Consider the following 72089-nt stretch of genomic DNA (forward strand, 5'->3'; position numbering starts at 1 on the left):
GACAAGCATTCCTTAACGTGACATTATTTATTATTACCAAAAGTATATAATCATGCAAAAGAGAGAAGAAAGCTATTGGGTCTGACGAAGGCCAAGCTGTCGCCCTTTTCGTTTTCATTTGGTGCACGCCTCTTCTACAAGGGAAAAAGCTAAGACGGCAGAACCGACGGACAGTGTTAGGGGTTACAGGTGGCCTTGGCGCGTTCCTTTTTTGGGGAGCACTTGTTACATAGATAAATGTTTACCGCAGACTGACTGAGCGGTAGGCAACAGCCTGTCTACAGCGTAGTGACAAGTAGTGTTATGGTGCACACTCCAAGACATTACTATTGCTTGTTAATATAGCCACATTTTTTGGAACATTATTTTTAGTAATGCTCCTGCATTAGGAAGTCGTATCTGGTAATTATTAGCCGTTGTTTCAAGACTTTTTTTTTGGTCATCAGTCTTCTGACTGGTTTAATGCGGCCTGCCACCAATGCCACTCCTGCACTAACCTCTTCATCTCAGAGTAGCACTTTCAACCTACGTCCACAATTATTTGCTGGATGATTCCAATCTCTGTCTTCCTCTACAGTTTTTTCCAGCTCCCTCTATTACCATGGAAGTCATTCCAACATGTCTTAACAGATGTCCTATCATCCTGTTCCTTCTCCTTATCAGTGTTTTCCACGTGTTCCTTTCCTCTCCGATTCTGCGCAGAACTTCCTCATTCCTTACCTTATCAGTCCACCTAATTTTCAACATTCGTCTGTAGCACTACATCTCAAATGCTTCGATTCTCTTCTGTTCCCGTTTTCCCACACTCCATGTTTCACTACCATACAATGCTGTACTCCAGACGTACATTCTCAAAAATTTCTTCCCCAAATTAAGGCCGATATTTGATATTAGTAGACTTCTGTTGGCCAGGAAAACCTTTTTTACCACAGCTATTCTGCCTTTGATGTCCTCCTTGCGCCGTCCGTCATTGGTTATTTTACTGCTTAAGTAACAGAATTCCTTAACTTCATCTATTTCGTGACCGTCAGTCCTGACGTTAAGTTTCTCTCTGTTCTCATTTCTACTACTTCTCATTAATTTCATCTTTCTTCGATTTACTCTCAATCCATATTCTGTACTGATTAGACTGTTCACTCCGTTCAGTAGATCAGTCAGGACAGCAATGTCATCAGCGAATCATATCATTGATATCCTTTGGTTCAAATGGCTCTGAGCACTATGGGACTTAACAGCTGAGCGTCATCAGTCCCCTAGAACTTAGAACTACTTGAACCTAATTAACCTAAGGACATCACACACATCCATGCCCGAGGCAGGATTCGAACCTGCGACCGTAGCGGTCGCGCGGTTCCAGTCTGAAGCGCTTAGAGCCGCTCGGCCACAGATATCCTTTCCCCTCGAATTTTAATTCCACTCCTGAACCTTTCTTTTATTTCCCTCATTCCCTCCTCGATGTACAGATTGAACAGTAGGGGCGAAATGCTACATCCCTATCTTACACCATTTTTAATACGAGCACTTCGTTCTTGGTCGTCCACTCTTATTATTCCCTCTTGACTGTTGTAGATATTGTATATGACCCGTCTCTACCTGTAGCTTACCACTACGTTTCTCAGAATTTCGAACATCTTACACCATTTTACATTGTCGAACACTTTTTCCAGGTTGACAGATCCTATAACCGTGTCTTGATTTTTCTTTAGTCTTGCTTTCATTATTAACCGCAGTGTCAGAATTGCCTCTCTGGAACCTTTATCTTTCCTAAAGCCAAACTGATAGTCATCTAGCGCATCCTCCATTTTCTTTTCCATTCTTCTGCATCTTATTCTCGTAAGCAACTTGGATGCATAAGCTATTACGCTGATTGTGCGATAATTCTCGCAGTTGTCAGCTCTTGCCGTCTTCGGAATTGTGTGGATGATGCTTCTCCGAAAGTCAGATGGTATGTCGCCAGACTCATATATTCTACACACCAGCGTGAATAGTCGTTTCGTTGCCACTTCCCCGAATGATTTTAGAAATTCTGATGGAATGTTATCTATCCCTTCTGCCTTATTTGACCGTAAGTCCTCCAAAGCTCTTTTAAATTCCGAGTCTAATACTGGATCCCCTATCTCTTCTAAATCGACTCCTGTTTCTTCTATCACATCAGACAAATCTTCACCCTCATAGAGGCTTTCAGTGTATTCTTTCCACCTATCTGCTCTCTCCTCTGCATTTTACAGTGGAATTCCCGTTGCACCCTTGCTTTTAATGTTTTGACTTTTCTGTATTCCGAGTCTGTCCTTCGGACAATTATTTCTTTTTTGATGTCTTCACATTTTTCCTACAGCCATTTCATCTTAGCTTCCCTGCACTTCCTATTTATTTCATTTCACAGCCACTTGTATTTCTGCATTCCTCAGTTTCCCGGGACATTTTTGTAATTCCTCCTTTCATCGATCAATGAAGTATTTCTTCTGTTACCCATGGTCTCTTGGCAGTTCCCTTCTTTGTACCCACGTTTTCCTTCCCAACTTCTGTGACGGCCGTTTTTAGAGACGTCCATTCCTCTTCAACTGTAGTGCCTGAGCTATTCCTTATTGCTGTATCTATAGCCTTAGGGAACTTCAACCGTATCTCGTCATTCTTTAGTATTTCCGTATCCCACTTCTTTACGCATTGATTCTTCCTGACTAATGTCTTAAACTTCAGCCTACTCTTCATCAATACTATCTTGTGATCTGAGACTCTATCTTATCCTGCGTACGCCGGCCGGTATGGCAGAGCGGTTCTAGGCGCTTCAGTCTGGAACCGCACGAACGCTTCGGTCGCAGGTTCGAATCCTGTCTCAGGCATGTATGTGTGTGATGTCCTTAGGTTAGTTAGGTTTAAGTATTTCTAAGTTCTAGGGGACTGATGACCTTACATGTTAAGTTCCATAGCGCTGACAGCCATTTGAACCATTTGCTCCTGCGTACGCCTTACAATCCAGTATCTGTCCAGTATCTGATTTCGGAATCTGTCTGACCATGATGTAATCTAGCTGAAATCTTCCCATGTCACCCGGCCTTTTCCACGTATGTCTCCTCCTCTTGTGATTCTTGAACAGAGTGTTCGCTATTACTACCTGAAACGTGTTACAGAACTAAATTAGTCTTTCTCTCTCATTCCTTGTCCCAGGTCCATATTCTCCTGTAGTCTTTTCTTCTACTCCTTCCCCTAAAACTGCATTCCAGTCTCTCATGACTATCAGATTATTCTCATATCTCTTTACATACTGTATTACGCTTTCAATATCCTCATACACTTTCTCTATCTCTTCATCTTCAGCGTGCGACGTCGGCATGTATACCTGGACATCGTTGTCTGTTGGTTTGCTATAGATTCTGATAAGAACAACCCTATCACTGAAAGGTTCACAGTAACACACTCTCTGCCCTACCTTCCTATTCATAACGAATCCTCCTCCTGTTATACCATTTTCTGCTGTTGTTGATATAACCCTGTACTCATCTGGCCAGAAACCCTTGTCTTCTTTCCACTTCACTTCACTGACGCCTATTATATCTAGATATAGCCTTTGCATTTCCCCTTTTCAGATTTTCTAGTTTCCTTACCACGTTCAAGCTTCTGACATTCCACGCTCCAACTCGTAGAACGTTATCCTTCCGTTAATTACTCAATCTTTTTCTCGTGGTAACCTCTCCCTTGTCAGTACCCTCCAAGATTTAGCAGGGTAAATTACGGTGTTGCAACGTTTGCACAACCAGGCTTAATAAGGGCGCCATTATGACGCCATTGTCATATCATTTTAATCAGAGGCGTGAAGAATTTGCAGATGTGCTTAACTGCACTACTGATAACAGGTCAAGCTACAGACTATTTATTTGTTATTATTGTAAAAGAAGAGCCAGATTTAATTCATCACGTACTGTGGTCTAGTGTGTCTTTATCCCGTATAATGACGTTTACATCGAAAGAGCATGACTGCTTATTTTCAAGTAAATATGTCATCTTACTTAAATTCTACATTAACATTTATCAATGCTGGGTGTAACAGTACAAACAGTATTTGTAGTGTTATAATCAGTTTAATGAGTCAGAGTTTTACATATTTATGAAGGTTTGTTTGCCGCTGTACCTGAGTAAATTTATTTGTGTAAAGTCAATTGCTTGTAGTTTCAAGAATATATTAACTTGTTGAAATGTCAGATATTAACTTTAAATGTGTTTTGAAAATCATAATAGCAGCAAAGACAAGTCTATAAATATCTTGTCAGTGTCATTCTGGTTCTACGTAGCGTTTTTTAAACTTTACTAAAGCATTACTTAAATAACCGTACCAAGTTGAGTGGCCGGCCGGAGTGGCTGTGGGGTTCTAGGCGCTACAGTCTGGAGCCACGAGACCGCTACGGTCGCAGGTTCGAATCCTGCCCCGGGCATGGATGCGTGTGATATCCCTTGGTTGGTTACGTTTAAGTAGTTCTAAGTTCTAGGGGACTGATGACCTCAGAAGTTGATTCCCATAGTGGTCAGAGCCATTTGAACCAAGTTGACTGAACAGATTTAACGTTCCAGTTTCGTTCCTTCGAAACGAAACGATCGTCAAAGCAAATACGCGATAAGAAAATAAAACGACGTACCGCGAAGGAATTATCCGTATAGGATGGAGATCGGTAGATGTGATGTATGTGCACAGACAAACAAACGATTACAATTTCAGATAATCTGAATGATATTTTCAAGAGAAATGCCATCACAAATTGAGGTGGTCAGCAACGCACTGGCCGGCCACTGGCCTGATTCGGCTTGTCAAAGATTGAGAGAGTTCTTGGATGTCCCCCCTGAAGGATATCGTGGGCTGCTTCTGTGTTGGCAGCGCTGTGTAGCGCTTTGCATTGGATCTCTGACTGCGCTTTCTTTGTAAGAGACTCTGTGGCTGGTTAGACTCGCTGTTGGAAGTTAATCGCCAGTAGTGTTGGGTAGTTGGAAGTTAGTCGCCAGCAGTGATTGAAGTACTGTTAGGCAGTTTGAGGTGAACAGCCAGCAGTGATGGATATTAAGTGTGAGAAGTTAGCATTGATGGAGGGTATAGGTCTGAAGTGTTAGCGTAGGTTAACGATCTGGAAGTATCCGACTTGGAGACTGAAAATTATTCATTGTACTAGATGTCAATGACGATTTATATTCGTGTTTGAACTGGATGTCACATTATTAAGGTAAAAAAATACATTATTTGGTTTGCAACAAAATCTTTCCTTTCCTTACGACATGCGTATTAGTAGTTACAATCTTTTATTTAGCTGGCAGTATTGACGCTCGCTGTATTGCAGTAGTTCGCCTAATGAAGATTTTTCTGGGGTAAGTGCTTAATGAAATGTATAGGTTGTCAGTACTGCTTCTTATTCAGGGCCATTCTTTTATATTAATTATTTTTTTTTTTTTTAGCAGTCAGATTGCGTTGCGCTAGAATGTTGTTGGTTAATGTTGATACCAAGAGAAAGTAAAGAGAAAGTAGGCTCAGTACTTTGTTTTACTCAGCAGTTTCAGAATCAAATAACGTAGAAGTTTCATCTTCTCAGTCATTCAGCAATTTAAGTACAGATTCACACATTTAAATAAAGAAGTTTCAGAGGCAAAGGCTGTCCAGTTTTCGCTTTAGATCGTCAGAAGACCGAGACGGTTGGAGGGCCCTGCCCACATTGCTCCAGACGTTCTGGATTGGGTATAGATCAGGCGACGTTTCTGGCCAAGGAAGGTTTGACCAGCACGAAGATAAGTAATAGAAACTCCCACCGTGCGTGCTGACATTAACTTGCTGAAATGTAAGCCGAGAATGCCATGCCATGACGCGCAACAAAAGATGGCGTAAATACCTCCGACGCACCACTGTGCCGTAAGGGTACCGCGGATGACAGCCAAAGGGGTGCTGCTATGAAATGAACTGGCACCCCGGACCACCACTTATGGTTGTCGGGCTGTATGGCGGGAGACAGTCAGATTTGTGTCCCACTGCTGTCCGGGGCATCTCCAGACACGTCTCCGCCTCGATTCTCAATGACTGGAGTGTAATTGAGTGGTAAGTACCTCTTCGAACCCAGCTCCAATGACCAGCGAACACGTGTCTGGAAACACCCCGAAAAGCGGTGGGATACCAACCAGACCTTCGTCCGCCATTTAGCCCAACAGTCTGGAGATGCTGTTTGTGGTGTCATTTCTTTTCAACCGGCCGCGGTGGCCGAGCGCGTCTAGGAGCTCAGTCCGGAACCGCGCAGCTGCTACGGCCGCAGGTTCGAATCCTGCCTCGGGCATGGATGTGTGTGATGTCCTTAGGTTAGTTAGGTTTAAGGGGGGTAGGACGTCAAACGGGTCGACTTGGAGCAGGAGAGGCATCACAGGACATTTTAATTTACATTGTCTATACTTTTACAAATGAATTCATAAAACTTTGTCAGCATCACCAGGAAGGATTCAGGATTCACACCCATTGCAGTGGAAGCTCGAAAACATAACAAAATAAGTTTTTTTACCTGCGAAATTGCAACATTTTTTTACTTACTAATGGCTGCATTTGTTGCTATAGGTACACTTTTCTTCATAATTTAGAGAGATTCTTCGATGAATTTTACACAGCATACATACCATACTCACAGGTGTATGAAACTCTAGAATTTATTTAACTTATGAAAAAAAAACCGAATGAACTGTTATATTTTAAACGTCATGTTTAGAAAAAACACAAATTTTATAGTTAATTACCTCAATTTTTACCACAGTTTTTAATAGATTTGGAAAATTCTAGAGTTTTATACACCTTTAAGTATAGTTTCTATGCTGTGCAAAATTCATCGAAGAATCTCTCTTACTTATGAAGAAAAGTGTACCTATAGCAACAAATACTACCATTATCAAGTGAAAAAAATGATGAAATTTCACATATAAAAAAAAATCATTTCGTTATGTTTTCGAACTTCCACTACTATGAGCGTGAGTTCTGAATCCTTTCTGGTCATGCTGACAAAGTTTTATGAATTTATATGTAAAAGTATAGACAGTGGAAATTAAAATGTCTGTGGTGCCTCTCCTGCTCCAAGTCGGCCCGTTTGACGTCCTACTCCCCTTAAGTAGTTCTAAGTCTAGGGGACTGACGACCTCAGATGTGAAGTCCCATAGTGCTCAGAGCCATCTGAACTATTTCTTTTCATAACAGGGCCCCTTTGGTTGTAATACGCGGTACCCTTACAGCGCAACGGTACGTCGACGGTATTATACAGCCTGATTTGTTGCCCTGGGCAAGCCATCCTGGGCTTACGTTTCAGCAAGATAATGTCAGCCCGCACACGGCGAGAGTTTCCATTGCCTGCGTTCGTGCTTGCCAAATCCATTCTTGGCCAGAAAGGTCGCTGGATCTCACCCCAATTGGGGACGTTCGAGCAGTACGCGCAGTGCCTTCCAACCATCTCGGGATTTTGACGAATTAGCGCGCCACTTGGACCAAATTTGGCACGATATCCCTCAAGAGTACGTCCAACAATTCTACCAGTCAATACCAAGACTATTAACTGCTTGCATAAGGGATAGAGGTGGACATCCGCGTCACTGACTCCCTCAATTTGTGGAGGTCTTTACCTTGAATCTTTCAGTTTCAATGAAATTATAATTATTTATTTGTCTGTACATGCACATCACATCTACCGATTTCCGTCCCTTCGAGTAATTCCTTCCTTTCGTGGGGAATAGTAGAGATGTATTTCAGGATGAATCTTTCAAGGTGAGTTCAGTCACGTTTCCTGTTCCAGTGGTGAATGCAGTCACTATGTTTGGTGCAAAACGTAAATTAGCAAGACGATAACTGAAGTTAAACACTGAACTGCAGTGAATACTTTGTTCCTAAATACAAAGACCCAATAGTTTGTCTACTAAGCGCTTCAGATATTACATAGCCAAATCAGATCGAGTCAAAATGAGTCAGTAAATTACAGTTTAACGAAGAGTTAGAAGTGTAAATATTGTTGCTTCGATTGTCGAGTCTGAATGTCTATGCCACGTCAGAAGTAAGAAAATCGTAGCAAAGTCACGTTGTTTCCCAGATGTGACCAGGCTCTCGTAAAGACAGATGCAAAGAGAGCGCTATAGTTCAGAACAAGAAGGACGGCGATAGGATCATTGAATGGTCTCAACACACCGTTATTCGCTGTCGGTGCCACATTCGTACCGACTGTCAGTAGCTCCTGGTCTCGCGGTCGCGTTCTCACTTCCCGAGTTCGGTTCTCGGCTGGGTCAGGGATTTTTCACCTGGCTCGAGATGACTGGGTGTTTGTTTTGTCCTCATCATTGCATCATCATTCATAAAAGTGGCGAGATTGGGCTGGGCAAAGGTTGGGAATTCGTACGGGCGCTGATAACCGCGCAGTTGAGCGCCTCACAAAACGAACATCATCGTCATCGTACCGACTATCCAAATTATTAAGAGCAATCGGGGAATAGTTGTTATCCATTTTTTTTAAATATCGTAGAGGCTTTAATTTTTTAAGTGACGGTCTTGATGAATGTCAAAAAAGAAAGACTCGTGAGTGTTGTGAAATCTTCAGAGATCCCCACGGAACACCATGGTACAACGGAACGCAGTTCAAGAAAAGCTGTTCTACATTTGATACGGTGGACATCTCAAGCTGACACCAGCCGCGTTCATAGGACTACACGAATACATTCCTGGTCTGACAAACACTCAGCCACTCTGTAGCACCTCTACTATATCGTACGATCTTAATCCTATAGAAAACGTATATGACTATTTGGAACAATTAGTGAAACGTAACAATCAACATACCCCCAGCTTCGTTGCTCTCTGGGAGCTAAACATCAATGAGCCACTTCAGCTAGATGTAATATATCTGAAGGAACTGTCACTTTTTTACTTACGATGTACTGAAGGATTGGTAATACTCCGATACAAATCTGTGCTTCATGTAATTTTCATGACCAATTTCTTGTGTTTCTGAAGCGTGGGTTAAGGGCATCTGCAATAAATGGGGTACTATATTAACTGATAGTTTGATTTGAACTCACTAAAATGTCTCATAATTCTCTGCGACTTTACTCTGCTTACGTATTACGTCCTCGTCCAACGTCCAAGTTCTTCTACATCTCCTTTCACTACAATGACGTCACTGATGGTTACAACGTCTAGGTTAATACAGTGTCTGTATCTCCACATACATGCATGTCTGAAGGAAGAGACACTATTTTGACGATTACAGCTGCGGTAAATAACACGAAGAACGGTGTAATGTGAAGGTACAGACACTGTATAAACATAGACATTGTAACCATCAATGATGTATCTATGCCGTGAAGTGCTAAAGTGATATTAAGATATTTGTCTCTGTATTCGGACATCACGATATGGGCGAGAGCAATGGTCGCGGACTCCGTAATACATGGAAGTTTGGATCGGTTCCAGGAGCGAACTCTGATAGCCGAAGTGGTTAAGGCGACTATTCGCGATATGCGCGAAATCCGGGTTCGGGTCTCGGTCTGACACAAATTTTCGTTTGTCACAAACAGCTGACATCAGTCAATTTCGTGATAGAACAACATCGATGAATATGTAGTTTAGGGCATTAGACCCTGAGACCCTGTAGCAGTATTACATGCAATACCTCTAAAATAACTGCGGAGAGAAGCGACTGTGTAATTTCAACAGTTTCATAGTATCAAATTTAGGCTGTTATTCGTTATTTCTTGACGTTGGGGTCGATGGTGAGAATGCCCGAAAGGCCTTTCTAAGCACGTAAATTTACCCATACACTAATTATCTGTATATCTAGACCGCAATGTAATAAAAAAGTTCTGTTATGCTGGTATTAATAATTTTGGTGCTTTGAATCCGTGCCATTGTTGACCTTCGGCAATTCTAGCATCTTGGAACAATGTAGTATTTTGTCTTAACGCACCTACATAATTTAGTGTGCATTTCAGATGCTCTTTGCTTGATAGCTTCTTATCGTTTCCAGTGCTATTTCGTTGTATCGTTCTGACATGATTTGATGCTTTCAATATTCGTCTCAAACAATTACTTTGAGCTATTTTTATTTTTGTTTTAAGTTTTATTTAACAATGCCTCGCCGGCCGGTGTGGCCGAGCGGATCTAGGCGCTTCAGTCTGGAACCGCGCGACCGCTACGGTAGCAGATTCGAATCCTGCCTCGGGCATGGATGTGTGTGATGTCCTTAGGTTAGTTAGGTTTAAGTAGTTCTAAGCTCTAGGGGACTGATGACCTCAGTTGTTAAGTCCCCACTACGGTCGCAGGTTCGAATCCTGCCTCGGGCATGGATGTTTGTGATGTCCTTAGGTTAGTTAGGTTTAACTAGTTCTAAGTTCTAGGGGACTAATGACCTCAGCAGTTGAGTCCCATAGTGCTCAGAGCCATTTGAACCATTTTGTTAAGTCCCATAGTGCTCAGAGCCATTTGAACCATTTTTTGAACAATGCCTCACTGTAAAAACTGACCTAAAATTCTTTTATTTAACGAAAAAATAGCCGTGATTTCGCATGATATCTATCGCCTGATAACCTAGGAAATCAATAATGAATGGGGTGTACTCATTTTAAATGTGTGTGTTCTTAGTGTAATAAATGATGTTTTCTCAAACTTACTGGACCACATAGGGGAAGGTGGTTCTGCGTCACGAGCAACCACAGGGCCGTGTGCACAGGAAATGGGACGTGCTCTACACTTGCCATAGCACTGTATTGTTCATCATCATCATCATCATCATAGCATACTGGGTTAATGTGTGTCTGTTGTGGCTAATGTTAGCTGCAATGCCGGTTTTAATTCGCATTCAGATCTTGTGATGAGGTCATTGGAGCATATGAACACAGATGTGTCGTAATATTCCGATGACTTTAGTCGGATATTTAACAATGGTTCAATCTTCGCACTTGATAGTGACCATAAAGCTGCAGCCGAGCTAATGTAAAATAAATGAGTAATAAAACATATAATTTGTTTTTGGACGAAATGTTGGCAAGAACGAACAACATAAGTACCTCTGGGAAAAACGCAGAAATGTTGTTTAAGAATGAATTCGAACATGTAGAAAATAAATTGTTTCATCTGCTTCATTGTCGCGTCACTTACTGTCGTTAACTTATACCAGGTACGGGTACTGAAACTAAATTTTCGGTATTTTGTATTAATATTATACCAAACGTAATGTCCATTTATGACATATTGATATCCATATGTCGATCTTTCAGTTCGTTTTTAAAACTAAGGGAAAATATCAAAGTGTACGCACTAGTTCTTTTAGTAAATCCTGAAAGCTTTTCTAACTATAAGCATCTGTTATCCGACAACAGATGTTCCCTTCCTTTTGGAAACATCTGCATGTTGTCACACTCTTCAATAGTTCGAAAGCCTCCTGCAAACGATCAAAGTATTTGTCGGACTTCATTAGCCTGTCAACGTTTTTGGCAATGTGCAGCTTTGTTTGCCGTGTTTATGAACATAGACTGTGTCTGACGAATTTGACAGAAATTTTGGCTGACGGCCGATTTGGAAAGATGGCGGACGTTGTTGTTGCTGAGGTGCAGCTGCATATGTTCAGCGAGAAGGTTTTGTTACAATTTTATCTCACTGTACCGTGAGTTCGCACAATTACTGAAACTAAGATAAAGCATAAAACAAAAGAGCGCAGGCAGCTGTCAAAATGGTAGAAGTGTTGCGTCATTCCCAGGTATATGCACTAAGTTCCAAGCGTTAAGCATAGACACTGTGTGTGTGTGTGTGTGTGTGTGTGTGCGTGTGTTCTGTCTCCGACAAAGGCCTTGTTCGTCGAAAGGTTATTTTCTACCAGTCTTTTTGTTGTGGCTATCTGCGAGTCAATATCACCGCTGTATGGTGAGTAGCAATGTCCTTTCCAAAATAAAGTTACATCCCACCGTGGACTTTCCGTTGCTAAATATAACAATCACATAGCTGCACTAGTGCAATTCAGCATCTCCACTACATAGTTAAAAGCAATTATCCTTTTCATTGTATTTTCACATTTCATCCCGGATTTTCTATTAAATTATTGTACAATCATATCACTGCACTTGTGATCGACGAAGAACGGTCACCGTAAGTGATTGGAATCATTGTTCGCGTGCTGAAACGTTTTGCTTGTTACATAAGGCATTAGCTACTATGGAGGACTGCGAGAATGGCATTTGCTTAAAGTCGGAGGATATGAAACGAAAGCAGTAATTGAGAAGAGAGTGAGACAGGGTTGTGGCCTCCTAAAGCCATTCTCTGTCCTCACTTTGCAAACAATATCGAAAATTAAAAACTTGGGTTTACGAATGACACTGTAACTCTGACAGAGACGCAAATGGGATTCGAAGAGTACCTGAAGGGAACGGATAATGTCATGAAAAGAGATCATAAGACGAACGTCAACGAAAGTGAAACAAGGGAATAGGAATCTATACGAAATATATCAGGATATGATGAGGACATTAAATTAGGAAATGAAACACAAAAAGTAGTCGAAGAGTTTTGCTATTGGGGTAGTATACTAACTGACGACGGGCGTAGCAGAGAATACATACTGCAGACTGATACCTCTGAAAAGATAAACTTGTTAACATCGAAGACAAATTTTAGTGTTAGGAAGCATTTCCTCAAGGTATTTGTCTCGAGTGTAGCCTAGTATTTTCGGTGGAACATTTCTACAACTTTTTATAGTGAATTGAGGGCGTGTTACAAGATATCGTCACGTCTTACGTACCGTTGATTATCAGTCATAAAGTTCGTTAATGAAACGCGCGTCAGATCAACACAATGTCCGATCATGTTAACCCGCTACACATCTCAGTGTCTGAAGCATTGCGTCATGCACTTCTAAATACACAGGATGATTCTTATCACGTTTAAAAAACCCCGAAGCGACGTAGATGACGCTGAGATAAGTAATGTAGCTTAACATAAGACACAAGGGGTCACAAATGTCGGGAAATTCCCCCCCCCCCCCCCCCCAATAGATGAGAAATGTTGAACATGTGACGTCACCAGATGACGTACCTTGCCGCACGTGTAGCGGTTGGACTTGGTCATGAAGGGCTGATTGACCGATGCAATACTTGCATTCGAGCAAACGGTGCAAATTTCGAACACCTTTTGTAAATGTGATCTATTGTAAACGTGGAAGTTATAAAATTATTGACCTTGCTGAAACCGAGCAAAAGCACTTCTTATTTTGTGTTCATTTCCTTTTGTCCCTTCTTGTTTTGTTTACATATATTATTTAGTAAAGGAAATTTAAGTGAATTACTGGTAACGACGCAGTTCGGAAGATTATACTCATTTACTTCTTACGCAATACGGTTCTTGTCGTACTGTACTTTGCAATTAACCAGTGGAGAACGCGAGACCAGTAAGTAAAATAATAAATCTTACCTAAGTGTAAACATAACTGTCTAACGCAGAGAAAAAAATACTGCCTGCCAGACGCAAGACTCGAACATTGAGTTCTAGTGCTAAAGTCGCGACGTGGGTCCAGAGTCACACTAACGTGAATACATGACTGAGGTTTGGATGATCAAATACGACAAGCCGATAGCCTCAATCGCTGCACCTGCGACGAGGTACGCCATCTGGTGATTCACTTGTTCAACATTTGTCAACCACATTTGGGGTATTTCCCGACATTTGCGATCCCACGTATTTTGTATTAAATTACTTGTCTCACCGTCATCTACCTCGCTTCGGTGATATCTGAACACTAATAACAGTCCCCCTTCATTTAATATTAACATTTCAGGTTTAGTACCCAGCATTATTGGTTTCGTATGTGATACGCAAACTGATATTAGGTCATGAAACAGATTCCAGTGGGTGATTCGTCCTAGATCACCCTTTAAATCGGTTTGTGGCAACATCGGTAAATACATGAGGGAGCTCTGTTACAACTAACGAAACAGGAATGAATCATGCATTTAGCATCTTCTGAAGAACAGGAAACTAGTCTAAAAGTTTCTGAGAATCCTAGAGACGTCACTATCTTAAAACACTGCTAATGTCATGAACCCCTCTACCCACTACAGGACGCGGCGCTTTCAAACCGATATAATCTCACTCTGTCCCGAACTCTTAATAACAGCGACATAAAGCGGTAGTAATCATCATCGATCACATGTTATACAAAGAGACGAAAATCGTAATGTTGACACTGTGGTTCAACTATTATTATTGCGGATGCCCACGGACAGATATGTCCTTGAATAGACCTATCGGCACAGGCTTATTATATGCTAAGCAGTCATGAACAGATTCCTTGCGACAAATAGTTACTGAAACGTAATTTCTGAGAAAGCTAGGCACCTCGAAATTGTCAGCTTGTGTTCAGCAACAATAAATTGGGACCCCCTGTCATAATGCAGCCGGAACTTACATACACGAAGTAATTCTGGACTCGAAAGGAGTTTTGCATGACGTGTCAGAAAGAAGCAGGCAAAAAGCAATAAAAAGAGATTGTCTTGGCTGTAAGCTCGGATATCGTTGACGCGAAAAACAATTTTTTTAGACAGAATGCGAATAGGCGTAACAATGCATGGTTTTATAGCTGTGAGGCTGAAACACATCGTCTCTTGCAACCGCCAGCGTCAGGTGCCTAAATATCCATGAGCTTTCGGCGATTGCTTCTAAACCGTTGTTCCAGTTACCACTGAGAACAACAGAGGAGTCCACAATCTCGTGGATGTCTAACCACTTGACGCTGCCCCGGTAGCCAGAGAAGATTTTATTGCAGAGAATACGTGGCTTCCTATGACATAGGCAGCCCACAGTACTGCCCTGTATGTCGTGTTAGCTGATATACGAGCAAAGATGCGTGTTCCAAACGGACAGGTTTCTAAAAACAGTTTGGCTGCGTGCACATGTTCCATTTCATTGATTTCTGTTACTGTCATGTAATGTGGCGGCAAGACTGCCGTTCTATTAGCACTGCGACAATTACTCAACAGACAGTTCTTCATTGTGTCCTGTAATAGAATGAAGCAACGAATAGTGAAGTTAAGTCTAATGCATCAGTAGCAAGTCGTTGATGGGGGCCTCACGCATTATATGTCCAAGAAAAGCAATAATATTATAAATCATACCGGTTTCTCATGCAACTAAGAACATCACTCTTTTATGAAAGATAAATCACCTGCTTTCAGATTAAATTACGAATCTGGTTGTTGGTTGAGTCGTCAGCTCTCTGAGTGGTGCTCAGTGCCAGACTACAAATTCACACGACATGCTCTACAATCTACAGCTACACCTATAGTCCGTATAGTCCGTAGGCCACCTTACAGTAGGTGGCGGTCAGGGGCACTAACAAGGGGTCATGGGGAGGGGGGGGGGGCGACAGGACAGTAAGGTGGGTTACACCTAGTAAGAATTAATTTAGTTTACGAATATGAAAAAGCCCAGGATTTTTATAACCTAAAGTACCTGGACAATTGTCGCTGAAACGACCTGAAAATATAGACATAAGGGCGTAAAATGATGTAAAACATATGTATTGTGAGTTATACAGTGAACTACAGTAACGAAAAACTTTATAGGAATTTTAACCTTAAATTTTAAATAGACAATTAATCTAAAGTCTCTTTTCTCTTTAAGAAATCTAATTCTTTGAAGATACTCTAAAGTTGTTTTATAAAGATCTGAAGGCCCCTATAAACGATCAAGCTTGTTTGTCAAATTCACTGTTTCCTGTCCACGATTTCGTCAAGCAAGAGCGCAGATGTACCAAGTTTGTAAAAATTTAACCTCTTTTGTTGCAGCTGCGTATAGTGTCGTGAAGCAGTTTAACGCTAGTGGAAATGGCCACCAATGCAGACAAAGCATTTCTTGCACTGACTTCAGCACTTTGTATAAAGAAGGAAAAGAAAACTAGACGCTGGTGCAAGGAATAGTTGAAATTGAGAGATAAGTATACCCAAGAATATCTGCTTAAAATCAAAGTTTTAGTAACCTGTATAATTGCTTCGCACTCGCAACTGAATAAATAAGACACAGTTATACAAAAATCTGTTTTCTTCTGCTTAGTCCTTGTATTCGCTCTGTATAGGAAAGGAGTACTCCGTGCTGTGAACAGTGGTGTAAGCCGGCCGCTAGGCGCTTCAGTCTGGAACCACGCGATTGCTACGGTCGCAGGTTCGAATCCTGCCTCGGGCATGGATGTGTGTGATGTCCTTAGGTTAGTTAGGTTTAAGTAGTTCTAAGTTCTAGGGAACTGATGACTTGAGATGTTAAGTCCCATAGTGCTCAGAGCCATTTGAACCATTTCAACAGTGGTGTAACCGAACGGTAAACACAAACGGTGCAAGAAGCCATTCATATTTCAGTTTTGTTTGTCCGTTCATAGTGAACACAGCGAAGTCTGTTGGTGATGTTAACAACGTAAGGCCATTTGGACATTGTTTAGCAGAACTGAAAACTCGGCCGCTCGGAAGCACGCCAGACACAGAACGCAGTCTCAGTATCCTTGGATGTGCCACGAAGTGTCATTTAGAGGCTGCGGTGACGGTTTCGAGACACAGTAGATGTCCGTTGTAGGTCAGTATAAGGTCGACCAAGAATACCCACCGTAGAGCTGGACTGATATCTAGCCGTAACTGTCCGTCGAAATCGGAGTACACCTGCAAGACAGCTGACTGCAGAGCTTGCAACTGCTTCAGTCGTTGCTGGTTATCAATAAAATGTATACTGGAGGCTCAGAACAGCTGGGTGGTTTTGCAGACTTCCGGCCGTGTCCATCCCGCTCACTCAGGCACACAGACGGGCTCATGTATTGCGGAGCCGGCAACATCGAAATCGGACCTTGAATGAATGGAGGAATGTGCCCTCCACAGTTGAAAGCAACAATTCTCGTTGCATATTGCTCCAGAGAGAACCCGGTAGCCGACACAACCACCGGTATGTCATGGAGAGGCGTCGTGTAGAATGGTCGTACAGAGCTGCACATCCTCGTCGGTGGTCGGAGAAATAACGTAAACGTTCAGAGGCACAGAAATGAGGTGCTGCTACCTCATGTTCGTCTTTTTAGAGGTGCAGTTGGTCCAGACTTCCTCTTTATGGACGGTGACGCCCGTCAGCATCGATTTGCTCTTGCGGAATGAATTTCTTAAAGATGAAGATATCCGTCGCATGCATTGGCCACCGAGTTCCCCAGATATGAATCCTACACAACGTGCCAGGGATGCATTAGGGAGGCGAACTGCATCCCCTTAGCCTCTACCAAGCACCCTTCTAGACCTCCGCACCGCTACTGCTGAGGAAATGGATCGACTGCCAAGGCAGTTCTTCAACCCTCTCTTAGAGGGGAAGCCACATATGTCACTGTTAGAGGTAACCATATCAGCTATTAGCAGCTTTTGTCGTGAAGGAATTGCTCAATTGTCTTATTTTCTTACAAATGTGTATTTTAGACCGTTTATAACATTATGTTTCGTGCACTGTTGCGTGTTTTGTGGCAAATGTTTCGTGATTAAACTGTAGTTTGTTCAGTAATCCTTCCGACATCATAAACATATGTGGGTACACATCAGCACCAACAACGTCTGCTATCTTGCCATATCGGCCGTCAGTCAAAATTGCCGTCAAATACGTCAGAGTCTGTTTCATAAACACGTCAAACAAAGCTGCACATTGCCAAAAACATTGACAGGCTAATGAAGTCTGACAAATACTTTGATCGTTTACAGGAGCCTTTCGAACTACTGAAGAGTGTGACAGCATGCAGAGGTTTCCAAAAGGAAGCGATCATCTGTGCTTATAGGTAGAAAAGCTTTCAGGATTTACTAAAAGATCTCGTGCGTACACTTTACCTAGGTTTGAGCCCAAATAATTGAGCCTTCTTCAGAAGATATACCTGAATCTATAATTTTTCTAAGAGGGCATGCTCTAGAAATAAAACTAAAACAGCCTTAATAGACCATGCCCTCTTAGACAAAATATAGATTCAGGTATATCTTCTGGAGAAGGCTCCATTATTTGGGCTGAAACCTAGGTAAAGGTTGGTTTCATTACCGCAAACGAGGCTGATAGTTTCTTATATATTAGATTATCAAGATTTCCGACTGGGCTGCAATGTTGAAATTACAAAAACAGAAATATTTGTTTTGTAACCAAAAACGCCTACTCTTGCTGCACTATATTTTATTTTCCCAGACACGTTTTGCCTTTTTTCGCTTTAAAGCAGCATCGGTGGGATCTATAATGATATAGTTATGATACAGTTTTGTTTTGATATGTATCATTCGTAAATTATAAAACAGTTCACTTCTCCCTTTTTATGTAAATGACAATCATAAGTAACCACTCATTTACATAAAAACCGAGAAGTGAACTGTTTTATAATCTACGAATGATACATATCAAAACAAAAGTGTATCATAACTATATCTTTATAGATACCACTGACGATACCTTGAAGTGAAAAAGTGGGAAACGCGTCGGGGAAAATAAAATACAGTGCAACAAGAGAAGGCGTTTTCATTTACAGCCGCGCGGGGTAGCCGCGCGGTCTAGGGCGGCTTGCCACGGCTCGTGCGGCTTCCCCCGTAGGAGGTTCGAGTCCTCCCTCGGGCATGGGTGTATCTGTTGTCTCTGGCATAAGATAGTCTGCGTTAGATTAAGTAGTGTGTAAGCTAGTGGCTGAACCTAGGGCCCGATGACCTAAGCAGTTTGGTCCCATAGGAATACAAATTTCCAAATTATGCTAGACAATGTCTGGAATCAGTCAACTAATAGTGTTACAAATAAAAATAATTACACACTGATCGAACAGCACATAAGACAGTTGGCCATTGCCGTGTGATGTGTAATGGGTAATTTGGAGTTCTTTCCCATGTTGTTGTTGTTGTTGTTGTTGTTGTGGTGTGTGTTATTGTAAAACATATGAAAATATAGCAGCAAGAATAACAGTATTATTTGACAGAAATAAACTCTGCTAATTCTTACTTATGTGCTGCTGAGCCCGACCATAACGAGTTTCAATAATTCCATACCTGACATTGAAATGTATGCACCAAATAACTAATAGATCACACCACCACCTATAACCATAACAACACTGGTGTCGTAAATATTTCTATTTAAAGTCACTGATGAATTAGTTTTGGAAAAATTAATCTTACCCACCAGCCATAAAATTATTTCATTACATGAAGTCTAAGATTGTTATAATGAATGTTATGTTCACTTTTACAATAGAAAAATAATAAATTTCTGTGGGTTCTTGTCCTCGGAGTTCAAATATTGTAATATCGATCGAAAGAACTAGTGTCTGATTAATTCTACAGTTTAAAATTGCTGCTCCATACGATCACGTAATGGCGGCAAACAAAGCACAGTCTGGACTGCTGTGGACACAAAACTTAAAACATTAATAGTTAGTTATTTAGTTACAAATAAAAGTCGGTACACTAGAATTCCATTTTGTAAATTTTACGTTATATTTTTCCTTTGACCACTTTTGACTACCGTGTACAATATTTAAAGGAACAGACCGCAGCCTATCTTCGATCCCATCCGCTTCATACAACATAGAGAAGAAGAACATAAGAAGGAAGAATTCCACAGACAATAGAAAGCCAATACACTCTTTTAGTGGTATTACCTTCTTTGTAGGAAACTGATTATAAAATAATAAAACATATTGTTGTTATTTCACAATGTAATAATAATTCACAATATAATAATAAGTCTTTTCTCGGTCAAAAGTCATTTTGAAAAAACATTCGTTAATTGATAAGTCTTGAGCACTGTCCCATACACTGGCGACACAAAATATTCGCGTTGACATTACAGATGTCACACCGACTTCTACTTACTGTGGTACCCAGGCACAGTACCTGAGAAAGGAAGCCTTGTACTGTCGACGATAACGCCGTTAAAAAGTAGCTCACTTGGGGAACGATCAAGACGGAGGGGATTTAGAAATCAGCCTTGTCCTTAATGTAGCAAACATTTAGATATTCGGTTCAAGGTACTGAACGAAACGACGGTAAGTTAAATCGTCAATGTTCTCATGGAATTCCAACTCCGCCTTACTCGTATCTGATGTTCTCGTCTCAGAACTGCAACGTTTCTTCTGTCTAGGATTATACGATGTGTGCCTTTAATTCACTGGAGGATACGTCTCAAATTTCTCTTTTAGAGAAGGCGGAATGAAATCAAGCAGTGACTAGGATTTTACACGCACCAGTTGACTCAGAGGACATGCGCACTGACGTCACATTAGTAACAACAACTACAAGATGAACACGCAAGCATAAAGAATTATTTTCCATATATGGTTCAGTTTTGCACGTACAGCAATTTTAAAACCTCAGCCAATAATAACTTATTAAGTTTTAAAAGAATAGTACAGCGAACTACGTTTAATCGGAACGGTTCCGCGGCTGCTGCGTTTTACGTCTCACGAGAAAAGAATCTGAAGGCTTAAGTGGACCACCGGCGAGGCAGAGTTTAATGGCATACCGCATGAAAGTGAACGGTGGGTCGTAAAAAATTGTCACAGGCTTAACTTGCCGCTTGCGCGCACGCTGCGATTATCAAAAGAGGGCAGAGGGCAGACGGGGGTAACAGATATAGAACGGCAGGAGTGGAAAAGAAAGAGAGAGAGAGAGAGAGAGAGAGAGAGAGAGAGAGAGAGAGAAAGAGAGAGAGAGAGGGAGGGAGAGGGAGAGATAGAGATGGAGGTAAAGCTGCTTTTGCGGCACCATTGATCTCCGCAGAGAGCGTGGCATTAGGCTCACCCACTGGGCTATCAAGATAGGGATATCGCCTACTTAGTGCAGCTTGTCGCTGGCTGGGGAACTTCCGTGGGAGGTCGTTCTGGCAGCGCCTGCTTCGTTAGAGTGCGACCCATTGCTACTTGCTGGCAACTGTGACGTTGTAGAAGGTAACTGACAACTCTTTCCCACCTACAGAATATGCTATATGAACCACTCCAACGCTACGTGGTCGAGGAACCAGTCTCGTCCGATAATTCGATAATAAAACACTAATGAAAAATAAAAGCGTACCACGTAAAAGACTTTTCTTTCACATACTATAAAGTCTGTCCAATGTATCAAGTAAGGACAATACTCTACCGTTTTTTTTCTTTTTGCATGAATAGAGTGAATTTTTTTTCTACTTTATAACATGAGTGCCCTTTTGGAGCTTGTAATGGATGATTTCGATCTGTGCAAGGCAGTCGACTACCATATCCCGTGCAGTTGTACCACGTCATATATTGGCCAGACGTGTGCACTACAGAACGCTACATCACACTCGCTTGCAAGAGCCGAACAAATCTGCGATTGTAGAACACTGCATCCGATGGAATGACAGCACATTTTCTGGCGCACATTTCCAGTTCCTGTATAGTGTTATTAACGAACCTATTCAAATTAAACTAGCATATGACGTTATAGAGACAGGAGGTTTTGCTTAAATTCCGCCTGGAATCCTGTTTACTCCCTGGTGAAACAAGACAATATTAGTATTGTAGTGTCACCGCCAGACACCACACTTGCTGGGTGGTAGCCTTTAAATCGGCCGCGGTCCATTGGTATACGCCGGACCCGCGTGTTGCCACTGTCAGTAATTGCAGACCGAGCGCCACCACACGGCAGGTCTAGAGAGACGTCCTGGCACTCGCCCCAGTTGTACAGCCGACTTTGCAAGGAACGGTTCACTGACAAATACGCTCTCATTTGCCGAGACGATAGTTAGCATAGCCTTCAGCTACATTTGCTACGACCTAGCAAGGCGCCGTATTTAATTGATATTGAGATTCTATTAATGTATCATCAAGAGCGATGTTCCACAAATTTGGATTAAAGTTAAGTATTCCAGAAGCTACGTACTTTTCTTTATAGCATTCATTACGTATCCTGTTTCAGACCTCACGCCAGCCTGCGTGAGTTTAAGCGCGTGCCTTTCGGCTTCCTCGCATTGTGTCTAGGCTGTCTTGTCTAGACACAACAAGTATTATTTTCTAACGCAGTCTCTCTCAGAGCGGTGAAAATTTTGCATGTTATTTGTACCAGTGGCAGCACTCACGTATACGTAACACCAAACCTCTAATTCGTTTGGCAACGAGCCACCCATGAGAGCACATTACGATTTCGCTGAAATTCAGTAAACAACACAAATCGATTTCACTGATGCCTTCTTGGAATATCTGCATTAATACGTCAAAGATCCGCATCAGTTGAGAAAAGTTACTGGTCTTTACCCAGGTTTCAGCTAGAGTAATCTAGCCTTCCTCAGAAGCATAAAATAAACTAATACATACCAGAATAAGGCACGGTCAGACCTAAAAAGCTAAAGTACCGTGGTACCATCTCAAGCTACGTTACTTTGCTGAGGAACAGCCCCGGCCCCACTTCATGGAAAGCGGTCGGTTAGCTGTTGAAAAACATTAATTACCAGACTGGGGAAGACAGACCCAAATTATGCCGCGAAAGCCTAATCACAAACTTTCAAAAACCAGTATTAAGTGGAGAATCTACTCTTCATCTAGTTATGTACCTCCCCATCGGCACTCCATAGGAAGCTTCAATGCGAAGAAACACTGGTATGAGGTACCCTCTACCAACGCTTCACAGTGGTAGCCATTCTCTGACAGTACTGCTCGTGAGATACAAGATCGTGGGTTTGAGTTTTGTCCGGTACAAAGTCTTCATCTGAGGGTAAGTTCCCATTTTACTTTACCTTGTGAACATTAGGCATGACCGCTGTCGTAGGAAGCGACACGATAATATCAGTGCTACGAGGGGCATTCAATACGTAATCAAACACATTTTTCTCTTGGCCGGTTTCCGTTGAAAATGTGTAGTCTTTCATGGGACAAGATGGAGTACTCCCGCTTCAGATCTCTACAGTTTCATGAATTTCCGATAGGCGGTGACACTGTACGTAGCCTTCAAAATGGCGTCTGTAACGGAGATGCGTACCAATCAGAGATCTGTCTAATTTATTTTCCGAAAAACCAGAGCATCGCAGATACACTCCTGGAAATGGAAAAAAGAACACATTGACACCGGTGTGTCAGACCCACCATACTTGCTCCGGACACTGCGAGAGGGCTGTACAAGCAATGATCACACGCACGGCACAGCGGACACACCAGGAACCGCGGTGTTGGCCGTCGAATGGCGCTAGCTGCGCAGCATTTGTGCACCGCCGCCGTCAGTGTCAGCCAGTTTGCCGTGGCATACAGAGCTCCATCGCAGTCTTTAACACTGGTAGCATGCCGCGACAGCGTGGACGTGAACAGTATGTGCAGTTGACGGCCTTTGAGCGAGGGCGTATAGTGGGCATGCGGGAGGCCGGGTGGACGTACCGCCGAATTGCTCAACACGTGGGGCGTGAGGTCTCCACAGTACATCGATGTTGTCGCCAGTGGTCGGCGGAAGGTGCACGTGCCCGTCGACCTGGGACCGGACCGCAGCGACGCACGGATGCACGCCAAGACCGTAGGATCCTACGCAGTGCCGTAGGGGACCGCACCGCCACTTCCCAGCAAATTAGGGACACTGTTGCTCCTGGGGTATCGGCGAGGACCATTCGCAACCGGCTCCATGAAGCTGGGCTACGGTCCCGCACACCGTTAGGCCGTCTTCCGCTCACGCCCCAACATCGTGCAGCCCGCCTCCAGTGGTGTCGCGACAGGCGTGAATGGAGGGACGAATGGAGACGTGTCGTCTTCAGCCATGAGAGTCGCTTCTGCCTTGGTGCCAATGATGGTCGTATGCGTGTTTGGCGCCGTGCAGGTGAGCGCCACAATCAGGACTGCATACGACCGAGGGACACAGGGCCAACACCCGGCATCATGGTGTGGGGAGCGATCTCCTACACTGGCCGTACACCACTGGTGATCGTCGAGGGGACACTGAATAGTGCACGGTACATCCACACCGTCATCGAACCCATTGTTCTACCATTCCTAGACCGGCAAGGGAACTTGCTGTTCCAACAGGACAATGTACGTCCGCATGTATCCCGTGCCACCCAACGTGCTCTAGAAGGTGTAAGTCAACTACCCTGGCCAGCAAGATCTCCGGATCTGTCCCCCATTGAGCATATTGGGGACTGGACGAAGCGTCGTCTCACGCGGTCTGCACGTCCAGCACGAACGCTGGTCCAACTGAGGCGCCAGGTGGAAATGGCATGGCAAGCCGTTCCACAGGACTACATCCAGCATCTCTACGATCGTCTCCATGGGAGAATAGCAGCCTGCATTGCTGCGAAAGGTGGATATACACTGTACTAGTGCCGACATTGTGCATGCTCTGTTGCCTGTGTCTATGTGCCTGTGTTCTGTCAGTGTGATCATGTGATGTATCTGACCCCAGGAATGTGTCAATAAAGTTTCCCCTTCCTGGGACAATGAATTCACGGTGTTCTTATTTCAATTTCCAGGAGTGTATTCATAGGCACTTGCAGAATTTCAGCGGAGTCCTGAAAGTGAATAAAATACCGGTGAGTCGTTTGGCGAGGTGTTCCCCATCACCGCAACAAAGTCGCGCAAACCTACCTCATCTTCCGCGTGCCGGCCGGCCGCAAACAGCTGTCACTCCTGCAGTGTTGGAACGTACGGACACTCTCATTCGACGTGGTCGGCGGATCACAAACACTTCGCTGGTCAACGGGACGTCTCTTTTGGTAGTGCAGACACACTCGTCCATCAGTTGGGTGTGTGCCCGTTGGATTCCTCGCAGCCTGGTAGAGGTCCGTAAACAGCAACGAAGGACCCTCTGTGCGGAATTGCTGGCACATTACGATGTTGATCGTGACAACTTTGTGTTGAACAGTGTCAAAGGAGGTGAAACATGGGTTCACCACTTGGAACCGGAAACAACACTGCACTCTATGGAGTGGTGCCGCGCCACGTCTCCTCCTAAGGAAAAGTTCAGAGCCGCACCCTCAGCCGGTCTTCTGCGACCCTGAAGGAGTTATTCTTTCTGATGTCCTCCATCGTGGTGTAACGGTAAACTGAGAAGTGTATTGCGCTACCCGCAGGAAACTGAAGAAACTACGTCAGCGTGTTCGTTGCCACAAAAATGCAAACAAACTTCTCCTCCCTGGCAACGCAAGGCCTCACACAAATCTGCGCAAAAGAGAGGAGCTCACAAAACTTCGCTGGACTGTTCTTCGTCACCTATCCTGCAGCCCGGAGGTAGCACCTTCCGACTTCTACCGGTCTGGCTCAGTGAAGGATGCACTCCACGGGAAGCAGTACGTAGATGATGAGGATATTATTGGTGCAGCAAGACGCTGGCTCTGACATTGACCAGTGGATTGGTACCATGTGGGCAAACAAGCCCTCGCGGTGAAGTGGCGTAAGACCGTCGTATTTAACAAAGATTATGTTGAAAAATACGGATTTCCTGCGAAAATAGTGGGAAATAGTATGGTGCATAGGAATCCTGAACATACCCAGCCTATTTTGAGTAAAAACAATGTGTTGTATTACTTATCAAACGTCCTCGTAGACTTGCTCTTACCTACTTTCGTTAGGCGATTCTGGTTGCCATAAGCTACACATCCACGAAACAAAAAAAAAAAAAAAAAATGAAAGTAGAAAGAAAAGTAGATAAATGGATACCGTTCAAACCTTTCTCAGAGCTCTTTTTCTGCTTGTGACAAGATTTTTTAGACTTCGTCATCCGCCTCACTGACTAAGTTTCCATTTCTAAGGGATTACTTATTACATAACTACTGTTTTTCTGCGCAGTCTTGGTTCAGAGTATAAAATTGCGAAGTTTTACTCTTATTTAATCGCATTTTTCTACCTACATTTCTTATGCGCCGTAACTTCTATTTACTACTGACACTAAGAAGTTTTCTGAAACTCTGCAGTACTGCATTTAATAGTCTGTTTCGCGTCCGTTTCACTTTTCGTAAAAACTCTTTTCTATTATTTTGGTTTTGTTTTTGTTATTGCTCGCGTAATAACGCATATACGAAAAGAGCCGCGAAATACCTTTTAGTAATGCTGTGCCAAGAATTTCTTTATAATCATTAATTTTCAACAAAACAGAATATATTGGGTTCTTATTGTTCTGTATCTGGCTTTCTATTAAAGGAACATTTTTGGTTACTGTAACTCACTATAAAAAATCAACATATCTTCCCTACTTTATAGTTATTGAAAATGAAAATTACTTTGTTATGAAATACTGATGTTACAGTTCGCAAAGATTGTTCAACATTTTGCAGTGGATTTTTGTTAAGCGTAAAATACCAATAATTACCACGACTAGCACAAGAACATGAGACTATTGTCGGAGAAAAATACGTTTTACTATAAGGTTTGCCAGACCAGAACTAAGCACAACAAAATTCCTATTATGTTACGAAGGTAAATTATCTCTTTTGTACTGTTAGCAATATATTATCAGCAGCCCGCGTCAACCTGCAAAACACATCATAAAATCTGCTGCTCTGCTCTGCAAGTCCGGAAGCTGAAAGAGATGATTTTATTTCACTATTACCTTCCCGCTTCTTTGCGGTATGATCGATTTCTTTTAATGCAGTTTGAATGCGCCGCGGCAGCGGCTTGTTCGTTCGTAGCGCAGCTCTGCACCACGGATAATATTTAAATAACTGAAAATGTCTTAAAAGGATGGGATAATAATTTAAGCAAGCTACTACAAATAATAATGCAAGGTTTCATTAAATAACTCTATTCAAAACATTCAAATACGTTAACTTATCTACAATACACACCTTTTTTTTAAAAATGAGTACGTAATGGCGTACATCGATTAACCATGACAAAAGAAGACTACGTTAGCATGTACAACTGCGACACAGGCTATCTTACTCCCGTAACTCCAAGAGGAAGACAAAGAAATTAATGCTCGTTCTGTATTATTTATACTATTGATATTTTTCATCTTTGTATGATATTTATCGTCTGTGCGGTTTCAGTACTCGCCGACACAGATATTATCTAAAATAAATAATAAAAAAATACATAATTCCATACAATAACTGAATACGATGCACAATATTTTCTCTTTACTACAAAATATGTCTTTTACTAAGGGACGTTACATCTGCTATAAGAATATAGCGTAGATGACATTCTGTAACGCGCATGCATATTTTTACGTTGCTCGTTATGAGAGACGGTTTCATGTCATGTAATTACTTCTTAACGAAACTTTTAAAGCAATTATGTGCATTTCTTTCAAATTTAATTTCCAGCGAATAAAAACTAGGAGGTTCGTTAAGTGCAGATTACAGATATTAACGATAGTAAAATTTAAATTATGATGTGATTTCCTTATATTCTCCTGTTGGCAACTACCGCTTAACTGTTGTTATTTTGGCAGAGAGGTACGTGCTTAAGAGATTCCTCGATTTTCTTAGTGGTCGAAGTGCTTCCTGAAGCAAACCGAATAAATGACTGCTAAACTTCAAAGGCTGCTAATAAATAAGTTGAGTTACTATAGTAACTCAGATATTTGTTCCTGATGGTCAGTTACTCAATGTAAAGCTTTAGGCATGGCTAGAGATTGTAGTGCCCCTTCATTATTTTTTTATAATGTATTAAAATATTCATACTCCTTGCGTCTTAATTTTTTTAGAGTAAAACAGGTACTAGTGCAAAACAATTTTATTTACTGTGCTATGCTTTGAATATTTGTTTTGGTACGATACACATGACATAGATACCACAATTGAAGGCATTATTTCAATAGTGGTACAAGTCCATTACCTCCACTTTTCTGCCTATAATGCTTCTGAAATTAATGATCCAAACAAACAGAAAGAAAGATTCATCTCTAGCAATAAGCCATATGATTGAATATTTCTGGTGTCTCAACTGCAGATTTTTCAGCGCTCATTTGTCTTTAGGACTATGTATCTCAAAATGAACAAAAATGGACTTGTACCACTATTGAAATAAGCCCTTCAATTCTTCACTGTAAAAACAAGTATAAGCGAGTAATTTTATAGAACTCTTGATAAAATGGAGGAATGTAGTTCTTCACCTCATGATGTGTTTTCTTCCATTTCTAAAATTTTGTTTCAAACTCATGGAGACGCAAAGGCTACAGAAGAGGTACTGAAGGGGGGGCCGATACTGGGCCTCCTAAAATGTACTTCAATAAACTCAAGATCAGGGTTTAGTGAATGCTTGAACTGAATTGTTAGAGAATTTTCTTTGCTGATTCAGACTCACCTGATATTTCCCCACCGTACTTTTTTATCTACCGTGTGTTTAGCAACTTTATCCTTTGCAATGGCATCCATGGCTTTAATTGACAGAAAGCTTTCTGTTTTCATTTCCACTACGGGTAAGTTTCTGCTGACCTGCTTCACGGCTTACATCCTGCCTTGGGGAACAGAAACATGTTTGAAGTGTCTCTTTGCCTTTTCTGAGGGACCAAAATTCGTACCACATTCCATATATGTATGGTCAGGTTCAAGGCCCTTATGATCTGTTTATCAATATACTGATCTTGCTTCAACATGTACGAACAGCACTTCAAAATATGACCTGTTTAAACATGCATCAAAATTACCGTAAGTACTTTTAAAAGTATACACATTAGACTATTGCTGTAAACGTACCTGAACCTTTATTAATAATAGCAACTATTATCCTTCCACCCGTCATATCACTTAGATTTGTTGTAATCTAAATGTAGTCCAGGCATTGGCTTACAGCTCCATCTTCATCATCACAGACTGAGACACGATGCAGGAAATCGCTTGTACTTCTATTACTCACAAGATACTTACACTTTAGCTTTTCAAAAGTACATTTAGATTGCTTTATCGTGAAATGCGACTTGTCCTATTAGTGCTCTCGGCCTTCTGAGTTCTAAGAACAGATTGCATAACTCTTAATTTTATTACGCTGCTTTAATCACTGCATATGTATGATGATATATCTATGACTAAATAGCTACATAGTTTTGTATGATTGTCTCCACCTTCTTTTAAAAGTGGTGTAAGTAGTTATCATCTTTTAGTCATGAATTAAGAAAAACATCCTCTTTCATCTCTCCCTTACCCAGTCTATATGTCTTACGCTAATCTGCTGATCTTCAGTAATGGCTTTTCGTACTTATGTATCTGACATAGGAAAACATCTCTTATCTCCATTAACTTGCAGTTTTAACCAACAGTTGTATATCTACCTCATTTTGAACAACCTCATTTTATTTATATTATGTTCTTGGCTTCTGCAAGCTTTTAATGATCTCAAGAGCCGAATTTCACCTGACTTAATGTAACTTTTCCTTCCAGTCACACATTCTCCAGTGCGTACCACTGGCGTGAAAATGTCAGTAGGTTATCAACCTTAACTAGGTTATTTACGTTTTAAGCTTCAACCATAATAAGAACTTTTTTTTAAATTTTGGTGTATATGTCGTTGTAGATTACTGGTTCTGCGACAATGTCACCATAATAGTAAAAAATCGTACTTCTTAAGAATGGAGTTGTCAGTTAGGCTCTAAGTTCTCACTCTTTATCAACCAATGTCATCGTTGATGTTTTAATAGCTTAAAAACTATACTCAGGACACATGTTACATGCTTCACAGACCGCTGACTGTTATTTTCTCTCTTGCATCATGATGTTTTGACGCCGAAAGAGAGAAAGGAAGTAATTAGCTGGCCTTAGCAGTCAGTCACTGCTCGGCTCGTAATACATATATTCCACCTATGGATCAGTGCATAAAATTAGGCGTCATAAGATTACTGGGATCATCGAACGATTACACTGAGTGTTGTTCCATTGTTTCTCATCTCGTTAAGGCTCGTTACTTTGTTAGTGTTATGTTACGCGCACGGTGAAGGCAAAATTAAATGACGGGCTCATTGTGTGTGTATAAGTTTAGTCTGATATTTTATGCGTTAACTGTTTTGTCCTGCTTACGAGCTCCAACACTATCAAACCACAGACTAATAATACCTTTGGTTTTATACAATATGTTGCACGACAATTAAAAATTGTAAGAAAGACATTTTTATTTGTGAAAAGAAGCTGCTTTATATTTTTTGGGCCGAGTAGAGTGGGATATAATCTTTTTAGCCAACCTTCACCCATTATAATGCACTCAATTTGAATGGATGCATCAAATCCTATCGGTAGTAGTAACGGGAACAAAATAGTAACTACTTACGTAATTTGCATTCGAATCTATGCGTACTTCGTGTGGACAGTTGACATACTGTTATCACACTTCAGACAGCTGTGGGATTTGCATTAGAATATGAAGTAGTTCTGCTTTTATGTTCCTCTATGCTTTTGCATTTGTATGTGAATATCTTAAAATAAAAAATAAAAAAAACCCTGTTCGTTTAAATTTGTGATTGGCACTAAGCGATCGCCCCTTTAATTAAATACACACACAAAAAAAAGAAACGGTCAGTGTTACGGATTGTCAGTCCTCTGGGCCCGGGTTCGATCCCAGCTGGGTCGGAGAATTTTCTCCACCCAGGGACTGGGTGTTTTCCTGTCCTCATCCTCCTATCATCCTCATCGACTGCGGGTCGCCGAAGTGGCGTCAAAATTGGAAGACCGGCACCCGGCGAACGGTCTGCCCGACGGGGGGCCCTAGCCATACGATTAAATAAAAAAAAAATTTCTTCACAATACGTTCCATACTACTAGGATGTTTTTTTAACATCCACTCATCAACACTGTTTCCTATTTCAATAAATTTTTGCCCTAAATTTAGAGAGCCTATGTACTGCTAAATGGCGTCAAGTCCTTAGCACATTTTTCAAATGGCTCTGAGCACTATGGGACTTAACTTCTGAGGTCATCAGTCCCCTAGAACTTTTTTTTAAAAAAATGCTTTATTAACACAATACGATCAAAACAATATGATGATACAAAACAACCCACCACCTCAATAATTAATGGGTCTGCATATTATACTACAATTTACAGCATTGTTACATTTCATTTTTCTATGACTGGCATTACTATGAGCAAGGTTAATGTATTAGGCTATCCTACTTCTACTAGTTTATTCTGCAGCAATTACAAGTGTGCCAGTTGATGTATAAACCTACTATTAAAGGCCTGCTCACTGAACTAAACCCATGTGAGCGTGCCCCTGGCACTGGGCTGGCCAAGTCTGTATTGTCGCTGCAGTCCCTACTTGTTAGTGTTTGTTAGTGTCCTAATCTTCTACTACTACTACTACTACTACTAACTATTAAGTTGTATATCTTAAGTAGAGTGCAGTTGTCATTGCCTGGGAGGTGATGCACCCGCTGGCCTGGTCGAGTAGTGCGGCGGATTCCAGTCGTGAAGCGACAGGCCAGTTCCGCACTCGGCGGTATGGCGAGTACATCTCAGTCTAATCCGGGTTTGATGTTATCATCCATCTTGGTTTCTTAGAAAGTCTCTCGAGATCTTTTGTGATGCCTCGTTTGCCAGAATGTTAAGGAGGCTGAAGATATCGGCACGTCGTATTAGGGCATAGGTGTCGTTGTTGGGTAATTGTGCTCTTAGATCATGCGCCACATCATCATATAACAAACAGTCGTAGATGATGTGCTCAGGTGTACCGTCTTGAGCGCCACAGTCACACGCTGGTGTAGCTCTTTTCCCAAACTGACATAGGTATGTCGGGTATGGCCCATGTCCCATGAGAAAGTGCAGTAATCCCCTACTTGGCTCGAAATAGGCCATCTCAAGTCACTCTTTGATGTTAGGTAGCAGTTGAAAGACCCTTCTACCAGTGTCTTCATTTTCCCATGATGTTTGCCACAACTCCTCCCCCCTTCTTTTGATAGCAAGTTTATCTCCTACCTGAACCACCAAGATGTCCCTGATCTTGTCTACCTTTCCTTTAGAGACCCAGTACCGTGCTGCCCGTTCTCTTAGTTTTATGTCCAATGGACATTATCCCATCAGGACCAGTAGAGCCCCCATCCAGGAGTCGTTCTGTAGGCCCCTACAGATCGCATTATCATGTTTCTCTGCACCCTTCTCACGGCCATGGCTGGCATCACTCTCGTGAGCCTGTGCGCCCAGACCCCACACGCATAACCTACTACTGATGACAGGATGCTGTTGTGATATAGTTTGATCAGAGCGGGTGGCAGATGAAATCTTTTATGACCTATGTTGATGAGATTCTTCAGAGTTTCTATGGCACGTAATGTTATGGTTTCGATGTGAGATTTTTCATCAATGATTAATCCTAGATATTGTGCTTCGCGAGCCGGAGAACAGGTGTTCCATCTATTCTAACTGTGGGGTTTCTGACCAGACTGCCTTTCAGAAGAAGATATGTTGACTTGTTCGGTGCGACCTCGATTTTTGCTTGTTGGCACCACTCAGTTAGTATTCTTATTGTCCTTTCTACCTTTGGCTCTAGGTCTTCTCGGCTACGGCCGCCAACCAACAGGACGAGGTGGTCAGCGTAGACTATCATGTCTAGCACATCCTCGCTGAGTTGTGGTTTTTCCAACAGCGGCTCTATATTTACGTCCCAAAAGAGTGGCCCCAGTACGGAGTCCTGGGGCCACCCCTTCGTGATGGTTTTGCTTATTTTGTCGCGAGGCGATGATAACCAAACCTCCCTGTCCATGCAATAACTCCTGAGACAGCCATAGAGGGGCCCTGGACACTCCTTCTCACGCAGGCGGGAGAAAAGCGAGGGCCACCACAGGTTGTCAAAGGCGCCACTGATGTCCACCATGATGCCGATCACGTATTTGTACGGGGCTGAGCTGCAGACCTCAGCTGGTAGGGCGATTGCGTCAGACGCCGATTGCCCCAGCCGGAGGCCGAACTGTCTGTGGCTCATCCCGCACAAAACCCTGTGTGGTCAGTCTGTCAGCCAATAGCTTCTCTAACAATTTCCCCATGATGTCTAGGAGACATATTGATCTATAAGACTTCGGCTCCATGGGATCTTTGTCCTTGCCCTTTATGATGACCATGTTTGCTCTTTTCCAGATCTCTGGCAATTTGCCGGTCCTGAGACATTCGTTGAATAATCCTGTAAGAGATGCTATTAGCTGTGGTGCGAGGAACTGCACCACGTCCGCTACTATATCGTCTGGCCGTGGTGCTTTTCCCCTTTTTAGTGACTTGATCTGTGCAGCAACTTCTTCTTCAGAGAACGGGTACACCCTGGTGTCATTGGTGTACTCCTGCTGGTCTGCCCTGCGAATTGCTGTTGGGCCTCTGTTTCTCCGTTTTCCTCATCGTCTGGCAGCAGAGTCCGCAGGAGGACCTCGGCGGTCTCTCGCCATGACTCTGTTGTTCTGCCATCCTCTCTGACAGTGGAGAGCACCGCTGGAGACCTTATCTTTTCCCTGACCAACTTGTAGGGAACTCCCCACGGGTCAGTTTCAAGTTGTCTCAGTACGTAGCCCTCCCAACTCTTGATCCTTACCTCTTTTAGTTGTTTTTGGAATGCGACCTTCGCGTCTCTGTATTGCTGCAGCCAGTGTTATTTTTCTGGCCAGACGTCACTTCGCTGGTAGTACTTCCTCGCCCGTCGGACACACTGGCGCAAACGTTCGAGGTCATCGGTCCATGGTGATGGGGAGGCCGCTACAGCCCTTCTCCTAGTTGGGACAGCTGCTTTTACCCCTAATTACCGACCCCACCAGTTCTTCGGCGTACCTATCCACGTACAGGTCACCTTCGAGCAATGGAGGAACATCACATTCTCGAGCCAGGCGTTCCCAATTTGTCTTGTTGATGTTGTATTGGATTTCTCGCCCCAGGTCCCAGCGGCACTCTTCGTGACTGAGGTGAAAGACAATCAGATTGTGATCACTTGTAGTAACTTAATCTTTTACTACCCAGCTTTTGATGTTGCTGCTTATGTTACGCGTGGCCAAGGTGACGTCGATGTTAGTCCCTAACCCACCTCCTCCTGTATAGGTGGGGGGATTTCCTGGTTTGTTGGCCACAACAAGCTTTTGGGCCATGATCAGCTCTTCCGCCTTTTCGCCGTTTGCGTCTCTGGTGCCGCTGTACCGTAGGGGGGATTTCACGTTCATATATGTTGTAATGATGATCCTTTTCCCCTGCAACGCCGTGGTGGTTCTTGCAAGATCGTCTAAGTGATCTTCAAAGTTCCCTCCGTACTGGAAGTACATATTTACAATATATACCAAGCCAAGAGGCGTCTGTAGCGCCACGACGTTACAGTGGCTGTTTGATAACTGCGTTATTGTTGTTGTCCTTAGCCCCTTATTTGTTATGATTGTGACTGGCTGAGGTTCTTCCCCGGTGGAGATTACTTGCCAGGAGGCTGACATGAAAGGGATTTGTCCAGCTCGAGAATATGGCTCCTGCAGACACATTACGTCCAGTCTCAGCTCCTCCTCTATCCTTCGCAGCTCCTGCATGAGAAGTCGGCTGTTGTGAGTGTTGATTTGTCCTATTGTGATGCTAGGTGTCATTATGGAAAGTATGTATGGAAATTACATTCCGGCCAGGGTTTGTTCCAGTCTGACGCTATTCGCCCATTGGCCAGGACAGACTGTGCGTATATTTCCTCCATTTCGAATCTTTCCCCTCTCCTTTCAAACACTTTCTTAAGCAAGTCACGCAGGGCTCCGAATTCTGTGGGGAGGTTCATTGACCTTAACTGTATCCTGTCTACAGCCTCCATTGTGGAGAAGGTGACCCTTCTTCCGTATTTGTGCCCTACACGTACGACGTGCCTGAGTGCTGTAGTAAGGACAGTCGGTTGCTCGAGGCCTGAGAGCTGCATTGCAAATTCTAGGTTGGGATAAATTCTCCTTGGGTCCACTCCTGTGGGTCTTGATGTTGCCTCCAGTTGCGTTGTGCTTGTGACAGAATTATCCTGTAGGATTAATTTCGAGGGGCCTTCTTGTGTGGGGATTGTGGTGTTTGTGTTTGGGGCTTTCGAGTCGTTATCTGGCGTGTGGCCGTTTGGTGTTGTGGTATGTTGGCTTGTTGTTGCAGATCGCGCGACCAAATTTACCGCTTCAGGGTTGAGTGTGGAGGAGACAACTGGAGAAGCATGAGCCACAGGTTCAGTCTGTATAGATATATCTACTTTGGATGTTTTTTGTTCGTCTGACTGTTCTACTGGTTCTGTTTGTATACTTATATCTGTCATAATTATTTCCTGTTGTTTGGTGTTCTGTTTTTCACTTAGGAATTCTTTGAATTTGGGCGCCCTTTCAGCGTCTCTCCTTTGTTTGCTGGGGTATTTCCTTTTCTTGGCTGTTTTGATTTGGTTTGCAGCGTCAGCCATAATCTGTTCTGGCTATCAAGCGTTGTTCCAACATCTTGTAGGTTGGGCAGTTTCTGCCAGATGCTCCGCAGGACTTTTTTCCTCTGCGTGTGCATGGCACGCAAACGCTTGTTTTGCTGCAGTTTTTCCTGAAGTGCTCTTCAGAACTTCAACACTTCAACCCACAAACTAATAATACCTTTGGTTTTATACAATATGTTGCACGTCAATTAAATATTGTAAGAAAGACGTTTTTATTTGTGAAAAGAAGCTGCTTTATATTTTTTTGGGCCGAGTAGAGTGGGATATAATCTTTTTAGCCAGCCTTCACCCATTATAATGCACTTAATTTGAATGGATGCATCAAATCCTATCGGTAGTAGTAACGGGAACAAAATAGTAACTACTTACGTAATTTGCATTCGAATCTGTGCGTACTTTGTGTGGACAGTTGACATGCTGTTATCACACTTCAGACAGATGTGGGATTTGCCTTAGAATATGAAGTAGTTGTGCTTTTATGTTCCTCTACGCTTTTGCATTTGTATGTGAATATGTTTGTGGAATAACTTCTATTGCTTATTTTGGTTACAGACGTGCATTCTGGATATCGTACTGTTACGGAGATTAAAGCCGATTGTTACAACCTTTGTTCTTTGGTGCAATGATTACCTCCGTACTTGGCCTATTTCCATTAGTGGGATTTGTGTTTATTAGCGTTTTGCAAATACCATTCGTGTACACTTTACCTCAACATTACAATAATTTCCTTATAGACACACCGAACTAATATAGCATTGTGTAGTCTGAGTGATTGGAAGAAGGTACAGCATGGTCTTGTGATCGGTTTAACAAACAGGAACTCCCTCTCAGCTAGCCTCATTCTTTCCTGTCTCGTCACGGACATCTTTCACAGTTATGACATTTCTCAGAGCAAGAGATGACGTATTCAATTACAGCGGTTTCCTCGCGGACATATTTTGGTTCTATACACTGATAAGCCAAAAGATTATGAACATCACCACCTCGACGATGGATGCCGCCTGGTTAAGTTGCGGGCACGTGACGCGGTAACAAAAGTATGTAAGTGGAACAGACACGAACGGAGAATCACCCTAGCGAAGATATGGGCTTCAAATGGGGTAATCCATTGAGATTAGCGACTTTGACAAAGGGCAGATTATAATTAGGAAAAGCCTGTGAACGAGTATCTTGAAAACGGCCAAGTTCGTTGAATGTTCACGTGTTACTGTCTTGAGCATCTGCGGAATGAGGTAAAAGGACAGTGAAACCATCACTAGGCGCTAAATGGGTGGACATTCACGGTTCATCACAGAATGTGGAGTTCGGGGGGTTGTCTGCTCATTAAAGTAAGATATATGGTGGACTGTGACATCATTGCCGAAAGAGCACAATGCTGGTGCACTCACAAGTGTTTCGGAGCACACCATTCATCGTACATTGTTGAACATGGAGCTCGCAGCAGACCACCCCTACGTCTTCACATGCTGACCCAACGACATTGTCAATTACGATTGCAGTTGACATGAGACCATCGGGATTCGATCGTCGATCAATGGAAACGTGTCGGCTCTTCGGGTGAATCACATTTCTGCTACACTAGGTCGATGGTCGTCTCCACAAACGTCGCCATCGGAGTGTACGGTGTCTCGTAACGTGCAGCGTGCCGCGGGCGCCGGCTGGTTGGAGCAGTATTATGCTATGGGAGACATCCTGCTGCGCTCGCATCGGGCCTGTGGTAGTAACCGAAGACACGCTGACTGCTGCGAACCACCTGCATCCCTTCACGCTTGATGTCTTCCCTGACAGCAATGTCATCATTCTGCAGTATAATTATACGTGTCGCGGAGCCAGAACCGTACTGCAGTGGTTTTAGGAGCATTATAGTGATCTCACGTTGATGTCTCCGCGACCAAATTCGCCTGATATAAATCTTACGAAACCCATCTCGATCGCTATGGGACGCCATCGCCCCGTACGCCAATCAGTGGCTCGTTACTCACCCAAAATACACGACCTGTGCGTAGACATCTAATGCCACATATCTCCACAAACCTACCAACAAACGCAGAATCAGTGATGTATTTCGTTCCAAAAACAAACAAGCTATTAAGCAAGTGGTCTTAATGTTTTAGCCCCTCAGTGTATCCGCTACCTAATTACCTTAGAACCTGTTCGAAAACATTTCGGGCTCGCAGCCGGTCGTCGTAAACTTCATTGCACGATATTTCGGCTGGACAACTGCCACCCATCTTCAGGTGAGCCGAATGAGGCCTGACGAAGACTTTTTTTTCCTTTATTGAATTTCAATTCCTCCCGAAGGGGGCGGGCTGGCAGCAGCTTATTACGCTGCTCTGCAGCCTACAGACTTTTTAAAACGTAAGAAGAAGATAAGAAACAATAAAAAGGCGATAAAACGGTGACTTTAATTGTAAAACGGCGGAAAAATTGGAGAAAGTCAAAACATAAAGCAAAGGGTTGGCAACGCTAATAAAGTACACAGGAATCAGACAAGTAACATAGTAGACAGACAATTAAAAAACGTGGCGACAGTCTGGTTTCTGTTCGCAAGAGACATAAAAATCACACCCAGCGACAGTATGAAGTCGGTTCGCAACACTTCCGAAAAGACACACAACTCTGAACACTAACTGTAAACAGTGCACAAAATTGTCCACACATGACACACCCTAGCCAAGGGCAGATTGGGGGGGGGGGTGACCTGGACAGATGAGGGGGAAAACAAGGAGGGAGGAGAGGAAAAATGGAAGGGGGGGACCAAAGGAGGGAGAGGACTCATAAAGGGGGGGAGGGGCAGGGCAGACGCATGAGGGTATGGGAAAAAGAGAAGGGGGGAAGAGAGAGGGTAGGTGGGTTCAAAATGGTTCAAATGGCTCTGGGCACTATGGGACTTAACAGCTGTGGTCATCAGTCCCCTAGAACTTAGAACTACTTAAACCTAACTAACCTAAGGACATCACACACATCCATGCCCGAGGCAGGATTCGAACCTGCAACCGTAGCAGTCGCGCGGTTCCGGACTGCGCGCCTAGAAACGCGAGACCACCGCGGCCGGCGGGTAGGTGGGGAAAAAAGAGGATGGAAGGGGGGGGGAGAGGGAGCCCAGGAAAAGGACAGAGGAAAGGAGGGGGAGTGAGGATCAGAGTTGATAGGAGGGATAAATGGAGGGAGAGAGGGCATCATCCGGGATGGGGAGTTGATGGAAGCCACCTTGGGAAAGGAGATGGTGTAGAGATGGAGGGTAGGGGGGACACAACAGTGAAGACGTGGCAGGGGGCAGGGGACGGGAGAGGAGAGGAGCAACCAGGGGGTGAGGGGGATCAAGGCAGTGGGAGGTGTAGAGTAGGCAGATATGTTCGAGGAATAGGAGCAGATGGGGGAAAGGAATGAGGTCATAGAGGATCCACGTGGGGGACGGGAGGTGTGTACGGAAGGTGAGGCGGAGTGCGTGGCGCTCAAGCATCTGGAGGGACTTATGCAATTTGGGGGGGGGGGGGGGGGCAGATATCCAGGCGGGACTGGCATAACAGAGGATGGGACGGATTAAGGATTTGTAGGTGTGGAGGATGGTAGAGGGGTGCAACCCCCATGTCCGGCCAGAGAGGAGTTTGAGGAGCCGGAGGCGGTTGTGGGCTGTGGATTGGATGGAGTGGAGATGAGGGGTCCAGGTGAGGTGACGGTCAATGTTGAGGTTCAAATGGTTCAAATGGCTCTGAGCACTATGGGACTTAACAGCTGTGGTCATCAGTCCCCTAGAACTTAGAACTACTTAAACCTAACTAACCTAAGGACATCACACACATCCATGCCCGAGGCAGGATTCGAACCTGCGACCGTAGCAGCCGCGCGGTTCCGGACTGCGCGCCTAGAACCGAGAGGCCACCGCGGCCGGCAATGTTGAGGCCAAGGTAGGTGAGGGTGGGGTGACGAAGACGTTCTCCGCTCCGTCTTATATAGTGCGCTGATAGTACTGCCGCGCATGCTTTGTAGTCGCGGAGACAGAAGGGCCATACCGCCCAGCGACAGCGCCCTCGCTGGTGGAACTGCAGTACTCTGCTGCCGTCGGTATTATCGCTAGCCGCAACTATCGAAGTCTTCTGGCACCTTCGTCTCGAGCAAATTTCGTGCGTTAGTCAATTGTTAACCACTGTCACGGTTCATTAGATTTACCGCAATGCGTATTTCAACGGATTCTTTGATAATGGAGTCCCAAAAAGTTGTTGCTGTGGCAAAAATCGAAGTTTTGTCGTACTCCATTGAATGTCCGTTAGAAATATAATGTACTGCAGCTGCAGACTTACTGGGTTGGAGTAGGCAGTAGGCGGTGCAACGTTGATGTTCTGTACAACGGTCTTCCACTTTACGCGTTGTCTGCCCTATATAGGCCATACCACATTACACGGTATTTTGTAAATTCCCGCCTTCCACAGTGACAAATCATCCTTCACTGATCCCAGCAAATCCGAAATCTTAGAAGGCGGATGAAAACCCACTTTCACTTGGAAATTATTAAGAATCCTCGCTTTCTTGAAGGAGATATTTCCAACGAAGGGAAGAAAAGCTAGGGACTTGGCTGGCGCGTTCTCCTCTTTATCCATTACCCGGTTCCCGATTCCTGGCTCTAGTTGAGAAGGCCCTGTTAATTTGCCGGGTCGAGAATCCATTGTCTCTGAACACCGTCCTTAAATGTGCAAGTTCCTTAGGCAAATTCTCTGCGTCCGACACCTTATGTGTCCTGTGCACAAGGGTTTTAAGTACACTCATGGTCTGGGATGAGTGATGGCAACTTGAAGAATGCAAGTACAAATCAGTGTGAGTGGGCTTACGATAGACAGAGTGTCCCACCGAGCAGTCACTCTTCCGTTTAACCAAAACATCCAGGAATGGAAAATAGCCATCTTTCTCTGGGTCCATAGTAAATCGAATTTTCTCATGGATGGAGTTAAGACGATGAAAAAACTCAATTAACTTTTCTTCTCCATGGGGCCACAGTATGAAAGTATCATCGAAGTATCTCCAAAAATCAGTTGGTTTACAAACCGCTGATTCAAGTGCTGTCTCCTTAAAATCCTCCATAAAAAGGTTAGCCACCAGAGGAGACAGAGGGCTACCCATGGCGACACTGTCAGACAGTTCAAAATATTCCTGGTTAAACATAAAATACCCGATAATATTTTCTTTCACGTTTTTGCTTTCTTAATATGTACATGCCAGTCCTTGACGCTTCTCTTTATTTAAAGTTAATGTGAAAAATTATATTGAAACAAATGATATCTAAATATTACTTTAAAAAAGAGGGTCTAAACGAACCGTGTATCGATGAATGACAATATCGGAACAAGTACTTTCGGAACAAAGAAGTCTTAGCTGACTGACCGAGCGAGAGCTAATTAGCACTATCTTGGATTCTATTTTCTGCACACGTCCTAGAGTACGATTATTTTCTTGTGAGAATGCATTAGGTGATAATTTTATTAGATTTTTCTCTCTAATATGCTGTCATAGTATTTTTACCGGAAACGCTGCAACACATGTGTCTGAAAAGGCCGCATACCCTGTTTGGGGGAGTCTTGGTGCTCGGTTCCTGTTTGAATTACAAACATGGTGTGAAAAGTTTTCTGTTTAGCACGGACCAAGGGCCATTTCCATAGCCATTCGAACATCTGTATTACAGTAGCTATGTTACAGTATATTAAGCGACCAGGCTAATTGTGCGACTCGATTAATTCCTTGTGCAAAAGATTTTGATTGGGATGAAATTAATGCTCAGCAAATGACACCATTCGTATCTGCACTGTCCTGATTTACATGAAACGGTCACCCTCGTTCGCATTTTACATGCGAAAACAGTCATCAAATAACTACGGACTGGAACGAGACTATTGGTCCAAATGTCGTCCACTGATGTACGAGACCTTGGTCTAATGTAGGTTTTAACCATTTGAAAAAAATCTTGCTTCTTTAGGGTTTCACATGCAAAAAACACGTTTTCTGGAAGGTTTCTGAGCACGCCATTTCTTGTACGAAACGGTTCAAATGTTCCACTAAGGTAGAAAAACGGATAAAGTTAAAGTGAAGTATTTGATCCAGTAATCTTTATCCGTTCTCGAAATGCGATCGTCTCGAGTTAAACGTAACACGTAATATTCACTTTTACGGATCATTCTTATTTAGGTTTTCGTGATTTCCCTAAATCACTCCAGGCAAATGCCGGGACGGTTCCTTTGAAAGGGCACGGCCGACTTCCTTCCCCGTCCTTCCTTAATCCGATGAGACCGATGACCTCACTCTCTGGTCTCCTCCCCAAACAAACTCAACCCCCAATTTAACGAAGAACGGAGAACTTTTACGGGGAAAAAAATGCGTGGAAACGATTTAAAGTGAGTCACATAAATAAAAAATGCATTCTTAAGATAAAACTGAAAACCCGCTTTAAAAAAATCTAGATTCATTCGAATTTTACGCTCGAAAAACACTTTTTGTGACGATTTCAAACTTGTTCGAATCAGTTAAAATTTTGTATGATGGTAGACAAATAAAAGTAATTAACGGTCGTCCTGTTGTTTTGTGAAAGTTTTTTCCGTTGCCACGCTATAAGCAACATGGCTTTGTGAAAGCTTACCCGTTTCCATGGTTCGAAAGACAATAAAAAAAATACTCAAGCTATGGCATTCTAAATTCGAAATTGTGCGACAGAAAAAGTTTGGAACCAGCTTGAAAATCGCTCTTTTCGTAGCACCAAAAAAGGCGAATACAGCCTGGGCATAGTTAGGGATGTAAAAGAAGGGAACTAGCTTTTCGACTTATCTGTCAGCTTCAAAGACATTTGAATCAAAACCTCTTGACATTGAATTTTCTCATTTTGAGAGTACTGGAGGGCAATCTGCTTTAATTGTTAAAAGCAATTCAACAGCCACGAAGGCATAAAATATTTCTTTATTTAAGACAATCGGTTTCAACAGTCCATGCTGTCATCTTCAGGTCTTAAAATCTTTTTGTTGTAAAACATGTTCATTTTACGCTGAACCTCTCGCACAAGATGTCAAGAGGATGGAAAAGCACATTGTAAAAGGTTTGTCATCGCTATAATATTTAAAAAATACGAAACGCCTTGTGCAAATGACCATGTCCATATACATATTGCTCACAGATGCTTGTTGCATCATACAAAGGCGGTACACAGTAGCACATCTGTTTACATATGCTGGATATATTCTAAACAGTGCCCAACAACTTTAAATGGCATATAAGGACCCGCCCTCGCAACAAACACTCGTTTAACAGACCTGCCAAGTAAAGCGCAATCTTATTGTCCAGTGTTTGATGCACTTCGGCCTCTATGCGCTCTGGGGCAGGAGCTCTTCTATTATGTAAATGGCTTACAGCTAGTTTATTTCTTCCTCATCGACGGACGTAACTAAAATGTGTGTGTTATGAAAACACGTCAATTTCTTCTCTCAATCTGATGTTTATCACATCTGTCTTCTTCTGTACCGTCACCTGCATAAGCAGACTGGTCGGCTTTTCCCAGTCTTTTGTTAGCTGACCAATTTCTCTATGCAATGTTAACAAAAGTGTTGGTCCTCTTATTTTGCTGGCCATTGACTTAAATTTTCTCTTTGGGTCCGTTGCAACAATCTTACCAGTAATTTATCACTGCTATTACGATTAAAGACACTGTAAAATGCAGCAAATATGTCTAATATCAAAATTTATAACTCTGCAGAAAGCGTATACAAACTGCAGTATCTAGAACTCACGTAACAATCCCAGTTTAACGTTGACAACATGCGCAGAATACAATATTCACTCCGGAGATATTTCTGTCTGTGGTTTTTAAAGAAAGGTATGCTTTACTGAAAAGCAGGTGAAAATTGTTCCGCTGCGCATAACTGAAAATGCTTATGAAATATATTAATACTGACTTAATTTAATTTCAGTTTGACCGACAGCGTAAAACAAATTCAGAGATCCAGTACACTGAAATGAGCGATGATATCATGGAGGTATAATAATAGTTCTCATGACGTCGCGAACTTGAAGCCGATCTCCGCCATATTAGTACAGCCAATCATTAGCTTGTGGCGAAAGTTTTTTGACAAAACATGTTAGCTGGAATCATTTATAGGTGTACTAGTCCAAAGTGCAAAGGAATCACATGTCATTCAGCCGAAATTTTCTTTTATGTTCATGAGTTTTAGTTGCGCTGGTTACTTGGTTACTTTTGATGTAGTGGTTTTACTTGTTCATTTAACTTTGGATTTCCTATCGACCCAACTCGAAAATCTCCCCTGTGAACGCGGTGCGAACGAAAGACTGGAAACCAAGCAAATCACGTCAAAATATGTTCTCAGAATTTTCGGGAAGAGGACATAAAGGTGACATCAGATTCCCAAGTACGTATTAAGAAAAATGCTAGATTAAAAGAGTAGCCTTTTCTCTTCTTGGTTATTCGAAACGCATAAAAAAAAGAAAGTTACATTAACGAGAAATGCGTCATACTGCTGGATCAAATAGACAGTTAAACAAGAAAAGCATCTGAAAATAATCTCCTGATTCTCTATTACTTGCAAAACTACTGTAACAATTGTTATCCACAATACCTGTTGCATATACACGACACAAATTATGAACAGGAATCAATCATTTGCTAATGTTTTGAACAAACTGACATGGCGGCGCCGGCTTCAAAGCAACGCACGGAGTAAGGCTGTAGCGTCAACTCCCCTTATTACACCTCCATAGTGAGTGGTGTATTGAATATAATTGTCGGGTGTCTAAGCAACGCAGGAATCAGCACTGCAATGCTATAAATGTCATGCAAATTACTGCCAGAAGTCTTCGTACATTGGCACCTCTGTTTTCCTGATGAAGCAAAAACCTGTAGCCTACTAATTAACAAATAAATACGAAGAAGTAGTGGTGTGCCTGAAGCTGTATTTCGTCGACGAAACAATCGAAAACAAAACAAAAAATTTCCAATCCGAGCGAAGTCTCAGCGCTACTCACACACTACTCCACGTTATCTTTCACTTGCATTCCTGTGCTTTTTTCGAGTTTTTTCTGATTCTAGAAGGTGGTTCCTTCTTCTTCCTGTTCTGTTCTTGTACACCCCTCTCATCCAACTCATTATCACTACATAGATAACTTCATTTTTGTTCGCCACATCTTTCCTCGTGATTACTTTGCTTCCTTGCTTCAGGTATTAGTTCTTTTTACAGTGATTGCTATTTAATTTATATGAATCCGGGTCGATTACTATTTAAACTATATGAATACTGAATTAGCCAAATCCACTGTCGTTAATCTGTATTACTTCTTGCCTTTGTACATCCACACAAGCATCATGGCGTTTATACGCAAATTGGTTCAAATGGTTCAAATGGCTCTGAGCACTATGCGACTTAACTTCTGAGGTCATCAGTCGCCTAGAACTTAGAACTAATTAAACCTAACTAACGTAAGGACATCACACACATCCATGCCCGAGGCAGGATTCGAACCTGCGACCGTAGCGGTCGCTCGGCTCCAGACTGTAGCACCTAGAACCGCTCGGCCACTTCGGCCGGCTATACGCAAAATAAAAATGATGGCAGATCATGCTGTGCCTTTACACAATGGGCACCGTTTGTAGTGGTCGCTATTAGGTTGGACAGGTAGAGTGTACTTCATGGTGAAGTGTGGTTTTTTTTTTTTAATTTTTTCATTGGTGTTATGTTCGGACACGGTGAACTATTTGCATTCGATTGCTTCTCCATAACATCAGTGTTTGTTTACGTTCTGTTATTTATCATTTTTCAGTGCTTGTGTGTCAATCAGGGAATTAGTTTGAATTTTCAGTAAAACAGCCAATCATCTCAACTCAGCCGAGTGCTATTTACATAATTATGAACATTACTTGTTTATATATTTTTGCAATTTACGTACATATTTGTTTACCTCATAATTTGGGGCAAAGAGTTCAATAACGATTACTGCAACGATATGTGAGATTTTCCCACCACAGATAATTTACCGAATTTTATATGAATTCTGCAGTTAATTGTCAAAATCAGGAATACTTCATTTCTAGTGATAATTATAAACATACATGGCTAGATATCTTCACCGTTTGTAGATAGTTCACACTGACTACGAGAATGATTTGAGACTGCGATTATCGTTAGTTCAGGTGAATTCGCATTCATTTTTTCCCTTGGTCCATGTTCGGATGCTAGTACAATGAGTGACTCGGTAAAGTCAGTTGTTGATATTGGCACTAGGTACACTCCTCCCTCCACTTTACAGAAATCTGTGGTGTTTGTAATGATGTAATGATAAAGTGCAGATGATATAATGCGTGCGTTTTATAGATTACTAGGCGACAAACCCAGCATTGCCCGGATATTCATTTTGCCAATTTTCTGTTAAAAACTAAACCATATATTTACTCCTACAGCGGAAGAGTGACATTGTCCTGGACAGCTTCAGTAGGCTGGGTGTAACTATTTTGCATGTCTACATCGCGATTCTGTAAACGTCTCTATGGCAACGTAGCTTCAGAGTTCTACAGACGGCTATTGTTTTCGCCTGCTACGCATTGTACCAACCAGTGCTTTAGGAGAAGATGTTGTACATACATACACACATATATGCATACATCGAATGTCAACCAGGGAAGCTGGGAACAGAAATAGCCTTTGATAACTTTTTTGAGAAATTTAGAGAACTATGGTATTCTTGTTCTCCATTAACAAAAGCTAGAACTACAAGGAAACCTAAAAATAAAATGATCAACTGATTTACCGAAGAACTTTCTGAAATTAGTGAAAACTTGCACACACTGCACCGGATTTACATGCAAGACTGTATTCACAGGAATTAGCTGAGAGAGAGAATTTATAACTCATATACTAAATGCAAAAAAATCTACAGAACTAAGCTCCTCCTTGCAAAAAAAAAAACTAGCATCTGAAAAGTACATAGAAAGTGCTCCCAATAAATGCAAGGCAGCATGGCAAACTATACATCAAGGTCTCACTCCCAAACACACTCAAGTGCCTTTGATGGATCCTAAGGTACTAAACAATTTTTTTTATTAATTCAGTTAAGGAAGTAACAAACAGTATTAAAGAAACAAGTTCTTCCGCATTGGACCTGCTGGCTAACCCTCAGCCCAATGAACATGTATTTCACTGGAATCCTATCACCCCCGCTAACATTTTAAAAACTGTTGCTAAATTTTCAAATTCAAAAAGTATGGATTGCTATCGATTGTCCAATTACATTATTAAAAAACAATACACTTAATATGTTCACCATTAGCCAGTACTTTCAATAAATGCTTAGAATTTGGAGTTTTTCCTAATACACTCAAGATAACTAAAGTCATCCCAGTTTATAAAAAGGGGAATAAAAAACTGCCTGAAAGCTATCGACCAATTTCGATTGTGCCTATATTGTCAAAAATATGAGGCACTAATGCACATCCAGCTAAATACCTACTTTAAAGCATGTCTTACTTTGTAACTTTCAGTTTGGATTTCGCAAGGGAAAAAACACAACTGCTGCTGTTTTAGAAATCATAGATATAACATTATCTGCTATTGAAAACAAAAGCAAAGTATCACTTGTATTATGTGACTTAAGCAAGGCATTTGATTGCATTCCTGTTGAGATCCTACTAAAGAAATTGGATTACTACGGGTTGCAAGAGAACACTTTAGCCATCATCACTTCTTACTTGAACAACAGTAAACAACTCGTTTCAGTCAGGAATGTACATTCTTCCTTGCTCGAGATAGACACAGGTGTTTCCCAAGGATCTATCCTCGGACCCTTCTTTTTCATTGTTGCAATCAATGACCTGCCTCACAACATACCACATCCTGTCACTGTGTACCCCTCATCAGAACATCTCTGAACTCAATCACATAATAAAAGAATCTCTTGACATAGCTTTGGACTGGTTTACTGCTAATAAACTCTTATGTAATCCCAAAAACACACAACAGCTCTTACTAGGCATGACAGAGGATATAAGAAACTAAATCAGTATAACTTCTAGGTATTCACATTGACCCCAAACTTAATTGGCAAGAACATATCAATCACGACAGCAAAAAGATATATCTCGGGTATCATACCTCTTTCTGAAACTAAGGGCCATGGTAAGCACAGGTTACCTTCGGTTGACATACTTTGGACTTTTCCAGTCCCACGTAACGTATGGCCTTATTATATGGGGACATTCTCTATATGTCGATAACATTTTTAAAATACAAAAGAAAGTTTCGTGTTTAATTTGTAAGATAGGTCATCTGGAACATTGTCGTCCACTCTTCACTGGGGTTAAAATACTTACTGTTGTATATTTATATAATATATATATATATATATATATATATATATATATATATATATATCGCAGGACTTCACATTGAAAATAATATGAGAGAACTTGTTGTCAGGGGGAAGTTCATGACCATAATATTAGGGCTAAGTCGAAGTTAGATATACCTAAACACAGGTTAGCAACGACTGGAAATTCTCACAAAGTAAACCCACTCAGAATTTTCAATAAGTTACCAGTCTTTGTTCGGACCATGGATATAATTAGTTTTAAACATATGTGGTTCAACTGGTTAGCAGATCGCCCTTTTTATAATATTAAAGAATACTTTGATTTACCAGATTGTTATATTAACTTTTAAAAACTGTTACTTTTAATTGTATTATTATGTACTGCATAAACTTTGTAGAACTAATATTTAATGCTACACATTGTACTACTGTGCATACTTTATGTTGTATGAAATTGACGAAACCATATCACTGTGAAATGATTCATGGAGAATAAAGGTTCTTGAATCTTAATATAATATGTATGAATTTTTTGATAATTTTCTTAGACGACGCAGCTAAATTGCGTGGACTGAAACTGAATACTGTTGGAAAGTAGCTACAGAATGCAGGTCGTGTAGTCGGGTTACGAATAAGCTGCGGGCCTAGAGATGCTCGCTTCTGGAAAAGGCCTTCACAAGTGCATCCTATCCGGTCGCGGCGCAGTCACACAAAGCGCCCGGCTGGGGCCGGAGGCTTCTGAAATGGAATACGGCGCCCCCGCGCGCGCCACTGTATTTGCTCTCCGGATGAGCAGCGAGAAAAGGGGAGGAGTGTAAAGGCTTCCAGCGGACAAGAGGAGATCAATTGGTTGCTAGGAGACGTGCCGCCGCCGCGCCCCTCCGGTTTCTTCTTTTCCCGCGGCAGCGAGGTCCTCTGCGGAGCAGGCGGGCGTCTGCCCCGAGGCCTCGCGGCGTAGGATCGGATTGCCGCGGCCACAGCCGCTACTGCGGAAGCTCTCCACACTCCACACTCCACCGCTGGGGCTGCGACGCGCAACTTTGCTACAGACTCCCCAGCGCGGCCACCCAAATGCCCCGGGCACCGCGTTTCTGCCTTCTGGATAACAACGTCTTAAACCTGTGTTAAAGCAAGATAGGGCTGAAACCACAGGGAGGCGCACGAAATGTGTTACCAATTGTTTCTTACACAATTTACGACGCACATTAGATATCCCGCTGGGATCTCTACAGCAGTACCAGCAGAGTTTGGAAAAACAAATGAGTTACGAAATGACGTGTAATTCGCGATACTGCTTTAGGAGACTAATAAGTAGCAGTGGCTGACAATGGAAGACTGACGACACAGCAACGATCGGCAATTGTGTTACTTTTTCATGAAACGAAAAGCCTTGTTGTGACTCAGAGGCGTTTTCGACAGCAGTTTAAGACACGATGGGACCCTTGCAAGAAGACCATCCACAGGTTGTACGATAAATTGGTACAGAAAGGAACAGTATTGGAAGCGAAGCGACCTCGGCCTAAGCCTGTTTGTTCGCCGGAGAATATTGAAGCGGTACGAGTCGCTGCACAGAGAAGTCCCGGGAAATCGTGTAGAAAGGAAGCAGTGCAATTGGGAATATCCAGACGCTCCGTTCAACGCATTCTTAAAAGTGACCTTCATATGTACCCATACCTGTGCACAGAAGCTCACTGAAGATCACAAGCGGCAAAGACTACTGTTTGCTCAGTGGGCGGAGGATAGGGAACAAACCATCAACAACGTTTGGTTTTCAGACGAGGCGCATTTCCATTTAGACGGTGTTGTTAACAAACAAAATGTACGCTTTTGGGCCACTGAAATCCCACAAGTGCTTCATGAACGACATTATGCTCCGAGGATTACAGCGTGGGCAGCAATTTCCAGTCACGGACTTATTGGACTCTTTTTCTTTGAAGAAACTGTGAGCAGCGAGAGTTATTTGAGCATGTTTCTCAATAGCTTCATTCCACACCTTCTTGCTACTGCCTTGCCCTTCAACACGCAGTGGTTCATGCAAGATGGAGCAAGGCCATAGACTGCAAACACTGTGTTGGAGTTTTTACACGAGCATTTCGACATGCGGATCATTTCACTCAGGTTTCCAGGTCGCTTCAATGACGGAAAAAATTGGCCCCCCAATAGTCCAGACCTCAATCCATGTGACTTTTTTCTTTTGGGGTACCTAAAGGAAAAAATTTTACCGAAACGTCCACGTGATTTAATGGAGCTCAGAAGACTTATTCTTCAAGCTTACAGTGAAAGTACGGAAGACATGTGCCGTAGGGTAATCACTAATTTCAGTGTTCGTTTGAAGGAAGTTAGGAAACGAAGAGGTGGACATATTGAGCATGTGCTGAGTTAGAACAAATCTCCATGGACGGCTCTTCATTGTAGTATATGTTCCTTTCAGATTGTATTGACAATAAAGTTTATATTCAAAAACAAAATGGTAAAACATTTCGTGCGCCACCCTGTACGATGGGTGTTCAATAAATAACGCAGCACATTTTATATCTCAGCCAATTTCCGTTGAAAAAAATGCGGAATTTGCTGTGAGACATCGTACAATATCCTGCCCCTATAGTTTCAGGAAGTTCCGATAGGTGGCGGCACTATACCAAACTAGCGTCTGTAAAGAAGGTGCGTTCGAAGCAGAGGTGTACACATTCCGCTTTTAACCTGCTCATGGTTGCCGGTTTGTGCCGGTTTGCCAAGCAGCAAGCTTCCGCACGTTATTAGCAGAACAGGCAGGGTGTTTTGCTCCCTTCCAAACCAAGCTGCGTCCAACCCAAGCTGCTAAAGAAATCTTGCTTGCCTTCCTGTATTTCTGCTGTGCTATACAACGTAGCAGTTTATTCTGTACACTTTCATTGTACTGCTATGAGTATCGATTGGCAGTTTACGAAAAGTCTTTAGCTACCCAAGCATCACAAGACGAGGCTCAATGATATGTATGTGCCGCGCGGGATTAGCCGTTGCCGGCACGGTAGCTCAGCGTGTTCGGGCAGAGGGTTCGCTGCCCTCTGTAATAAAAAAAACTGAGTTATAGGTCAACGATGAACTGAAACGGGTGTCTTGCGACGTCCGCCACGAACACATACAACGAACTAACACGAAAAAAATGAGATTTTTAAAAAACTAGCCGGCACCGTAGCTCAGCGTGTTCGGTCAGAGGGGTGCGTGCTCTCTGTAATAAAAAAAAAACTGAGTCAATGAACCAACGATCAATTTGAACGGATGTCCTGTGACTTCCGCCTCGACCAAACTCAACGAACTATATCGAACAAAATGAGTAAAAAAAAAAAAGAGCTGTCTAAGGCGCTGCAGTCATGGACTGTGCGGCTGGTCCCGGTCCTCCCACGGCCATGGGTGTGTGTGTTTGTCCTTAGGATAATTTAGGTTAAGTAGTGTGTAAGCTTAGGGACTGATCACCTTAACAGTTAAGTCCCATAAGATTTCACACACATTTGAATATATATAATGTCATTGTAGACCAGAAAATGGAGGATTTTATTTGTCTTTTTTTTTCTTTCGCCGGCTTATTTCGAGCTCATTTATTTAGTTCCTTACGAACGGATTATTCTGAAACTTCACCCCCTATCGACTAGCGCTGGACATTCTTGGTTCGAACTATCATCACGTCATCTCTAATAAGGTACGTGTTTTCCGCAGTAAGCAGAACCATCTCTGAATGTCGAGATCCTTTGCACCTAAGAACCTGAAGATGTCTATTATACTGCGACGGCAACTAAAGTAAGGTTTTGAAAGCGTAATTTCTGTAACTTTATTGTGTTCCAGTCAAATATGACCCCAGTTATTACAATTTTACACAGTTGCTTTTTCCTGGATATGTACTGCAGGTTCGCTGAATTCATTCTAAATGATCAAAATGTTTCATGATAAATTCCACAAATCCATTTTAGCAAACACGTAGTTCGTTAATCTCAAAAGAACAGATCTGAAAGAACAAGCTTTTGTTTCATATTAGGCTTTCTTCACAATACGTTTGAAACCTGGTTGGTAGGTACTCAGAGAGTGCACAGGATAGGGTTACGATTGTGGATGGGGCCGTAAACAGTTACTGTGAGTTGCACAATCAAACACACAACTTTATTTTTTTAAGAACCACTCATTTACACATTGCTTTAAAAGATCATAACTAAACAATACGGCTGAAGGCCTAGTTAAAGAAATTGAGATGCTTTCTCGGCGGAAGGCCCAAAACCACACCAAAAACAAGAACGGCTGAAGACCTGGCTTATAAATCAAAAGCGATTAAAAATAGAATTTTTTTTCCTTTAAAAAAACATGTAATTGAAAACAATTTGCGGCCGAAGGCCTACATTACACGTCTGAAGGACAACTACAATTAAAACACAAAAAATGGTTCAAATGGCTCTGAGCACTATGGGACACAACTTCTGAGGTCATCAGTTCCCTAGAACTTAGAACTACTTAAACCTAACTAACCTAAGGACATCACACACATCCATGCCCGAGGCAGGATTCGAACCTGCGACCGCAGCGGTCTTGCGGTTCCAGACTGTAGAGCCTAGAACCGCACGGGCACTCCGGCCGACTAAAACACATTAATAAACAGTTTTTCCAACCAGGAAATTTCCTTTCAAACTTACAACAGAACAGCCATAACCCTAATTAAAGAAATATTAACTTATGGCACGGCTGAAGGCCACAAACAGATTTGTAACAACGGCTGAAGACTTGAACCACAAGTCAGACAAACAATTTAAAACAAACCACTTCCATCTTATAAAAAAGTCGTCCTTTAATGAATATACACAGCTGAAGGCCTTATTAAAAGCGGTTCATGTAAATTCTTGGCTGAAGGTCACACATAACACAACTAACGGCTTATGGCCTGGATTACAACCAGTTTCAGATAGAACAAATTCTGAGGAAAAAATATTTTTTTATATAAAATCAATCTTCAAAATTTTAATTTAACATGGCTGAAGGCCTAAAACAAAGAGAACAAGTGCTGCTCAGAAGTGTTCCTAAGGTCGGCCTGAGAAGGTAGCTCAAATGTAAGATGAGGTGAGACAGGTAGCCAAGAGTTGAAGTTAAATAATCGTATGGCAACCCAAACTACACATGGCTCAAGGACCAACCAAGAATTTAACCAATTCCCTTCCGTCCGACCAACGGCACAACGAAGGAAGATGTCGGCCGAGGACGAGGATACGAACAGCACTACATCTTCAGAAATTGGAGTCTAAAAACAGCCAAGGAAACAATAACCACTCTGAGCAAAATATGAACCAAACAACTTAAAAGACTGTCGAACTACACGCTGAACCGGACAGAATCAACACGACGAGGAAAGGCACATTGCCAGGAAAATACACTAACGATCAGGGCAGGTAACTGGGGCGTTAACGGCCACAGGGCAGAAAATACCGCTGGAGAACTTCGCTGCCAAGTAACAGTCAATTTAATAATTCATCACAATATAGGAAGATGGCTGCAAGATTTCGCTGACTCCAACACATCACACGTTGCTGCTAGCCCGAACGGCCCAGGGAGCAACAACCCGCAAATGAACGAAGAGCTGTCACAATAGTTGAGGTTTCATAAGAGATTAATTGATCACTCAACTTCAGCGTCCATGTTCGGTGGGCAACGAACTTGTGTGTCTCTCAGCTAGCGCCTCACAATCCGACAGCGCGTGCACACCGCCATCCGCCAGCGGTCCCGGGCGCTGCAGAGACTTCCTCGCTGATCCGTCCCAACCGACTGACTACCGGCAGCACACAGACAGCATTAAAATAGTTGCTCAGTCAAAACCCCACAAGCTACACACAGTTCCACGAAAACACTTCCACAAACAACTCAAACAATACTAAAACCAGTGACTGTGGAACAACAAGGACGAATCACAAATCGACACACACGAAGAACCCAGAAGCAGTCGGCGACCAAATACACGTCGCCAGGTGAGACGACTGGCCGAACAACCAAACAAGGTCGTCCCCACTCAAGTCATTTGTGTCGGCAACAGTCGAGCGAGTCATGGCTGTCCGCACTTCCTTGCTGCTCCGTCCCAACTGAACTCCCGCCACACGGCGACCCGGAAATACTAGCGGTCGCTCCAAACATAGTACGACAGTTCTCTTATCGGTAAGCGCTGCTGCTGCCACTCACAGGTAGGCAAACCACAACTTAGTGACGCCAGTAAATCGAATAAGAAACGGGATGGCACTACCGCAAAGACAATATGTCAAGCAATAAACGGCGCGAACACGAGCCGCGCACGGCTCAACGTTCCGTACTACTAGGTGTGTTTTTTAACATCCACTCATCAACACTGTTTCCGATTTCAGTCAATGTTTGTCCTGAATTCAGAGAGCAAAAAATGGTTCAAATGGCTCTGAGTACTATGGGACTTAACATCTCAGGTCATCAGTCCCCTAGAACTTAGAACTATTTAAACCTAACTAACCTAAGAACATCACACACATCCATGCCCGAGGCAGGATTCGAACATGCGACCGTAGCGGTCGCGCGGTTCCAGACTGAAGCGCCTAGAACCGCTCGGCCACCGCGGCCGACTTCAGAGAGCCTATGTACTGTTAAATGAAGTCAAGTCCTTAGCACGCATTTCCACACATTTATGAGCCACTAAGTTCTTGTTCTCATTCAAAATATTCGTGGAGTGAGGAAACTCACAAACATGTCATAACACACTTGATGTTCCTCAATGGATGTTTAGTAACTTTTTACTCAATTTGCATTGCGCAGCACATACAATTTTATTTGAAAGTGCCTCAGTAACACACAACAACTTTTCCACTTCTGGACATGGGCTCTGTTCCATGATTGGTATTTATTGCCCAGTTCCTATTGTCTCCTCAATCTCCTTTAAATTTGGTTTGTTAATTTTACTGCTCCCACAATTATGATAAATGAGCTACACTGAAACTACATACGCAAACATATCCCTGGCTAGTAAAGTCCGATTGAGAGCGCAACCTGTTGTCAGGTACAGCAGGTTGCGATGGTCCCGTGAAGCTTGCCATGCTTACGGAAAGCCAAGCGGGCCTACTTTTACTTGTACTCCTCTGGTTTCAAGCACAGAGTTTCTTTGCCGGAAAACCAGAGCATCGCGGATGTTCATAGGCGCTTGCAGAATGTGTGCACAGACCTATCAGTGAAAAGTACGGCGAGTCACTGGGCAAGGCGTCTGTTATTGTCCCAACAAGGTCCCACAAACTTGTCCGATATCCCGCGTACCGTCTGTGACAACTGCAGCGCTGGAACAAGCGGGCACTGTCATTCAAAGTGATGGACGGATCACAGCTAAAAACCTCGCTGGACGTCCTTGTTGGTAGTGCTGGCACATTAGTCCACAAGTCGCGGTACTGAAAGATTTGCGGCCGCTCGGTTCCTCGCCGCGTAACAGAAGATCATAAAGAGAAACGAAGGACCATTTGTGCGGAATTGTTTGCGGTTACTAGGCTGATCATTACAATTTTTTGTAGAACTTCGTCTCAGGTGATGAAACATGGATTCATCACTTCCAACCGAAAAAAACGGCAAACCATGGAGTGCTGCCACACCACCTCTCCTCCGAAGAAAGCCGGCCGCTGTGGCCGAGCGGTTCTAGGCGCTTCAGTCCGGAACCGCGCTGCTGCTGCGGTCGCAGGTTCGAATCCTGCCTCGGGCATGGGTGTGTTTGATGTCCTTAGGATAGTTAGGTTTAAGTAGTTCTAAGTCTACGGGACTGATGACCTCAGATGTTAAGCCCTATAGTGTGTAGAGCTGTTTGAACCATTTTTCCTCCGAAGAAAAGCCACACCCTCAACCGCTAAAGTCGTGGCGAAGGTCCTCTGAGATTGTGAAGGTATTAAATGGTTCAAATGGCTCAGAGCACTATGGGAGTTAACGTCTATGGTCATCAGTCCCCTAGAACTTAGAACTACTTAAACCTAACTAACCTAAGGACATCACACAACACCCAGTCATCACGAGGCAGAGTGAAGGTATTACTCTGTTTGATTCCCTTCTTCATGGCGCAACGATCAACTCTGAAGTTCATTGTACCCTCAGGAAATTGAAGAAACGATTTCAGCGTGTTCTTCCCCACGAAAATGGAAACAAACTTCTCCTTCTCTACGACAACGCCAAGTCTCACACAGGTTTGTGCATCCGAAAGAGCTCACAAAACTTCATTAGACAGTTCTTCCTCATCCATCCTACAGCCCGGATCTCGCACCTTCCGACTTCCCTTCTTTCACCCCATGAACGACGCATTCTGCGGGAAACTAAGCGTTTGGTGCGGCTCCGACGTCGATCAGCAGAATGGTAGCATGTTGGCATACTGGCCCATCCAGTAAGGTGGCGTAAGACCGTCGCATTGACTGAGATTACGTTGAGAATTAGGGTTTTGTAACCAAAGAGTGGGGAATAACATGGTGTATTAAAATCCTGAAATAACCACACTCCTTTCGGAAAAAAATGTGTTCTACTGCTTACTGAACGCTCCTCGTGTATCACTAGAATGTAATTACTCGAAAAAGGGAAACGGAAAAGATGTAGTGTAGTTTCTGAACATAATTATGAGATTAGGAAGAGAGTGAAACCTGATGCCAACACACAGTTAGTTGGTTAGTCATATGTTCCATAGATCATTTGAACGATTATTTTATCTAAATGATGTGGAAAGAGTCAGAGTTTACCCCCTATTCTGTAAAGAATGCAGCAGTCACGTATAAAACAGCTTCAGATACCTGATTACTTTGCAAATGAGTTACTGTGTTAGACATCTGTCATTAAGCATGGAAGCGAGAAAAGATGTAGAAAAATGCTCTCATTACGAAACATTGGATAAATACAGTCTGGGTATCTTGCGCTCCAATTTTAAGCATAAGCTAGTTGCTCAGGCGTACAAATGTCTATGATGGCAGAGACATTTTTGAGATACATTCAGTGATATATGTGTCTTCTTTCTGCGGACTTCATTGTGAATGGCGTAGGTGGTAAAGAAGTAATTGCGTAAAACTTTATGGCTGATTCTGAATTTTTACTGCAGGAGAAGCGAAAACGTACTAAGCGATAACATTTTTCCTTCCATGATCTTGTAAGACGCTTCAGCGAGAAAAAGTTTCTTAAAGATTTGAAGTTATGTGTAAAGTTTGTTGGACGTTGCTAGTGGGGAAGTTAAAATATTGTATCTCCAATGCTGCAATTGTAGAATAAAATTATCAGACAGAAGTGAACTGCACAACAAACAGAACCTTATGCTTCATTATTTCGGAAACTGCAAATCCTAGCTGTTCCCTCCACATACAGTTACGAAATTATGATCTTTCTACTTTGCAGACAAGAATAATTTGAGGACAATCCATCAGTGTAAACATCACACGACAAATAAATGGAATTTTATGCTTCCCATGCACCAACTGAAATTACATGCACGGACTCTACATCATATGATGATGACAATATACAACGAGTTAATGGGCCAAAACATATTTCATATCAAAAGAAAAATTCTATAAAAGAAGGCTACAGCGGATTCTATAGCACGAGTGCTACTGTTCAGCAGAGCAATTCGTAGAGGATGAAATGATAATTTAAGCAAAGTGTAATTAGGTGTTTGACTTTTTATTGTATCTATTGTAATTGCATTATTGTTGTGATGCTCATCTACATCTACGTGACTACTCTGCAATTCACATTTAAGTGCTTGGCAGAGGGTTCGTCGAACCACAATCATACTATCTCTCTACCATTCCACTCCCGAACAGCGCGCGGGAAGAAGGAACACCTATACCTTTCTGTTCGAGCTCTGATTTCTCTTATTTTATTTTGATGATCATTCCTACCTATGTACGTTGGGCTCAACAAAATATTTTCGCATTCGGAAGAGAAAGTTGGTGACTGAAATTTCGTAAATAGATCTCGCCGCGACGAAAAACGTCTTTGTTGTAATGACTTCCATCCCAACTCGCGTATCATGTCTGCCACACTCTCTCCCCTACTACGTGATAATACAAAACGAGCTGCCCTTTTTTGCACCCTTTCGATGTCTTTCGTCAATCCCACCTGGTAAGGATCCCACACCGCGCAGCAATATTCTAACAGAGGACGAACGAGTGTAGTGTAAGCTGTCTCTTTAGTGGACTTGTTGCATCTTCTTCTAAGTGTCCTGCCAATGAAACGCAACCTTTGGCTCGCCTTCCCCACAATATTATCTATGTGGTCTTTCCAACTGAAGTTGTTCGTAATTTTAACACCCAGGTACTTAGTTGAATTGACAGCCTTGAGAATTGTACTATTTATCGAGTAATCGAATTCCAACGGATTTCTTTTGGAACTCATGTGGATCACCTCACACTTTTCGTTATTTAGCGTCAACTGCCACCTGCCACACCATACAGCAATCTTTTTTAAATCGCTTTGCAACTGATACTGGTCTTCGGATGACCTTACTAGACGGTAAATTACAGCATCATCTGCGAACAACCTAAGAGAACTGCTCAGATTGTCACCCAGGTCATTTATATAGATCAGGAACAGCAGAGGTCCTAGGACGCTTCCCTGGGGAACACCTGATATCACTTCTACATCCACATCTACATCTACATCTACATCCATACTCCGCAAGCCACCTGACGGTGTGTGGCGGAGGGTACCTTGAGTACCTCTATCGGTTCTCCCTTCTATTCCAGTCTCGTATTGTTCGTGGAAAGAAGGATTGTCGGTATGCCTCTGTGTGGGCTCTAATCTCTCTGATTTTATCCTCATGGTCTCTTCGCGAGATATACGTAGGAGGGAGCAATATACTGCTTGACTCTTCGGTGAAGGTATGTTCTCGAAACTTTGACAAAAGCCCGTACCGAGCTACTGAGCGTCTCTCCTGCAGAGTCTTCCACTGGAGTTTATCTATCATCTCCGTAACGCTTTCGCGATTACTAAATGATCCTGTAACGAAGCGCGCTGCTCTCCGTTGGATCTTCTCTATATCTTCTATCAACCCTATCTGGTATGGATCCCACACTGCTGAGAAGTATTCAAGCAGGGGGCGAACAAGCGTACTGTAAACTACTTCCTTTGTTTTCGGATTGCATTTCCTTAGGATTCTTCCAATGAATCTCAGTCTGGCATCTGCTTTACCGACGATCAACATTATATGATCATTCCATTTTAAATCACACCTAATGCGTACTCCCAGATAATTTATGGTATTAACTGCTTCCAGTTGCTGACCTGCTATTTTGTAGCTAAATGATAAAGGATCTATCTTTCTGTGTATTCGCAGCACATTACACTTGTCTACATTGAGATTCAATTGCCATTCGCTGCACCATACGTCAATTCGCTGCAGATCCTCCTGCATGTCAGTACAATTTTCCATTGTTACAACCTCTCGATACACCACAGCATCATCTGCAAAAAGCCTCAGTGAACTTCCGATGTCATCCACAAGGTCATTTATGTATATTGTGAATAGCAACGGTCCTATGACACTCCCCTGAGGCACACCTGAAATCACTCTTACTTCGGAAGACTTCTCTCCATTGAGAATGACATGCTGCGTCCTGTTATCTAGGAACAGCATCATCTGCGACAACATAAGAGAACTGCTCAGATTGTCACCCAGGTCGATGATTTGCCGTCTATTACTACGAACTGCGACCTTCCTGACAGGAAATCACGAATCCAGTCGCACAACTGAGACGATACTCCATAGGCCCGCAGCTTGATTAGAAGTCGCTTGTGAGGAACGGTGTCAAAAGCTTTCCGGAAATCTAGAAGTACAGAATCAACTTGAGATCCGCTGTCGATAGCGGCCATTACTTCGTGCGAATAAAGAGCTAGCTGCGTTGCACAAGAACGATGTTTTCTGAAACCATGCTGATTACGTATCAATAGATCGTTCCCTTCGAGGTGATTCATAATGTTTGAATACAGTATATGCTCCAAAATTCTACTGCAAACTGACGTCAATGATACAGGTCTGTAGTTAGATGGATTACTCCTACTACCCTTCTTAAACACTGGTGCGACCTGCGCAATTTTCCAATCTGTAGGTACAGATCTATCGGTGAGCGAGCGGTTGTATATGATGCTGTTTCTAAAAATCAGCTTTTCAATGTTTATTGTGAAATTTTACCACAATTTTGACATTTCTCCTGTATCTCCATCAAATGATTTAGATTATGTATGTTATGAGACTGATAAACAACTATTCACAATTCTCTCATTCTCAAATAGTGGATGAATTTGGTACGGTATTTGCACTCTGTCAGTTACGCTGCCACAAGACAAGTACACAGTTCCAGCTGTAATACTTTTCTTCTTTTGTTAAGTATTTAACACGAGATTATACCTCTTAAGGACTAGATTATGACAGTATTTCAGATTTTTAAATTCGGTAATAATTACGCGAAATATTTTCGTTACTCCTGGAAGCCGCTGGATAGGCACCGTGCATCTGGAAACGGGTTCCGGCAGCGACGCTTAATAATATGGATGATCAGTGTTGACATCAGCGACTGTTTTTTAGTCGTACTCACACAGCTAGATTTAAACGAGTATCTTTTTAGCCTTACAGTTAGTAAATAAAATTTCATCTGTGGAATAGAAGGAGTTGTCCATGAGAAATGGTTTTTAGGCTAGATTTAAAAGATCCTTTGCTACCTGTCAGACATTTTTCATGTTATTGAGACGATGATCAAAAATTTTCTTTGCTGCATACTGATTTGTTTCTGAGCCACTGACAGTCTCAATAATGGTTAATAAAGGTAATTTTTCCTTTAGTGCTGTAGGTATGGATATCACTACTCTTCTCAAATACTGATGGATCATTTTGATTAATTTCATTAGAGAATGTATTTTTAGCGATGGTGCAGTTAAAATGCCTAGTTCCCTGATGAAGTACCTACACGACGAACTCTGGTGAACACCACATATTATTGTTACTGCTCGCTTTTGTGCGATAAGTACTTTATTTCTAAGTTACGCCAGATAATTATTCTTTAAGAAATTGTTAAGTGGAAATATGTAAAGTTGAATCATTTGTTTCAAAGACCAACAACTATACGAAGTGCAAAATTAGCTGAACGTAATTGTTTGAGAAGATCAGCAATACGTTTTTTCCCGGTGTAGCGAAGCAGCTAAATCATTTAATAAAGGCAAGGCCTCCAGTCGGTATACCAGTGACGTTTCTTTCAGAATGTGTCGATACAATAGCACCATACTAAACAACCGTATACAACCGCCGTCTCATTGAAAGATTCGTACCTAATGACTGGAAAGTTGCGCCAGTCACTCCAGTACCGAAGAAAGGAAATAGGAGAAATCCGCTGAACTACATACCCATGTCACTAATATCGATTTGCTATAGGGTTTTAGAACATATACTGTATTCGAACATACAAATTGCCTCGAGGAAAACGATTTGTTGACAAATAATCAGCACGGATTCTTGGAAGACCCAATTTGTTCTTTATTCTCACGAAGTAATGGTTGCTATCCACAGGGTATGTCAAATATTTACAAATTTTTAGATTTCCAGAAGGCTTTTGATACTGCTCCTCAAGAGTGTCTTATAATCAAATTGCATATCTCTGGAGTATCGCCTCAATTGTGTGACTGCATTTGAGAGTTCCTGTCAGAAAAGTCACAGTTCGTAGACGGAAATTCATCGAGTATAACAGAAGTAACGTCTGGCGTTCCTAAAGGAAGTGTTACAGGCTCTCTGCTGTTACTGATCTACATAAACGACATGGAAGACAATCTGAGCAGCCCTCTCAGACTATTTGCAGGTGATGCTGTCATTTACCGTCTTGTAAATTCAGAAGACGGTGAAAACTAATTACAAAATGATTTTGACAAGATATCTGTATGGTGCGAAGAGTCGCAGGTGACACTATATAATGAAAGTGTGAGGTCACCCACACGAGCACTATGAAGAATCCGCTAAATTTCGGTTACACAATAAATCACACATGTCTAAAATCTGTAAATTCAACTCAATACTCAAGGATTACAATTACGAATAACTTGAATTGGAACGATCACATAGATAATGTTGTGACGAATACAAACCAAAGACTGCGATTTATAGGCAGAACAGTTGGAAAATGTCACATGTATACTAACGAGACTGCTTACATTACGCTTTTCTGCCCTCTTCTGGAGGATTACCTTGCGGTTTGGGATCCGCATCAGTTAGGATCGACGGGGATACCGAAAAAGTTCAGAGAAGGCCAGATCGTTTTGTGCGATCACAAAATAGGGGAGAGCGTACCACGGACACGATACATGAATTGAGGGGCAGTCATTAAAACAAAGGCGTTTTTCATTGCGGCACTATCTTCTCGTGAAATTTCAATCAACAACTTTCTCCTTTTATTGCCAAAATATTTTATTGCCGTCCACCTACATAGGAAGGACTGCTCATCATGATAAAATAAGAGAAATCAGAGCTCGCACAGGAAGATTTAAGAGCTCATTTTTCCCACGCACCTTTGGAGAGTGGACCGAGAGAGAAATAGCTTGATGGTTGTTCGATGAACCCTCAGCCAGACACTTTATTGTGAATTGCAGGGTAATCATGCAGATGTAGACATATTTCCATCAATATGTAAACTAAAAAATTTGGAGCATTCTACCAGATTTACTGACTCCTATTCCTGTGGTACATCAATTACTGGTAAGAATTGCTCTATGTATACTTCTCTCGAAATACACCAATCTTACCTCAACATGAGTAGAGGTTTGGCATTCAACTTATGTGAGTTATTGAGATCCTCGGCAGACCCAGCCATTATAAAACTATTCCAGCTGGTATGCAAGATATATGAGACAGGCGGAATACATCCAGATTTGAAGAAGAATGTCATAATTCTTTTTTTTTTTTTTTTTAGTCATCTGTCTTCTGACTGGTTTGATACGGCCAGCCAGGAATTCCTCTCCTGTGCCAACCTCTTCTCACTTGCTGCCTACTTCCTCGTTATTTGCTGGACGTATTCCAATTTCTGTCTTCCCCTACAGTTTTTAGCCTCTACAGCTCCTTCTAGTACCATGGAAGTTATGTCCTGATATCTTAACAGATGCACTATCATCTTGTCCCTTCTTCTTGTCATTGTTTTCCACATATTACCTTCCTCTCCGATACTGCACAGATCCTCCTCATTCCCTTCCCTATTAGTCCAACTAATTTTCAACATTCGTCTGTAGCACCACATCTCGAATTCTTCAATTCTCTTCTGCTCTGGTTTTCCCAAAGTCGATCTTTCAGTATCACACAATTCTGTGCTCCAAAAGCTCATTCTCAGAAATTTATTCCTCAAATTAAGGCCTACGTTTGCTACTAGTAGATTTCTCTTGGCCAGGAATGCCATTTTTGCCAGTGCTAGTCTCCTTTCTATGTCCCCCTAGCTCCGTCCGTCATTGGTTAGTTTGCTGCCTAGATAGTAGAATTCCTTAACTTCATCTACTTCGTGACCATCAATCCTGATGTTAATTTTCTCGCTGTTTTCATTTCTGCTATTTCCCACATTCTGCACTCATTAAATTGTTCAAATGTGTGTGAAATCTTATGGGACTTAACTGCTAAGGTCATCAGTCCCTAAGCTTACACACTACTTAACCTAAGTTATCCTAAGGACAAACACACACACATGCCCGAGGGAGGATTCGAACCTCCGCCGGGACCAGCCGCACAGTCCATGACTGCAGCCCCCTTAGACCGCTCGGCTAATCCCGCGCGGCCATAAGATTGTTCCTTCCATTCAACACATAATGTAGTTCTTCTCTTTCACTGAGGATAGCAATGTCATCAGTGAATCATATCATTGATATCCTTTCACCTTGAATTTTAACACCACTCCCGAATCTTTCTGTTATTTCCATCATCGCTTCTTCGATATGTAGATTGAACAGCAGGAGCGAAAGACTGCATACCTGTCTCACACCCTTTTTAATCCAAGCTCTTCGTTATTATACCCTTTTGCTCTTGTACAGGTTATGTATTACCGGTCTCTCCCTACAGCTTACCCCTATTTTCCTAAGTATTTCGAACATCTTGCACCATTTGACATTGTCGAACCCTTTTTCCAGGTCGGCAGATCCTATAAACCGTATTGATTGTCTCACTTATCAGTCCTTGCAGCCTTCGGAATTGTGTGGATGACATTTTTCTGAAAGACAGATAGACTCATACATTCTACACACCAACGTCTCGTTTTGTTGCCACTTCCCCCAATGAAATGTTATCTATCCCTTCTCCCTTATTTGATCTTAAGTCTTCCAAAACTGTTTTAAATTCTGGTTCTAATACTGGATCCCCTATCTCTTCTAAAACGACGCCTGGTTCTTCTTCTATCAGACAGATCTTCCCCCTAAATAGGCCTTTAATTAATTCTTCGCACCAATCCGCTCGCTCCTCTGGAGGATGGAATTCCCGTTGCATTCTTAATATTAGCAGCCTTGCTTTTAACTTCCCCGAATATTGTTTTGACTTTCCTATGTGCTGAGTCAGTTCTTCCGACAATCATTTCTTTTTGCGATTTCTTCACTATTTTCAACAGCCATTTTGTGTTAGCTTCCCTGCACTTCCTGTTTATTTCATTCCTCAGCGACCTGTATTTCTGTATTCCTGGATTTCACTGAACATTTTTGTATTTCCATCATTCATGGATCACCTGAAGTATTTCTTATGTTACCGATGGTTTTTCATTGTTACCTTCTTTGTACACGTATTTTTCTCTCCAACTTCTATGCCTTTTTTAGAGACGTCCATTTGTCTTCAATTTTACTGTCTACTGACCTATTCCTTATTGGAGTATATTCGGCCTTAGAGAATTTCAAGCGTATCTCGTCATTCCTTAGCGCTTCCGTAACCCACTTCTTTGCACATTTTGATTCTTCCTGGCTAATCTCTTAAACTACAGTTTACTCTTCATCGCTAATACAGTGTGAGCTGAGTCTATATCTGCTCCTAGGTGCACCTTACAATCCAGCAACTGATTTCGGAATCTCTGTCTGACCATGAAGTATTCTATACGAAACCTTCCGTGTCCTCTAGCCTTTTTCTAGTATGCCGCCTCCTCTTGTGGTTCTTAGGCAGAGTATTCGCTATTACTAGTTGAAAACTGTTAGAGAACTCAATTAGTCTTTCTCATTCCTTGTTCCACACTCTCCCGTAACACTCTCTTCTACTCCTTCTCCTACAAACGCATTTCCGTTCTCCATGACTATTAGATTTTTTTTGATTTTTTTATTAGGTTTTTACGTGCTGAATTTCCCCTTCAGTATCCTCATTTACTTTCTCTCTCTCTTCATCTTCAGTCTGAGACGTCAGCATGTATACCTGAACTACCGTTGTCGTTGTTGGTTTGCTGTCGATTCTGATGAGAACAAACCTATCACTAAACTGTTCACAGTAACACATTCTCTGCCTTATATCCCTACTCACAACGGATCTTACTCCCGTTATACTATTTTCTGCTGTTGCTGATATTATCCTATACTCATCTGACCATAAATCCTTTTCTTCTTTCCATTTCACTTCACTGATCCCCAACTATATCTAAATTGCATTCCCTTTTTCAGATTTTCTAGCTTCCCTATCACGTTCAAGCTCCTCACATTCTTCAGGCTTCTCACATTCCCCGCCCCGACTCGTGGAACGTTATCCTTTCGTTGATTATTCAATCTTTTTGTCATGGATGGCCATCGCCCCCTTGGCAGTCCTCCCTCCCCCCCCCCCCCCCCCCACATCGGACGTCATCAGGTTGGGGCACTATTCCGGAATCTTTTGCCAATGGGGATATCATCATAACACTTTTTCAATTACAGACCGCATTTCGTATGGCCTTCTGCATCCTCATGCCGTTGATCATTGCTGATTCTTCCGCTTTTAGGCACACTTTCCCACCCCAAGGGCAAGAGGGTCCCCTGAACCTCTGTCCGCTCCGCCGCCCTCTTTGACAAGGCCGTTGCCAGAACAAGGGTGACGTCTTATACCGGAAGTCTTCGGCCGCCAATGTTGATTATTATTCAAAAGTTAAGTGGTGTGGGGGTTCGAGTCCGGGACCGAGGGCGTTTCGATTACTAATGAGAGACGCCAGCCCTAGACCACTATAAGTGCGATGAGGTTCGGCTGCAAAATACTAACACGAATTACGAGGGGACTTTAACAAGTAAGTTACACATTATTACAGCAGGTCAAGTAATTTTTGTTCAGTGCTCCACTGTACTTCAAACTGACACAGACAAATGACGGTTTTCTAATCAGTAATTCTCTACAAACTACGGTCGAAACGTTGTATCACTACTTCAGTTCCTCGACAACGTAAGTTCGCTCCTTGGCGACGAAGCCATTCGAAGACCGCTGTGTGAGCGTTCTCATCCTTGGAAAACATCCCCCCCCCCTTCCCCAGGCGCTGTTTCATCTTGCAGAAAAAATGGAAATCGCGTGTTTCAAGATCTGGAATGTATGGTTGATCAACATCACCCACGTCTGTGTGGCCTTGGACAAACTGTTGGCACCATTTCAAAAATGGTTCAAATGGCTCTGAGCACTATGGGACTTAACAGCTGAGGTCATCAGTCCCCTAGAACTTAGAACTACTTAAACCTAACTAACCTAAGGACATCACACACATACATGCCCGAGGCAGGATTCGAACCTGCGACCGTAGCGGTCGCGCGGTTCCAGACTGAAGCGCCTAGAACCGCTCGGCCACTGCGGCCGGCCGCACCAGTTCACTATGACTAGACACAACATTGGATTTAGTCCATACGCCGCCAGAATTTCACGATGGATCTGTGTGTGATTTAGACGTTTTTGCCCACAAGATTCGTACTGCGCTGCGTACTTCGTCTCTGGAATATTTTTACAATCGCCGTGTCATTTCAGTCGCAAACTGTGATGTTGTACGTACAGCTGTTGAACTGTCTCTGCAGAAATGCGGAAAGTGTACTTTCTTCTGAAAACGCACCCCTCGCGTTGCTCAGTGGTCTTAGTGTGTGACGACATGTGGTGTAAATGACTTTCTGAAGTTCCTATGTGTTTGCAGAAGAATGAGATAATGGGTTGAGGGTGACCTCGGGGAAGTTCAGTCTGGGTTCTGGAGTAACGAGAGAACGTACAAGACAATACTGCCCCCATGACTTGTCGTACAAGATAGATTGAAGAAAAACAAACTTACATTTATAACATTTATAGATTTAGAGGAAACATGTTAATGTTGACTGTAATACACATTTCGATATTCTCAAGGTATCAGGGATAAAATGCAGGGAGTAAAATGTTATTTACAACTGGTACAGGAAAGAATACGTAGTTATACGCGTAGAAACCATGCGCCAAGCACGTAGTTCGAGTTTTTGCGCTGTGTTAAAGATAAGTTATTTAGAATGGAATAACAATTAGTTTAGTACAAATTATTCATTAAATACGTATATAACGAGTTTTTTATGTTTAGTATTAAAGGTATCATTTTTCCATACGCATTGGTACAGAAAACAAGAAAAGATCGTAAGATCGGGTTTCAGTAATATTTTTGTTTACGTTACAGCACCGTTCACTTAATTATTCTGTTTTTCTTTCCAACAATTTAAACAGAGTGTGGCCATTGATTATTAAGTTCATATTTCCGGAAAGTAGCGTAAACATTAAGTTGTTTGATTCAGAAAATTTCGCATTAGTAGTTTGTTTAAATACAGTCTGTGTACATTAAAGTTACATTAAAAGTTGTATTGTATTCTGATTAATTAACAGATACTGCAGTTGGGTAAGTGAAGATTTATCGTTGTAAACGAAAAAATGAACACCTGAAGTGCTAACTTGTAGGCCTAATCACTGACCAGGAGGTAAAGATATGTGCCCTTCAGGCTGAATTACAACACGCGAAATTTGAACTAGATAGGTTGAAGGGAGAAAAAATCTTTGAAACTGGGTGAAGATAACAAGCAACGGGAGAAAGGGGAACAGCTTGCAACTTCATATGCATTTGTGCCAACAGTATCGAATGAATCTGACTTGTTACCTGAAGTAGGAGGGTAAGAGACCCATACAGTCGCGGGTCACAGTAGGGTGCAGCAGACGTCTCGCACTGAATCTCGATGTAGGTCGGTACCGAAAGAGAGTAGGAAGAAAAGAATCTTGCTGCTAGGTAACAGCCATGGGAGGGATGTAGGCCAGATAATACAGGACAAATTAGGAGCAGGCTACCAGGTCACAAGTATTGTGAAGCCAAATGCTAGTCTTAGCCAGGTGACAGAGGACATAGGGAATTTGTACAAAAGTTTTTGCAAAGACGATCAGGATATTGTAGTAGGTGGAGCAGGAAACAGTCTAAGGAAAGTGATTACAGTATTAGGGATGACCCAGATGAAAGAGAAGTAACAACTATACACACAAATGAATTTTGTGTAAGTTCTGCAGCGCCATGGCCAGCTCTGGGTTAACACTACTTTGAGCCATGTGAAGAATAGGCTGAGCAGTACTTGTTGCTACAATTGGGAGTCGTTGATGCACTAGACATGGCCTATAACTGAGTAGATGAGGAAAAGATAGGTTGGCTGTGCTTCTTGCAGATAAAGCAAGATCCCTGTGGATATCCGTGTCACTGAGGCACCGTTTTTAGGTTAGGATCAGGATTTAGGCACTTAGTTTTAAAAGAAGTCAAAATAACAGGACAGCCGCGCAAAAAGCTTAACACTGCACAGAAAAGTAAGGTTAGCTTGTTGTTGTTGTTGTGGTCTTCAGTCCAGAGACTGGTTTGATGCAGCTCTCCAAGCTACTCTATCCTGTGCAACCTTTTCATCTCCCAGTACCTATTGCAATCTACATCCTTCTGAATCGGCTTAGTGTATTCAACTCTTGGTCTCCCTCTACGATTTTTACCCTCCACGCTACCCTCCAATACTAAATTGGTGATCCCTTGATGCCTCAGAATATGCCCTACCAACCGATCCCTTCTTCTAGTCAAGTTGTGCCACAAATTTCTCTTCTCCCCAATTCTATTCAATACCTCCTCATTAGTTATGTGATCTACCCATATAATCTTCAGCATTCCTCTGTAGCGCCGCATTTCAAAAGCTTCTATTCTCTTCTTGTCCAAACTATTTATCGTCCATGTTTCACTTCCATACATGGCTACACTCCATACAAATACTTTCAGAAACGACTTCCTGACACTGAAATCTATACTTGATGTTAACAATTTTTTTCTTCTTCAGAAACGCTTTCCTTGCCATTTCCAGTCAACATTTTATATCCTCTCTACTTCGACCATCATCAGTTATTTTGCTCCCAAAATACCAAACTCTTTTACTACTTTAAGTGTCTCATTCCCTAATCTAATTCCCTCAGCATTGCATTATCCTCGTTTTGCTTTTGTTGATATTCATCTTATATCATCCTTTCAAGACTCTGTTCATTCCGTTCATCTGCTCTTCCAAGTCCTTTGCTGTCTGTGACAGAATTACAATGTCATCGGCGAACCTCTGTTCCATCCTTTAATATTTTGAAGAAGTAAGATAAACCTTCTCCATGGAGTAGGTATTAATCCATGGAGAAGATTAGCTTACTTCTTCAAAATATTAAAGGATTGAGTAATAAGGTAGAAGAGTTTCTTGTCTGTCTGGATAATTTAGAGACCTCTCAAAAGATAAACATCACATACCTATCCGAGCTCCACACAACCAGAAGGTTTGATAATTTACGTATAAAAGATTACACTCTGGCAACTAACTCACGCAGAACTCATAAGGTAAAACGAGAAGTTGTTATACATATTAAGACAGAACTCAAATTCAAAAATATTGAGACAAATAAATTTTGTAGTGTCAGTACATACACTGACATGCCAGATCGTTATGACCTCCTACTTAATAGCAGGGATATCCACCTATGGCGCTGATAACAGCGGCGACGCGACGTGCCGTGGAAGCCATAAGGCCGTGGTAGGTCGCTGCATTGAGTTGACAGAACATCTGCGCGAACAAGTCACCTAATTCCAATACATTCCGGGGAGGTGGCGATGAGCTCTGACGCCGCTTCAATCATATCCCAGATGTGTTCGACTTAGTCCAGATCTTGCGAGTTGGGGACCCAGAACATCAACTGGAACTCGCCAATATGTTCCTCAAACCACTCCATCACATTCCTCGCCCTGTGACATGGTGCATCATCTTGCTGAAAAATGCTGTCGGGAAAAATGATCGTCATGGAGGGGTACACATGGTTTGCAACCAGTGTACGATACTCGTTGACCGTCATGGTGCCTTGCAAGAGCTCCAATGGACCCATCGATGCTCACGTGAATGTTCACCAGAACATAATGGAGTCGCCGCCAGCTTGTTTCCGTCCGGCAGTACAGGTGTCAAGGAGCTGTTGCCTGGAAGACGACGGATTCGTGACCTCCCATCGGCATGATGAAGAAGGTATCGATATTCATTAGACCACGCAACGCTACGCGACTGCACCAACGTTCATTGCCGATGGTCACGTGTCCATTTCAGTCGTAGTTGCTTATGTCATGGTGTTAACATTGGCACATAGATGAGTCGTCGGCTGCGGAGACCCATTGTTAGGAGCGTTCGGTGCACTGTGTTTTCAAACACACTGTACTTTGCCCAGCATTTCAGTCTGATGTTGAAAGGTATGTGCTAAGGTCTGATCAGTGTAGCTCCAGAAAATAGTCGGTAGTTGCCAACCGCAAGGTGGAACGAGTATAATATCATTGAGTAGGAGGTTCTTTGATGGTTAAGAGAGCCGGGCGCATGCAGTAAACAACCGAGGAGTCGTAGCTAGGTGCCCGGAGGAAGCAGGCGTGTGGTGACAGCTGTAAGGTAGGTCGCGCTCGCTGCCCCACACCAAACCTTAGCACGTAAATGAGAGAAGATATATAATGATTTCAAATTGGTTCTGTTAGATAATATTCAGAGTTAGGATTTGTATGTCCAAGGTTTTAAATAGTAAACGTTCGGTAAAATTTTTTGTAAGATTGTTTCGTGCTACAAAAATGTTGGAAATGTAGGTTTTATGTATGACTTAAAACTTTAACAATATATATATTGAGATCAATAATGTGTTGAAATGTAACAGCCTGAATCATAATCCAAATTCTTTGCTTAAATTGAATATGAAAATGAGTGGTAGAGTAAAGTTACAGACCAATGAAAGAACCAAGTAAACATCAGGGCCAAAAGTTAATTTTCCAGTACCATCTTAATGCCATTGCACAAACGGCATTATTCTCTAAAATTTTATTGCTGAGTCAAATACATGTTGCATTTCTGGCAAAATGGAGGAGTGCAAGAAACAAGTTCACAGACGCAGTCAGATGCAGGTTTGCTGCATAATTAATTTAGAACAATCTTATCAATGATACTTGCAATGTTACTTCCGCCACAGTTTGCCACCTGTCCTGTTTTACCAGTCTTCCCAGCCTACGATGTCCAACATCTGCAATTAGGGTTGGCTGCCCAACTCCACGATGTCTGGATGTGATTTCACCTGGATTTCGACAAGTGTTGAAGACATTCACCGCAGCCCTCCTCGAAGTTCCCGAAGTGCTCTTGGCGACTCTCTGGTCCATTACAATTTGCCCTCGGTCAAACTCAGATATATCGCACGCCTTCCCCATTCTACAACACGCTCATGATACTACTTGCAACCTGCGTGTGTCTGACTAGCAGTCATTCCCCGCCAGGTTACACTGTTATCGCCTGGACGGGCTTATATCAATAGTTTGTCGGTGGTCATAATGTTCTGGCTGATCAGTTTAGATGTGTATGCTTTTGAATTAATACTGAAGAATAGTTGACTTTCAACTGTTACCTTATATAGGTCACCAATGCGAAATTTTGAACTGTTTACGAGGAACCTAGATCTGGATTCCATATTGTGCTATAAGTCAGACAGGAGCAGTCAATAGTTTGTGGTGAGTTCAGCATAGATTTTCTAAGATATTCTGCTAGAAAAAATGACCTCGAAACCTTATTTAGACCCTGCAAATTCATCTCAGTAATTAACTTTCCAACATGGATAGATAAAGACAGTAGGACCCTAATCGATAATATTTTCTTAGCGAAGCTCAGAGCTAGAAAATAACTGTTTACCCAGTAACAAATGATCTCTTATCATGATGTACAATTAGGATAAATAACATAGAGCCTCATAGTATGGGTACTCCTCAGTAAATGTACATCACACCTACCGATTTCCGTCTCAAAGGTATATTTAGTTCATGGTACATAGTTCTTTCTTCTCTTTTTTTCCTCCTTAGAGTGTAGATGAGACACGCCGCGCCCCGAATTTTTGAAGTGTATTTGTTGATTGCAACAATAATTCAGGAAAACTGAAATCTCTGTTGAACAAAGCTAGTTCACAATATCATATTAGATAGCTTGTTGACGACCGCAAAGTGGGCCTCAGCCGTAAAGATATCAGAAATTTAAAGTAGT

The sequence above is a fragment of the Schistocerca piceifrons genome, chromosome 4 (assembly GCF_021461385.2).
Source record: "Schistocerca piceifrons isolate TAMUIC-IGC-003096 chromosome 4, iqSchPice1.1, whole genome shotgun sequence".
NCBI classification, from domain to species: domain Eukaryota; kingdom Metazoa; phylum Arthropoda; class Insecta; order Orthoptera; family Acrididae; genus Schistocerca; species Schistocerca piceifrons.